We start from the raw sequence: 60,988 nt of genomic DNA, 5'->3' as shown, positions 1-60,988 counted from the left end.
TTTGGTACACATTTTCTATGGGATAACCTGGTTTTGCCACTTTTGTACGCATTTCTTAAATGAGAAGTCAGCGAGTCAATTTTTATTAAAGCAAAGCAGTCCGACTATGCGTGTATATCATTCGGTAGGTCTAAAGCAGCCGACAGTAGCCACCGACCGGCATGCAGGCCGACTTTAGGCCCATGTGAATTATCTGAGTTGTTCAATAATTTTTTAAAAAAATTTTGAGTGGCCTTATGAAAAATTAGTTCAATCCGATATGTGTAGGTGCTCGATTGAGCTGATTTTTCATAGGCCCACTTGATTTTTTTTAAATTATTGAACGGCTCAGATCACTTGTGCGGGACTCGGTGTGGGCCCCGCGTGCCTGTCGGTGGCTCCTGTCGGTTGTTGTAGCAAGCTCCTAGTATATCATTTGGTCTACACTAAATGTACATCGCGTTGAATGAAATTTTGAGGTAAGTTTCATATAAATGATCGGAGTCGTTCAATAAGTTTAAAATATTCTTTTATGGACTCCTTGAAAATTCAACTCGGTCAAAGTAAAGGCTTTGTCCAGTTTTCTATCAAGAAACTGAACGAAAATTTAATCAAGTCCTTATCGATATCCAACTGAGCCATGAAAATTGTTTTAAACAAGTTGAACAGTTCTGATCATTTGTGTGGGACCCCAAGATAGGTCCCACGAGACAAAGGAGCATGGAGAGGGTAGCATACGTTTTTAAAAAAAAAAATTTATTTTAAGCCCTCCTTATTTAAAGACTGTTACAGAAGATTGAATGAAATAATTAATTACGAGAGTTTAGTAACATATTCAACATTGATCTTTCAAATCTATTTATTGCTTCACATTCCCTTTCAAAGACTATATATAATATATACATAATAAGATTCTTCTCAGCCTTTCCCATCTCATCCTTGGGAAAAAGAAGTAGAAACAAAGAACTAGAGAATCAAAGATGGCTTCTACTCTTGCTACCCTTTCCATGCTCCTTTGCCTATCACTCCTATTCATGTCCATCGATCCCTCATTTGCTGGCCATCATCACAAAAAACACCATCACAAAAAACACCATGACAAGCACAAGTCCAGGCTCAAGAAAATGTGCTCCAAGACATCCGATCGCGAATCGTGCTTGGACTTCATGAAGACCGATTCACGTACCTCAGGTGCTGACAACCGTGGCCTCCTTGAGATCGCGATTGACTTAGCCTACTCCAAGGCTACAGACATCCACAAAGATCTTAATTCTCTGTATGATAACTCAGGAGACTACAGGATGAAGGACCGATACAACTCATGCTCCAAAAACTATCACGATACCTTGAGAAACCTCGACTTAATCAAGAAGCTCTTCAATGATCGTGATTACGAGCGTATTGAAGTTCAGATTAGTGATTCCATGGAAGAAGTTCGTGACTGCAAGAATCAACTCGAGAATAATGACAATGACTCGTATGACCTCAAGAAAAGGACTAAGGAATTTGAACTTCTTTGCGATGTCGTCAAGGTTTCTGCCAAGTATTTGGAAGGTAAAGATCGCGACGATAAAGACCAAGATGATGAAGATGACGAAGATGATGATTGATTAATGTCCCGTTTCCCTATCGCCCTAACTAATAAAAGCTTAATTAGTCCTTTAGATCATGAATGGCGGAGTGCAAATAATGATTTGGCATCGACTACTTGCCATTTCAATTTGGGATCCATCTTCTCTTCTTTTTTTCTCTTTTTAGTCGATAGGAGATTTTGTTGCATTTTTAATCATGAAGTTTGAGAATGGTGGATGTGAACATTGTTATTGTTGGATCAGGTGCCAACCAACCCATCTAAAAACAATTGCTACTCAGAAAAGGCGCAACTTATGCTGTGTTTGGATTTGGATTTGAAATTTTTTTTTAAAAATAGTAAGGGTAATAAGTGAAGAAAGATAGAGAGAAAAATATTAGAAGTAGGAGGAATCTAGGGAGAATCTATGGAGTGTTTTTTGAAAAATGCTTTTTGAGAAGCAAAGAGAACTAAGCATAATCTTTAAAGGATAGCGCAAAGCGTTGCACTAAACGGCAGACGGACATGAGGCATTTTGCAATGCTATCCATACAACACCGATAGGTGGAGGCGGTTAGTTCTCCATTTGTTTGCCCCACGCCAGCAAAGGCGTCTCGAGTATAGGGTGGATCTGGCCCCATAAAGCCAACAGTTACATTGCCCCTCATTCACTTTCCATATGTGCTGCAATTTTTCGAAGAGAGAAAATACTCTGAAGTTTTTAATCAAGTACTCATCGTATATATATGGACAGTCCAGTAGACTGTCGATAAGCTAAGAAAATGATCATAAAATAACATACTCCAATAATTTTTTTAAACTTTTCAATGTACTTACAAACATTTCAATACACTTTTTTAACCTTGACATTCACCCAATGGTTTTTAGCATTTTCCAATCAAGTTTGTATGGTGCGAATCTAACTATTATTTGGTCCATCCTGGAACTAGGAAAGAAGAAAACAACATTAATTTTAAGTAGGAAAAAAATAAATAAAGAGAAAGGTAGCGGAAAATGTGGCAAGTTCATTTGAAACTCTTATTAGTCTTATAAATACACAAGCAACGTTTGATTTTTTCCCGAAAAATGGATGAAGAGAAGTGATGATGAATAGAGATAGCTTTCCCCTTCTGTGAATACCCATAAGTCTCTTTAATTTTCCGGCAATTTAGAGATCTGTTTCCACGTAGGTCTCAGATTTGGAAAAATATTGTATTATAAAACTAATCGAGATCTATCAAATAAGATCTATGTTGGATATAAAATTCATTACCAATTTAAAAATATAACTAGTTTTTTAATTGGTTAGAATAAAACTAGGGACAATTAAATTGGGACGGAATGAGTAAATACTGGGGTGTTTGGTAACCTTTTTTTTTTAGTTTTTGGTTTTTAATTTCACTTTTTTGAAAACTAAAAAAGAAAACTTGTTTGGTAACATATTTTTACTTTTTTGTTTTTAAATTTTTTTTTTGAATTCTTGGAAATTATGAAAATTAGAAAAGAGAGTTTTACATTGTTTTGAAAACAAAACTTCGGCCCGTCGATCCCCACACCCACACCCACACCCACACTCACACTCATCCCCGACGACTTTTCATCTTCAATATTCCTGTGTCTACTTTTTAGAGCAGATGAAGGCGTCGTACAAGGACGACGAGATACCGGAGATTTGGTCGGTGGCAGAGTTGGAGGCGGGCGACGGTATTTTGTTCAAGATCCCGATAAGGTACGGGTGTATGGCGGCGCAGATGAAGGCCGTCCGGCGAGATCCTCCTCAACCGACCACTGCCCACACCGGAGATCCTCCTCATCGTTGTCCTGCCATCGCCCGCTCCTCGTGAACACGTTTGGCGGCACCTCCAATTCCTCCCGGAAGCTCGCCACTGCTGACGAAAAGTAAAATGTTTTTGCCCCCTCTTGTTAAAAAATGAGGGTATATTTGGAAAGCCAGTCCAAATGTCATGGCGCCGGTTCACAACTTATTGATGTCCTTTTCACTCTATTAATCCCTAGTGTGTATGGACTCCTTCTAATTTCATTCAATTTGAAGAATAAAAACAAAAACAAAAATGATACTACTAAACATGTTTGTGTTTTCAGTTTTTGTTGTTTTCAAAAAGATTATTACCAAACATGTTTCTTGTTTTTGTTTTTATGAAAATATAAACTTGTTTTTATTTCTAGTTTTTTAAAAATTAAAAATTAAAAAGATTACCAAACGTACCCTATTTTGCATTCTGGAACACAAGCTTATCCCCAAGTGGATTTCTGTAGGACAATACGGTTGAAGTAGAGTTGAAATTGCACTCGGTTGGAGTAGCTGTATTGGCCGAGTTTCTGGGAAAGTGAAGCCCAAGGGTTTCTCGGAAAGTGAAGCGCAAGGGGATGGAATTGGGCTATAATCAATTGACGCGGAGAGACTTTTCCCACACTAGGACCTACGCACCAATGTCTAATTATTCACATCCCTTTTTTCTAAGGCTGCGTTCTTTTATGCTTATTTTAAGGAAAATGATTTGTATACTCCTTTTTATTTTTAATTATGACACTTTATTTTTTTGTCTTTCAGTGAAACTTTTGCATGTATTTTTCTTATTAAAAGACAAAAAAAAGTGTGCCATAATAAAAAAAAATGTTAAAATCATTTCACTATTTTAAAATAGGTTGGTTTGTCATTATTATTGCTCGTTTCGATGAGAAGAATTGGAAAGATAATTTTTTTTATTTTTATTCAAATATTTTGGAAAATAACTACTTATTTGCCTTCTCCAAATAAATCAACTTATTTCACTTATTTTTCAAAATACTTGAGTAAAAGTTTTTTTTTTTTACTTTTTCAATTTCTCTCGTCGAAACAAATCAATAATCTACAAAAATTTGGTGAAAAACTAATAAATGCGAAAAAAATTCAAATAATAACCAACTTATTTTAAGATAAGTTCAAAAAAATGCAGCCTAAGGAAGTTCCTGGAGCCACACAGCTCTACTAAAACTAGAGATAAACGCATCATTATCTACCGGGGTCCCTCTCTTAAATAAGAGCAAAAATGAATTAGAACGAGTTAATAACACGCGAAAAGTTTCAAATTTGATATCTCAAGATAGAAAATTACCAAATTCCAAGCCTTTAACCACTATTTATAGCAACCCCTCTGCTCTGCGTTGCGTTGTCACAGCCCAAAAGTTTATTTTATTTGAGAACCAAATGAGTGAAAGTCTCTGAGATAGTCTTTACTAAGCCTGCTCGCGGTCTGGTTCGGTTCGGATTTTTAGGAATTCGAGGACCGAACCGTTAGTCACGGTTTTTACAAAATGAAATTCGTGTTCGGACCAAAAGTCCTACGGTCCGGTTCCAATCCAATCCGTGACTCGCGGATCAGTTAAGGTTTTGTCCACGGATTTTAGCAAAAATAAAGCTCAAACATATATCCCACAATAAAAGGGAAGAATGTTACATTCAGAATTAAGTTTAACACCACCAGAAAGTACTTGTTGCATAAACTACCAAAAGCTTACTTTATAAATCAAATTCAAAAGAATCTAAAACACTATTAGGATTGTATCATTATAGTACATTACATAACATAAAAGAATCATAAAAGAAACAAACTACTGAAACGCAACTAGGGTTACCCGTAATTTATACGAAAAAACTACGATTTACTTCTTATATTTTATATACATCTACATTCTATCCTATTATTAAGATAAAACACTAAAATTAGTGGAAAAAAGTGTTAACATTGCTAACAAGTTATTATATAAATACACACACACACACACATATATATATATATATATATATTATTTATATAAGATAAATATCTTACGGTCCGGTTCGGTTAATCCACGGTTTCGTAATGAAAATCCGTGGACCGAACCGCGAGTCACGGTTTTCTAATTTTTCAATCCGTGTCTGGATCATTAATGCACGAACAAAATCCAAAAGGTACGAATCAATTTGGTCCGAACCAATTTCACGGTTCACCGAATATTTGGAGCAGCCCTAGTCTTTACAATAATCGTGGGGGAGGAGTACATAGATAGCAGCTGCCTTCAACTTCTCCCCCCTTAACAATAACCAGCTCCTTTTTCCTCCGATGTTGATCCCTGTTTGGCCGGGTCTCAATTTCTGGTACATCCTGGGGATCATCTCCTCACCATCATGGTTCTTCTCACTTTTGGCGATGGATTTCTTCAAGAAAACCAGTGGCTTCGTTTTCACCTTCCTGATTTTGACACTCTTACTTCTATGGTCTGCCGGTAACTTCGTTCTTTCAATGCTCTATTTTTCATTGCGAAGAAATCCAAACACCGATCGTTTATTCCTCGGCTACCAACGTGCCGGGAAAACTTTCGGCTACGCCCTGTTGTTCTTTGGCAACGTCGGTCTCTACTACTTATCCGAGAAATCCGTTGCTTCCATTCTCACTTTCCTCTTCCTCGCCTTTTCCTGTATCTGCACGCTATTCTGCATTCAACCGTATACGGATTTTGGCACCATAGAGTTCCTCCTCAGCGCGAGTCTGAATCAAACATTGAGTCTTTTCGGGCTCCGTTCATCATACTCGTGGCTTGTTATAATTGCGTGTATTCTTATAGCCGGGATTCGGTACCATCTAGAACCGGTGCATCCCCCGGGATTAGAAGCAACTAGCGATGAAGGTCAACTCGATTCAGGGAAATTACTTCCCATCACTAGTGCCCTTCCTCCGCCGCCGAGGTTAGGTACAGAACCTTTTGGTTGGGTTTGTGTTTGGACAAAAATTTTGCGATCACATTCAAAATTACACGTCTAAATATACAATCTCTCACAAAACATAAGAGTTCCACGTACACTATGTATATTTAGGTGTGATTGTAGGGTTGTTGCATTATCTCTCGTGTTTGGAGTGGACACTTTTATAATGCTTTGTACTATATCGGTATTGAACGATGGCTTTTATATTCAAAAAAAAAAACGATGGCTTTTTAAAAAAAAAAATTCAATGAAAAAAGTGCTTATTACTCTCATTTCTCTCTTTAATTATTACTTTCATTTTTCTCTTCAATTATTATTGTTATTTTTTTCTTTAACTCTTTTCACTCATTATCTCTATCTCCAATTATTATCTTAATTTTTCTTTCTCAAAAATTTAAAAAAAAAAAATACTACGTACCTGGAATTTAGACCCATAAATTATCCGGAATAATAACACTTTAATCCATAATAATAACACATTGATCCTTCACCTCAAAGGTGTTATTATTCTGAACTAAAGTATTATTATTCTAGGTAATTTATGGGTCTCCATTCTAGGTACGTAGCATTTTCCTTTTCAAAATACTATCTAAACAAATGAAATTGATTTTAGCACTTTAAAAATTGATAAAGAGACTCATTGATAAAGAGACTCCAAAATGACTTTGTTTTATATATTAACACAGTTTAGTTTTGAAATTCCTCTATCAATTTTATTTTTGGAGTGTCAAAATTACAATCTTTAAAGAAATCCTTTTGGGACAATTAATGATCTAATAAAGCCATTAATTTTCGTAACGAGGGAGCTGGGCAACCTCTTGGTTGTGCCAAGTGATCCTCTGTAGACCACAATCCCAATGCCTTGCCTCCCTCTTCCCCCCTCTTAGATTGAGCCAATATTTGCTCCCTAATTGGGTGTCGAGCCCTCATCGTGCTTCCTGGTTGGCTTCCTTTTTGGCTTCGGCAACACCTACTTTCCGGGCAACCCCTCTTTTTGGTTTGCCTTATCGTTTCTTTTATGTTCTCTAAAAGGAGACTTGTCCTTCCATCCGTTCATAATGATCTATTTGTTGCTTGTCAAAAAAATAATTCCTGCAATTTCTTCTTGACACTGCAATTTTTCAGGATAGTTTTGCTCCCAGATGGCCCTGATTCACCTAGGTTTGCTTCTTTTGGTTCAGAAGGTGATGGATCTTATTATTTGTAAAATATGCGCACAGAATTCCATGAAGTCTAACTTAATCTGTTGCTCCTAGCTACAGATTTCTTTACTACCGTACCGGAGACGGTTACGGAAACCCTCCGCGAATGGATGGAATTTAAAAAGGGCCCTGGGATAAGGGATTTCCAAATTATTGGCGAGGCTAAACCGGGGTACCGACTTCTAGGATGCGGATTTCCTGTTCGTGGAACTTCTCTCTGCATGTTCCAGGTAAAGTGTTTTGTTTCACGAGAAATAGTTATCGGTGACCCAGTCCTCCCTACATTAAAGGTTAACTTCCTTTTCATATCATAAAGAATATTTTTTTGCATGTCAGTGGGTTCGTCATCTTCAGGATGGAACAAGGCAGTACATAGAGGGTAAGTATTGGAATGACCTTTTTCTACTTAATGCGTAGGTGTCTTTTGACAGTGACTTTTTTGGCAATAAAATACTCAGAACGAAAGAAATTGATTTCCATAATCTTTTTCTTCTTTGTTAATTTGTTTTCCGTCTCTCACTCTCTCTATTTTATTGGCATTCAGGAGCGACAGCCCCAGAATATGTTGTCACTGCCGATGATGTGGATAAACTTATTGCTGTTGAGTGTATACCAATGGATGACCAAGGCCGTCAGGTTTTCTACAAACCTTATTTTAAAAACGTGGTCTTGTTGTATAATTTTTCCGTAGAACTATCTGCTTGTGCTGAAATGAGATTGAGCTTAAAAGGAGCTTTTAGTATGCAAAAAAACTCAAGCAACCTGCACTGAACAAACATGTCACGTATTTTGAAGGAATCCCATTAGTGGAGTGTGGTATTCACAAAGGTTTGGTTGTCATTCGATTGTCCATATGCTGTCTCCTTGTATGGTGGAGAGTCATTGAGGTATCTTACCCAAGGAGTGCATTTTTTCTAGTTTTTTTTTGCTCAGCATTAAATATTTTGGTCACAATTTTGGAAAGTTATTTATTTTCATATTTCTAAGTTTGCTAATAAAGTGTGATTTGATAGTCTTGAGGTTGGTGTGGTGTGCATACATGTTCGCTAAAATGCTTGGTCATGCCTACCTTCCACAAGGTTGAAGTTGTGATTTAGTTGGCTTTATTCTTACTCCTACTTTTTAGAAACAGACTTGTATGGAGAAAGGCCTGTGATGCTCTCCAAGTCTAAATTATTGATTAAGTCCACTATGACATAGTCATAACCGGCTTGACCATTTGTGAAGAAAACATACTTACCAAGTCGAGACTCAAGAATCACATCATCATTCATAATCCTACTCACATCATAAACCGATTTGAATCAAGAAGCGTAAGCTTACATTGTAGGAAATGAATTCTGTTGAATGATTCAGTAATTGGAGAGTAATAAAAGAAGTTAGTTTTGCCATGGTATCAGTCTAATGACTCTAATTGGTATACAACTACACCTATCTACCATTGATCTCTCTTGTCGTACCAAAATTCTGGAGCCACAATTATAGTAGAAGCAAAGAAGTTTAATTCGGTTATGGTGTGTTACTCCATGCATACATGGTTAAAGGTAGCGTTTAAAGCTGGGTGGTAAGTGTCTTTTTATTGAGGTTGGTTTATGGGATTCTTGCTTGAGCGAATGTACTACCAAAAGCAGCTTCTTCATATGAAACAGTTTAATTTGCAATGTTTGAAATGTGCTTCCCTAGCTTTGGACTGTTAGTTGAACACCAGACACAATAGATAATTGCTTCCCATAACTTCCGCCAACCTTACATCTCAGAATCCTCTAACCTACAACTATTGAAACCCCCACCTGACTTCTCTTTTCCATTCCTAGAATCCTTATCCGACCTTGTACAAAACCTATTACTGGTTTTCACTCTTTCCTCTCTTCACTATCTATGTTTCCTAATGTGTGCACCATGTGTTCCTTAATTTCTTTTGGAACATTTTTTCATGGGGTATTTTTGTTCTCTGGATGAGCTAAGCACCTTCACACTATCTCAACGTCTATTTACCATGGTTCTAGCTTTGCATAATGCCCCACAATATTTTCCTTGGGACCTCAATCACCCTGCTTGATCATATTGCATTTGAAACTGCAATATTCTGTTTCGTTAGTGTTCTGGTAAATGAGAATTTATCACCTACGGAAAGGAAAGTACATTAAGAAGGAATGCAAACCTTCCAAAACAAGAGGTGAACAAAACTAAAAAAACCAAGAAAAAAAAGAAGGACAACTGCAATATCATGGGCAGCGATAATCTGCTATATAGGTCCATTTAGAAGCCTTAAATGGGAGTACGGACGTGTTCATTTATTGAAGTAGCAGCAGATACTTCTTAACTTGAATCGAGCAGGCTGTATGTGTTGAAATTTGTGAATTGGTAAACAGGTGGATGAGACATACAGTTAGAAATGGGTTTGTTTGTTATTTTTTTTGGGTGCTTTGGAAAACAAGAGATTTGTTTGTACATGACTATATTAACTACTCCCTCTGTTCCAAATTGGATGTCAATTTTTGATATCCATATCAATTTCAACTCCTTATGGATCTCAAAAAATATGCAATATGGATATTGTTTGATAGTTCTCGATTAATTCTATTATAAGAAGTTTTCAAACTCATGAAAAACATTATAGATTGAAAGATATAAGCGATGAAAAATTACACGAATTTCAAAAATTGTCATTCTTTTTAGGACGGAGGGAGTACATGTCTATATTTCCAATGAATTTTCACGGTCAATAATATTAATCTAAGAGTAGAAGGTATATAAAGCTGATAAATTATCAAAGAGAAGAAAATTGGAAAAAGCTGTAGAAGCTTCTGCCTATTTAGGTTGGAAAATGAATGCTTCAGCTTTAGAGGCGGGAACAACTTGAGGGAAAGCAGAATATATAAGACTATTTAAATCAATTTGTAGAAGGACCCAATGGCATACTGAAAACCAATTAACTGCCAATAGTGCTTGTTCAGGATTCCTTAAAGTGCCAGATATCCCTGACTTAGGAATGAGGATCAAAAAATGATTGGATGAAGAGTTAATTGATGAATATTGAGATTTAGCTCTTAGAAATTTAGTTTGAGTAGAATTTTAGTATTTTCTCCTTTTGTTCACCCATTAAACAACATTGCTTTCCTTTCTGTTACCTTAATGGGCATAATTAGATGTACAGAGTACCTACAACCTCCCTCTAGCCATCCACTTGTGCGTTTCTCCTTTTTTCTTCCCATTTTCTCTCTCTCGTCCTGTTTTTATTCACAATTCTTCATAATATATACCACAACATCCAACAAATGTGTAGACTGCACAATCGAAAACTTGAAATGCCGAGTACAACCATGCCTTAGTATATGTTCTTTAGCAAATAAAAAATAGTTGTGATATCTGTAGTTTTTTCCGAGACCTATGAAGCACCGACACCTTTAGAGGGCGAGGTATCGCAGTGTCGGACACGGGGACACCGCGGGGACACGTACGGGCGTGTCCCGTAATTTAATTTGAATTTTTCACGGGGACACCGCGGGAACACGGCGGGGACACGGCTGGGGACACCGATGGGGACACGGCAGGGGCCAAACTGTAATTTTTTTTAAAAAATTTCGGGGGCCAAACTGTAATTTTTGAAAAAATTGGGGGTCAAACTGTAATTTTTTTTAAAAAAATTGGGGCAAAATTATAATATTTTTAAATTTTTTGGGTGCCAAACTAGAATTATTTATTTATTTATTTATATATAAATAAATAAATAAATATACACGTGGCGTGTCCCCCGCCGTGTCCGTGTCCCCATTTTTTTAGAATTCCCGTGTCCCGGTGTTGGTTTCGGTGTCCATGTCCGTGTCGGTGCATCATAGTCCGAGACAGTAAACAAACCAACCAACACAACAAGTCCCCAAACTTGGTAAAATATAAAATGAACTTCTAAACTAAGCAAAAACTTAGGTTGGCTCCATTTAAACCACGCCGACTGAATGTTCTGTACCATTTTTAGATCCTCATCTAGTGTTCCTAAAGGTGATTTAGTGAATTTCGTAGCTATAGTAAGGTGGAAAGGAGAAACCGTACTGTATATGAGAAGGTTTTCTAAAACTTCTTCCAGTTTTATGAAGTAGTATTGTTACCAAGTGAGTGGATCAAGCACATTTGAGTAAATGGAAAGGCAACCATTTAATAACTGTGTGGAGTGGTGAAATAAACTCAACGAGAAGTTTGATGCTCTGCTCTCACCAGAGGGAAGGAATTTGGTCCTAAATGAAGTGTGTTTTTTTTGGTCCTAAATGTTTTTCCCATTTTGGCACTTCGTGTCCTTATTAGCTAATTAGAATCTCTCTCTCTCTCTCTCTCTCTCTCTCTCTCTCTCTCTCTCTCTCTCCACACACCACGCAAACCAAAAAACACACATGTGTCTATTTATTATTCATCTATTTTTGCCACTATCCAATATAGGTTCTCCACTTTTTAAGTTTTTTGTTAAATAAATGAAGTATGACCAATGTTATAGGAACAATGAGAAAACTAACCACTCCATCATATGCCTATCTTTATGACTAGATGTCTTGTGGTTTCAATCGTTGTTGAATGGAACATTTCAAATGTTAATGCTCTTGAATGCTACACATTCTCTGCTTGTTCTGTGAGAGAAAATGTTTTGTAGGCATATTGCATGAAAAATTTGGGTTCCTAAATATTTTGTCTATCTGTTTACTATTATCAGGGGGAGTTGGTGTGGGTTTTTGCCAATGGTCAAAACAAAATTACTTGTGGTAGGTATATTTGAACATTTTTAGTTAATGTAGTTCATTTTATTTGGCAACATGATGCAAACTGGAATTTTTTCTTCTTTTTCTTGTTTCTTCTTTGTTCTTTTGTTGATGAAATGAACAAAACAGAAGTTATACCTCTTATAATATGTTATTTTCTGCTATTGCATTCATGTTTTTATAAGAATCTTTTAACAAGAGGAATCAACTGATCTTATCATAAGGCAAACTGCTAACTAAGAAGAATTGTATTGCCCCCAAGGCATCCAAAGTTAAAGAGTTCCCCTTAATCCAAAAATTTTTGTTGCATTCAAGATCTTTGAATCTTATGTGAGAACATACTCTTCAAACAACTATTTTTCCTGTTTCAAAACAGAATTTAACTGTTCGTCTGTCTTCTTTTGAAATTCTTATTTGTTGCATCCTATAAGCAATTAGGAGAGCTCATGGCAGCGGCTAATTTAAAATGCCAACTGGAAAGTGCTAGGACAGTAAACCCCTTGTACCTCGAATCTCAAGACTTAACTAGAGGTAGAACTCCTTAATAGGTTGAAACATCCAATGAAGCCCAAATTGGAGGAGGGTAAAGTTATAATTTTATGAGTGGTAACAACCTAAAATAGTCCTACTGCTACATCAAGAAGTGGTATACTCTCCTACAAGATAAATTAAAGTAGATAAAGACATGCTTTTCCAAAATACTTCCGAAATGGCTGTCCACACCAAGAGGAACCAATGAACAAAATTAGCATATACTATAAGCTACATTAATTTCATTGTCAATAGAATGAAAAGCAGAGGGAGGGAAAGAAAAAATTCATGATTAATAGCTCCCTGTATTTCTTAACCTATTTGGGGAAGGGAGAGATGATTCACAGCACACATTCTCATCACACAAAGCCTTTGGACGCCATTTATAGTAATACTTGTGCCAGTTGCCTCTCTCTCTCTCTCTCTCTCTCTCTCTCCTTTACTTGGATGTTATAATTTCAATGTACTTTTCTGAAAAGAACTCTTGTTTCCCCAGACCCAGATATGCAATTGGAGATTGACTCATATATCTATAAAGGTGGAGCCACATTTAGCATTCTACTGCTGGTAGGTTGAATTTAGCTTCCAGATGTATATAAGATGAGCATTGTTAATTTACGTTTATTGCATATACAGTAATATAGCAATATCACACGCTGAACTTGCTAGATTATAGGGAAAATTTTGCTTTGTCAAACCCAGATACCGATTGGAAGATATTTGCACTTGTTGGTTTCTGTTTTTTTAATGATGAGGGGTTCGTGGGGGCAATAGTGGTGATGGGGATAGAAATGGCAAATTATAATTTTTGGTTTGCTATTATGTTTCAAATTGGAAGTATTTTTTATGCTTTAGATACCAAAGAGAAAAATAACTTATGATGCTTTAGTTAAGTTTGAAATTTTGGAAGAATAGATCTCTCTCTCTCTCTCTCTCCCCCCCTCTCTCTCTCCATGTTCAATATCTTTCACAATTGGTCCTCTTCAGCTTGAAGTTACAATCATGAATTAAATGCTTGTGTAGGTAAGTGTTGTTAACGAAATAGAATCTCACATTGCTTGGAAGTGGAATGGGTGATCACTTAATAACATTTGGGACCTCTCCACTCATTGTCAATTGGTTTTGAGATGAATATAAAGTTTCTACATGGTATCAGAGCAGGGCTCATTCCACCCCACATTTTATAAAAAAATTCACAATCCATACCCCGCGATAACAGTCTAGCGAAAAGGTTGCACGATGATAGGACCCAAAAAGTGGCCACACGTGACAGACCTCAAACGCGGCTGCAAATGAGGGAGGATGTTGAGGAAATGAATCTCACATTGCTTGGGAGTGGAATGGGTGATCATTTAATAACATATGAAACATTTCCACTAATTGCCAATTGATTTTGAGATGGATATAAAGTTTTTAAGTTTAATGGTTTCTATCAACATATTGGTTACTATTTGACGGAGGAATTGATATGAACAAGGGGAGGGGAACCTAAAGCAAGAGGAACCACATTGGGGGAGGAGGTGAAGGTTGAGAAACGGCGAACTGATTTGATAGAGGAAATTGGCAGGGATAGAGTGCTCGGTCTTTGTGACTGAAAGATGGTGATATAAACGGGAAGTTCTTACACAAGATGGTGAATACTCCTTAATGACTTAACCACATTGCGGCCTGTTTGTCGGACGGATAAGGTTTTGGGTGGATAAAAAAGAAGGGTAGATAAGATGTGGATATGTTATAAGGTGGGATTAGTTAAGGATGGGGGATTATATTATACTTGATTTGAGTAGTAGTTGATATGGGTGGATAGGAGTGGTTGCATAAAAGCTAATAATGTGAAAATTACTTTTAACCTCATTAAATCATTGAATTAAGAATACAAAAAAGGTTTGAGGGGTAAATAGGTCTTTTTCCCCACCCAGATAAGCTAATCCTAGGGTGGGGGTGGGAGAAGCTAAGACCCTTGGAGGGGGATAATCTCTCCCCCTTCCTGTCTCCCCCTCCCTTATGCAACTAACAAACCCCTTCTTCCTTCTCCCATTCTGTCCCTTATTCGGTGTTCCACTTTTTAAAAAGTTAACTTTTTTTCAAACGGAGGTAATTTCCAACTCAAATATAATGAAAATGAAAAATATTTTTTCAATTTTTTTTGCACCGTTTAAAAGATCTTAATGAGATCTATCAAACAAGATCCATATTGGTAGGAAAAGTATTTGCGTAAACACATGATTTTTGAGCTTGAAATTGCCTTCTTTTTCAAAAAGTTCTTTTTTTACAAAACCGGAACACCCCCTCATTCCCTTATTCCCCAAGAAAACATGTTGTTGGTAACTTGGTGGTAGAAGAGGAGATTAGGGGGAACTGGTACCGTGGACATAGGAATTTGATAAAGAGAGGGTCGGATGCTTATCTTTTTTGGTTTGGAGGGACTATGGTAGGTAAAGTTTAATTTTGAAGGGGTAAAGTACAATCATCAAGAGTTTAACGGAGTAGACTTGTAAAATTTTGAGTTTGATGTTGATTTTAGGCCAAAATCATATTCTTATGGACTCTTCTTCTAGAGGGCTTGGTTTTGCTCCATTATCTATGATGTGCTATTTGGAGGGAAAGGGTAGATGAACCTTTGAAAAGGCCAATTTGGGTGTCTTAGGCTCAACTGGGCTCTTTTTCATAGCTTCCAGTTTTTGTCAGAAGGAAAGTTTTGTGATTCATATATTTCTTTTATTGAAGTTGTAGCAGACCTTTCTTTTGTAGAGATTGAATGGCTGATATTTCTTTTAGTATACTCCTGGTGTGTGCCCCTTTTGGCTTTTGGTGCATGTAATGAAATAGTCATGACCTCCCCAAAACCAAAAAGGTTCTTAATCCTCTTTGACTCCTGAAGGGTTGAGATTTGAGAGTAAACATTAGATGGATGTGGCTGAAATGTGTGCATGTTTGGAAGAGTTTACAACTGCACATAATATACATACACCCATTGTTACATTTGCTCCTTTTATACTCTTGCTGAGACTGAAACAATAGGATCATCATTCCATGTAAATTTAGATTTTAATCTTCTGTAAATTTTTCTATCCTTTAAATAATGAAATGGATATATACCTGTTGTTTGAAGATTTTGTTTGACCTGATTTTTGAAGGATTAGCACTAAAATTATTATTTTTTACCTAACTTTCCATTGCATGGACATTTTCAACAGTTGGATGCTTCGGAGATTTGGGAGCCAACAACTCTCATTTTGAAACGATCTGGCTTCCTAATCAAGGATAACAGATCCCAAGAAACTTTAATTGCAGAGAAATTCTCTAAAGATTTATCGGTATGTTTTTCGGTATCGTTTATTGCCTTGAAAAGGAAATTCTGAAGGTGGTGTAGGGATTCAAGGATTTAGTTTGTGAGCTGCCTCAAATGATCAAAGTTGTGACGATTGTTTAAAAACTCATAAAATTCAACTTGTTGGACATTCTAGATTATGATGCATGTTGTACCATACAATTCGTCATGTAACATTTTCGTTCTGAAAAGTCTAGGAAGTGCTTTCTTGAGGTTATTTTGATGTCTGGATTTTCTTTCTGTGACTAACAACATATAGAGTGTTCTTATCATTCCTTTCTGTTGCAAGATCTCTAAAACTAGGGAAGTTCCTTTACTTTTGCTTTTAGTTTTTATATCAATGTTCAATTAAATTCTTTAGTTTTGCTTAAATTAATCTTGGAAGGGGTAAGATTACGAGAACCAAATTTTTGTGTTTGTAAAGTCCATGCTCTAAGCCTCCCCAAGGTAAATTTTCTAGCTCTGGCACGGCACCTGAAACATAAATATACCCTGTCGGTTTGTTTGAAAACCTTTATTTCCTTAAGATCTCCATACAAAGCTGACTTGCTCGTTTAATTAGCCAAAGTTAACTAGTAGACTTGTGATGTGAGAAGAAAAGATAGTAGTAACTTATGACGCTGAAAGACATGAGTAATACTTAATTGACACCTTATGAAATTGAGTTGTCTCTGTGGCACCATTCTGTGAGAAGATTTTCAGAATTCTCCTTGACATAATAAGTATTTCCACATGAAGTTTCCCTATGAAACACAGTGTGATTTGTAATGTTTTCACTGATAAATAAATTTTGCAGATCAAAATCCCTAGTGGGCTCTCTACTCAGTTTGTTTTAACATGTTCAGATGGCTTTTCACATCCACTCAACACGTATAACGATTTTCGGTATGATACCATCTTATGGCTTAGTTATCTTTATTGTGTCTTGGAATTCATCTTCTTCATTTTCCCATATTGTGTCATTGTGGTGTGGCACCTTTCCAAGCTCAATAAGATTAGAATCAGTGAAGGGAGAACTATGAAGAACTCGTTATCTCCGCTAATACCCACGTGGTTCAGTGGCATTTGTTTGGCATTATTACTTCCTCAGGTGTTACGGTCTTGATTTCAGTCTTCAGCTCCCCCTTTTAGCCAATGATGCTGTCACTAATGTGATAGTTAGGCTTGTTACAGCCTTGTGTATGTGTTGGTGGTGTTGGACTTAGGGATGGCAATTTGGACCAAACCGATGGGTACTTGAATCGATAACCGAAATTTTTCCCGAACCATAACCGAAATTTTCCCCGTGGATATGGGTATGGTTGAGGCCTTGGATAACCGAATGGGTATCGGTTCAGTTATGGTTCATCCGCTATCCGAACTGATACCCGAACCAAACCGAAATAACCGAAACCTAAAAATTACATAATGACCCCTTTGTATGTATGACACAAATACACGATGTTAGCCTTTAGGGTTTGGTCTCCACATTTCCTCCACTCTCGCCTCTCTCTCTCATGGCATCCGATCTTGAAACCAGGGCGTAAGAGGCGTTCGTCGACGACCTCTTCTCACTACGAACGCCGAGCTCTTCACTGATCGTGCTCAGGCCAACCTCAAGCTCAAGGCCGTGAGTCTCTCTCTCCCCTTTCTCTCTCTCTTGCTCAACAGTGGTGTTGGTAGACTTCGGAAGATCACAGCACTGATTTTCAGTCGGTGTTTGAGTTTCTTAGCAGTAGCTTGTGATTATGTATGCATGTATGTATTTGTGTGTTTGCAGTTGGAATGGATGTTGTTTTTATTGTAAACTTTTTTTTCTTGAGTTAGCTCAATACACTACAAAACCCACAGTTCATGATTCAGAACACTTTTGAACCCCGTTTGGTTCGGTTATGGTTCACCATTCCTCTACCCGTTCGGGTTTCGGGGCGGATTTGGGTAGCCATTCGGTTTCGGGGATCGGGTACGAATTTGTCAATATCCGCCCCAAATGCTATCCCTACTTGGACTTTCTTAGGGAGTCGAATGTCTAACTTGATGTTCTCATTATGTCATGTCTATTAGAAGATGTAAAAAAACTCGATGCTATGTCGGTACAAGTTAAAAAACTGAAGGAGAATGTAATTTCTGACGAAGTAAAGATACGAAATTGGATTTCAGTATTTCACTTTTATGGGGTAGAAATCCATGTCAATACCAAATGCATCATTTCACTATTTATTTTGGTGCATGTATCTCGTTGGCATCAGAATTCTACTGTTGAGTTCCTTCCCTTGTTCCCCAAATTTGTAGTGACTACTTCAAATGTTTGGATCCAAGAGTGCTTAAACAGTTTTCTCTATGTCTGTTTATAAACTATTCACTTTGACTTGTATCTCAGAAGCATTAATTTTTGTATATACAGTAGAGGGAGAAGAAAGAAAGGTGAAATTGTTGGAATGCCAAGATGTTGTGCCTTCCCAATATGTTCATTGATATCTGATTTGGTGCTCTCTTTTTTTGGATCTGCAGAATGCGTGATACTCTTGTATTGACCATGAGAATGTTCCAAAGCAAGGTATTGTTTGCAGTTCATTGACATTTTGTGCTATTCTTCCATAGACGCCCATATTTTTGTGTCTATTATTCACAATCATTTGTTTTGTTAAAGCATCCAATTCAAAACCAATTGGCAATGAGTGGAGAGGCCCGCCTAGGCTCCTATGCTAGTTTTGGAGATTATAATTAACCAATGTGGGACAAGTTCTAATAGTTTTTACAGAAATGGGTCTTTGACTCTTTGCAACTTAGCTTAATTGAAATTTCGGGATCTTTCTACATTCTTCAATGTGAAAATCTCGAGCTCCAATCTTATCAACAATTAGTCTCTAGAATAATCAACGCACTTAAAAGATGCTCTCAACAGTTTTGCTTCTCTGTTCTGATCATAGATGTATATAGGAATATAGTTCATATTACTATTTAATTGAGAGCAGAATTGTGATATCAATAGTCTGGTAAAATAGTTCATAATTTAGAATCGGTATGTAGATATAGTAACTCTTCGATTAGGATACATATAGAGCTTTGTAACTCTCATGTCATCTTCACTCTTTGTTTCAAGATCTTAGGATTTTTTAAGGCACTCCAGATAGATTAGTATTTCTCGTCACACGTATTTCCAACTGCATGATAAAGCTGTTTTGACCGACCTTTTTTTTTTTTTTCCTTAAGTCTTTGATCCCATAAGTGGAACAATTTCATTATATTGAAGTATTCTTTTGATTTTATGGGCAGGCGTTGGATGAAAGTGACACATGAGAATAATGGTGGTGATTCAGCAACTTCACATGCAGTCTACCTTTTCCCAATTAGCAATTATTTGAAGTGTCTATTTAAATTCCTAGATGTCTTTTAATTTCTAGTCTCAAGTATCTATTCAGTTTTTAGTATCATTTAGTTGTTCGAAGGGTTATTGAGTCATTCAAAGAGTCTTGCAGTTTTTTGAAGTCAAAGTATTTATTTTCATTTATTCTAGCTTTGAAATTCTAAGTTTATTTTTCCAATGCTCGGAGGGATGTTCCTAAGTCTTATGCATATATGCTTTGCCATGAATGAAATGAGAGTTTTGAGAAAGCCTTTGGCTTATCTTCTTGTTTACTCTTATCTCTTAGGTAGATTCCTTAAGAGTGACGAGTATATCCAGCTTTGTATCCCTTGTTAAATCCTCGGGAGGTAATACGAAGTAATAATTTGTATCCCGGTGGGTTCTTAACTTGGATAGTGAGCTTTACCCTTTTACCCCTTTTATAATTCTCTTTTCTTCCTTCCAAATATCCGCCGTCAGAAAGGAGGAAAGGAAGAGCGTAAACCCTCGTTTTTCCCATTTAGGCACTGTATGTACAAGTCATTATTTGTACTAGAATGTAAAGGAAAAAGAGGAAAAAAACAGTAAATCTGTATAAGGTTCTTAAGACTTTTTTAGTCAGAAAACAGTAAATCCTTTTACCCCGTGATTGTTACTACTATATAGGAAGTCAACTCTGGACTGTGAATTGCAAATAGTCTTAGTTGATAATTTCTGTAACATGTCCATTAGACTCTCTGTTTTTTGCCCCATAGCTTCCAATTAGTAGATTCCATTCTATAATTAGTAGATTCCATTATTTCCGACTTCATTCCACCTTGCAATCTCGCTGGCTCAGAGATCGTAGCCACTGCGATGAGGGATCAGATATCATCGACTTCAATGATGATGAATTCAAGATTGATTTTAACGATTTCGTCGACGATAACAACGGCAACAATCGCAAAGTTGCACTGCTCAAACCCAGCTGCGTCGTACCACCATCATTGTCGTCGTAGTGGCTGAAAGTTTTTGCCGGAGAGAAACATCAAATCATTTGATTTTGCTGTGTTCAAAGGCATGGAAGATATAGTTTCTTTGAGACCGGTCGTTATTCTCCGACACTTTCTGACATCGGCGATTCTTCACCATGAGATCTTGAAAACAGATAGCCGACGAAGCAGAAATAGACCCAAAGTCCAAGCCATTGAGAACGGTAGAGGCAATGTTGAGAACGCTGTGGAATCGGACGGAGGTACACGGCGGTGGACCTGGACTGCTATGTTTGCATTTCAAATAGCTTGATTTGGAAATTTTGAATCTCAAATTACAAATTTTAATTTCAAGGTTAGGACTCTACTTTCTCACTATGTCAACTATGTTATGTGAACAGTGTTATAGGAACTTTGTTATGTGAGCTATGTGAACCGTTTATTTTATCGTGTGGTGAGGCAACGCGAATTATATGAATAATTTGGAATGTTACTGATTTTTTGTTGAACTTGGAAAACATGGGGTGAAAATGAAAGATATTGTTATGTGAACAATGAATTGTGTATGTGAACTGTATATTTTAGTGTCTATTGAGACAATGTGAACTGTGTAGTGGATTATGTGAACTATGGTGTTGTAGCTATGAGCCTACGCTAAGACAAGGTGGTCTGCTAGTTTTAGGACCTTACTCACACAATCCATGAGAATGCCCTTCGCTTGCGTTCACAATCATTGCTCTTGTGAATTCTAGTAGTTTGGCATGTCTTTCAAAGACGCTTTCATGTTGACACTCCCAAACATGACTTGGGTTAGGACCATCATTATGTAGAAGAAGGGCAACCATTATAGTGTGAACTGATGCCTGTCTGGTGTTGTGGCCTTCCTGTGCAGCTTCTTCTAAGGCTGAGCTTGGATGCTAGTAGAATTGTGTGTATGAAGTTTGGCAGAGAAAGGAACAAAGGGAATAGGAACAAGTTTTCAACTCCATAACCAAAATGGTCCTTATCTTTGCCCCATCTCCTTTCCTTCCACAACACCCACCACAATTTTAAGAACCTACGTTGAACATGGAAAAACCCGGGACAGCAGCACGCTGCTGCCCCCTTGCAGCTCCCGCCTCCGGAGAAAATATTGCCAAAATACTGAACCCTTAGGAAAATAAGTAGGTTTTCGTACCTTCCATGTTTCGGAGACCAAGTCTGCGATTGTCGTCCGGAAAACAAAGAGGCCCCCGGAGTCCGCGTGCCCAATTACATACCGGAGAAACCCAACTTTCAGCTTCTCCAACGGTGATTCGGCCTCACTACCCTGAAACTTAAGCTTCCCGTCCATCTCCACCATAGTCCGGGCAAGTTAGCCCTCAAACTTCTCAATCGCCCAACACTGCTACAGGTACAGCAAATGATGCACAGCAGCTGTGCTCAGATCGCTTTTGCGCTCGTCTTGGGTCCCGCAAAGATGATCGGAGCCGCTCATTTTATTCAAAATACTTCATTTAGGGTCCATGTAAAAGATCACCTCAATCCAATATCAAAAAGGGCATTTACGAATCATACAATTTTGCTTCAAAATATAGGTTAAATTTTGAAGCAAAGTTGGATGATTTGTAAACGCCCTTATTGATATCGGATTAAAGTGATTTTTTACAAAGACCCTAAACGATATATTTTGAACAAAATGAGCGGCTCCGATAATCTTTACGGGATTTGAAATGGGCGCAAAAGTGATCTATGCACGGCTGCTGTGCATCATTTGCTGTACTTGTATCTTTACTGCCTCGGAAGCTTCTCTTTGGAGCTGAAAGAAGCCCCGACGTCCGACTGGTCTCACGCATGGACAACTTCCGACAGGGCCTTTGTCACATCCCAAATTTGGGAACATGACCGGCCTTGGCCTTGAACCATGTAACAATCATGGATCACCAAGCTTAATTCAAATTATTTTAACAACTTGAAACAAATATTGTAAAATTTGGATATTTTATTAAATCAAAATGTGTAAACCCAAAACCAATATTTTTCTATAGCAAGATGGGCACAATATCCGATATTCTCCAACTCCAAATTCCACAATGAACTGCCAATAAATAAAAGTGCGGAAGCTGTTTGACAATAGATAAGAAATAAAAATGCAGACGTCCTAAAGGGTCCAAATAGTAGGTTCCGACAATGCCACAGAGTACACTATAATGCTCCATGAACTAAACTGGAAAAAAATGTGGAATAAATTCGTCAGCTAAAAACTCAGCGAGTAGTTAAGCATGCTAGGGTAAAAAATACAACACGGCATACTTTTAAACAATCCAAAAAATAATTTCAAATAATGTGAGTCGATGGTCGAACGAATCATATCAACAAACTAGATAACGAACAACAAAGTCAATGGGTCAAAGAATAGTATCAATGAGATAAATGAATTGATTAACGAATAACAAGAACAACAATTGAATCACAAACATTTGCACTTTATACCAAACAGTGTGCCAGATAATACTTAGAATGACGAACAACAATAATACAAGAATCCAAACCAAAGTGGGAACCATAATCACTAGTTACCAATTATCAAATGCCAAATATTTTCTCAGGGCTTAGCCCGTTGGGTCCAACACCGTACTTAGAGTAACCACATGATGGCGCCTGAGACCTTTTTCCTAAGTTAATCCATAGTAGGGTCACAGGGTATTTCACAAGTCTTTTCTCTATCCGTTGAGCACTAGAGTCACATGGTATTTCATAAGTTTTTTTCCTAACAACCAAAGTTATCACGATATTTCACGGGTCTTTTCCTTGAATTTTCACAAATATAAACACAATCCATGGTCCCAAACACATAAGAACAACGGCGAACCGGAATCACATGCACCAAGATTATTTCCCGTGTTGTTGCATAGTCACAATAATATTATGGAGTCAATGGCTCGACGATAATAAAAATAAGGACAATCAATCGATTATAAATTTATCAAGAGACTTTGTATGCCAAAGAATACGTCAATCGTCAATAAAAGAGCAACGAATAAGAATAATTGTCATCCTATCACAACGCAACGAATAACGAATTGTCAAGGATAGATGGGCTCAAGAGAATTCAAAAAAAAAAGGATCACATGCTTAACCACTCACTTCGAATCCAAAAGGATGCAACCAAATGTGATGTTGATAACTATCCACTAGTCTGTATTGCAAATAAAAGAAACACATAGAATTATAAGTGCTTGAATGATCCACTATGCTGTAATTAGTCAATGCTTAAAGGTTTATATATACTACTAGTAATTGAATTCCTAAACCTAAAACTAGACTAAATTATCAGGACCTTTACCAATCCAAACTTCTTTAACTTGATTATCACCACATTAAAAACACCACCATCTCCTTCCAGTCACACACAGAGCACCACACATGCTCTCTCTCTCTCTCTCTCTCTCTCTCTCTCTCTCTCTCTCTCATACAATAACCCAATCAAACCCTCATACACAAATACAAGTAATCCCACAGACATGGAGTAACATAGTCAACATTTTTTTTTTTTGATCAGCAACATATTCAACATTGATCTTCTTTTTTTTTTGCAGTCCTCTTCATTTGAAGACTGTTACATAAGACTGAATGAAATAATTAATAACAAGGGTTTAGTAACATATTCAACATTGATCTTTCAAATCTATTTATTGCTTCACATTCCCTTTCAAATACTATATATATATATATAAGATTCTTCTCAGCCTTTCCCATCTCATCCTTGGGAAAAAGAAGTAGAAACAAGAACCAGAGAATAAAAAATGGCTTCTACCTTTGCTACCCTCTCCATGCTCCTTTGTCTCTCACTCCTTTTCATGTCCATCGATCCCTCATTTGCTGGTCATCATCACAAAAAACATCATGACAAACACAACAAGTCCAGGCTCAAGAAAATGTGCTCCAAGACATCCGATAGCAAATTGTGCTTGGACTTCATGAAGTCCGATTCGCGTACCTCGGGTGCTGACAACCGCGGCCTCCTCGAGATCGCGATTGACTTAGCCTACTCCAAGGCTACAGACATCCACAAAGATCTCAATTCTCTCTATGATAGTTCAGGTGACTACAAGCTGAAGGACCAGTACAACTCCTGCTCCAAAAACTATCACGATACCATTAGAAACCTTGACTTAGTCAAGAAGCTCTTCAATGATCGCGATTACAAGCGTATCGAAGTTCAGATTAGTGATTCCGTGGAAGAAATTCGTGACTGCAAGAATCAACTCAAGAATAATGAGAACGACTCGCATGACCTCAAGAAAAGAACCAAGGAATTTGAACTTCTTTGCGATGTCGTCAAGGTTTCGGCCAAGTATTTGGAAGGTAAAGATCGCGATGACAAAGATCGAGATGATGAAGATGATGATTGATTAATGTTACATTTTGCATCCCCATCTCCCTAACTAATAAAAGCTTAATTTGTCCTTTAGACCATGATCAATGGCGGAGTGCAAATAATGATTTGGCATCAACTACTTGCCATTTCAATTTGGGATCTATCTTCTCTTCTTTCTTTCTTTTTTCTCTTGTTTTAGTCGATAGGAGATTTTGTTGCATTTTTAATATAAGTTCATGAAGTTTGAGAATCGTGGATCTGAGCATTGTTACATTGCCCCTCAATCACTTTCCATAGATGCTGCAATTTTTCAAAGAGGGAAAATATTCAGAAGTTTTTAATAAAAAATTTTTTTTTTTGCCACACGATGTAATTAGCGGGATTAGCAGGGTATGTTAAATTATTACAAGAGAGCGCAGGGAATATCCATAGCCCTGACCCCAAACCACCCACAGAGGAGCTCGCACCTCCGCCTCCTAATAGAAGGGAGTGGTGTGTGTGTGTGTGTGTATATATATATATATATATATTGACAGCCCAGTAGAAAAGCTAAGAAAATTGGCACAACATCGCATACTCCAATAAATTTTGTAAACTTTTCAAAGTACTTGCACATTTCGATACACTTTTGTAACCTTTGACATTAACCCAATGGTTTTTAGCATTTACCAATCAAGTTTGTAGGGTGCAAATCTACTTATTTGGTCCATCCCGGAACTAGGATGGAAGAAAACAATTGAAACTTTAATTAATTTTAAGTAGGGAAAAAAAAAGAAATAAAGAGAAACGTAGCGGAATCATAAATTACCCTTGTTTTAATAATTAAAGTAAGATAGAGAATAGGAACAATATAAAGTACTTTCACTTGTTTAGATAAATTAATGGGCCCGATAAAAGGAAGTAAATATTTTTCTTAAACTCAAGACAGAAGAATTAGAGAATCGCCGATCAAAAGAAAAAAAAGGGAATTTACAAATCAAAATAAGAGTGAATGGTAATTTTGTATTACCAATTTTCATTGTGTATTTTTACCCTAGCAAAACATAAGCTGGCTATAATTCCTTACTCTGCTCATTATAGCTTTTTTTTCATTTTAGACCATAGTAAAACCTGGTTTGAGCCGTTACCGTAAGTATTCTTATTTTTTTTGCTCGGCTACCGTAAGTATTCTTATTGAAATTAACAAGGAACACTTTGCATCATGCTTCTTCTTTTTCTTTTTCATTTTTTGAGATTACTTGATTCTTTTTCGTGTTTGGTTTTTGCGTATTTAGTTTATTACCCAACGCATTATTAGGCTAAGAAGAGTCCCTTTGGTTTTTCAACAACAAAAACGGATTTTATTAATTTGAAAACAAATTACAAATCACCCATACGAATTACTTCAAGCAAAGCCACAAATGGAACGATACGTTTTTCATGTTTTTGGCCGCTCTCTAGGTCAAGGACGATGCAGAATTTCGACGTTAGGAAGGGGGAAATAGAAATTTTTTTTTTGTCATATATAAAAGCTGATATTAGTTTTTATCAATACACACTCAAAAAAATTAGCATATATTTCCAATCAACGCATATATACGATTATGTACTTAATATACTTGTATACAATTGTTCATACATATAATATTGTGCATCGATATCTATGATCGATAAAAGGTAAAATATTGATCCTAATGTCGAAATTTAGTGTTGAAATTTCTATGGGTGGTTACAATTTTATGATCATGATTACTGAATTTTCCTCGGAAAAATCTAGAATGAGAGGGTGTTAGTCTTTTTGTAAAAATCAAAAAATCGGGCGTGTGAACTTTTATAGTTGTTTATGTTTTTTTATTAAACAAAAACTACTATGATACTAAAGAAACGTTAGGACTTGCGTAGAGCGATCCCCGGATTCATCCACCCCTTAAGCCCCTTGCTCCAGGCAATTCGCAAAAAACAAAAATCAGTGGTGTGGACCACAAACAGTGGATGAATATGGCGAAGGATTGTCCTTTATATCCAGCACTATCGTTATTATGGCGAAGGATTGTTATGGTTTGAGAAAGCCTCCTTATTAATTATGGACTACAAACAGTGAGTGTGGTTTTTTTTTCTTTGTTTTTTTGCCATTCGTTAATCCTCATCTACGCTATTTTAGGGGACTTGGGAAGAGGATGTGTGCTTACAGGAAAGTTAAAAAACAACAAATGGCAACAAAGTACCAAAAAAAAAAATGCTAAAAATAAAGCCACGTATTTTTTTTTTGTTTTGAAGAAAAAAAAAAGAGCATCAAGCCACAGTTTTGAGTAATTGAGTCCTTAGATTTTAGTTTTTTTTTTTTTTTCAAAAAAAGTCAGTAGTGTTAGTTGTAATTAGTAAGGTTTGAATAGGAGTGCTAATTGCAGATCAAAAAAGAAAGAAAGAATAGGAGTGCTAATCAAGCCAAAAGCAATATTGCTCAGGCTTAGGCCTTTATTACACATGTTAAAGCTTAGCTTGAGCTTGAGAATTTTTGAGGATTAATTGTTCAAGCTTGACTCATATTTAAAATTTTGTGATCGCATAAGCTTGGTTTGGCTTGTGAAATATGCAAGTCTCAATCTTGAGCTTTCAAGCCTGAGGTTAAGCTCATAAAATTTCGAGCTATCAAGCCTGAGTTTAAGAGCGCGACATTCCATAATAACAAAAGTTAGGGAAGAAAAGCTTTACACTTGCACGAAAATATAAAATGTAGCCTTTCACTGTAACTTCTCAACCCTAAAAAAGCAATTTTCGTATTCTCAACAGGGAAATCCTACAAATATTTGGGACATTTATTGATTTTACCCCCATCTTTGTAATATTTACGAAATGACCCTCTAGTCACAGTCTATCAAGCCAGACACCCATACACTTAAGCTTGGCTTGAATTTTTAAACACGCAATAGAATGTGATTAAGCTTGTCTTATACTTTGTCTGAACGACTTTGAACGAGCCAAAAGTCAAGCCAAGTCCGGTCCGAGCCGAGCTCAAATTGTTTGATTCATTTAGCAGCCCTAGGTTTGAAACCCATGTCAAATGTAGGGGAGTAAATGATATCCCAAAATACTGCATTTAACACACTCCTTGCAAAAAAAATAAAAAACGGCTTATTTGAACGGATGGTCCCCAAAGTATTTTTGAATTGTCAATTTGGTCCATAATCTACAAATCACGTCTATTGCATCCCCAACGTTTACAATGCGCGTTTAAATGGTCCTCGGAGCTAACTCCATTCAAATGAGCCGTTAAAGATAGGGGCATTTGTGGCACTTCATTATAATTTTTACATTTGATGAAGAGGCAATTCTATTCCGACCCCTTTAATTTCTCACACCCACTCAAACAAATGGGAGGATAAAAAAAAAAAACTCAAACAAATGGCAATTTTATTCACATCCCTCCTAGGCCTCCTCTCTCTAGCTCGCAACCCTCAGTCCGGCACGAGAGGATAACCTGACAAGCTAAGATTGACATTACCCACCACCACCACATTCTAAAACCTCCTCAACAACCCAATCTGCCTTCACATAATTGGCAGCTCGATCCTTTTCGCATCCGAGGCTTCCAAATCGAGGCGCAGCAGATAAAAGTTCCTCGGGTGGCTAGCCGCCCAAAGCAGCCGTTTTATCCTTGGCACGTCGTTTTTGCTGCTAGAGAGGTAGTACGCAAGCCGGGGCAGCTCCGGTGGGCCCGATCTAGGGTATGCAATTTGGGTCAGAGAGTGGAGTGGATATGGGTTTGTGGTGGGGAAGGGTGGTGAGTAGGAGGGAGATGAGGGAGATTGTGGAAGTGAAGAGCACAAGGATTAGGCATTTAAAGCCACATCCACCAAACCCACAAAACAAAGCCCTAAGAAAGATCTGCACATGCAAGTGAGATAAATGGGAGAGAATGTAATATCATCTCAGCCGTTGATTTGAATGGTTGAGATTGAGTGTCAAATTTTGTGTCAAAAGATGTGTGAGGGAAACCGACTGGCTTATTTGTACGGATGGTCCCCAAAGTATATTCAAAATGTCAATTTAGTCCTCAATATACAAATCGTGTCTATTGAGTCCCCAACGTTAACAATGTGTATTTAAACAGTCCCTGAGCCTAACTCTGTCAGCGCTCACAGCCAAGTGCAGGGGTATTTTCGAAACTTCATCTCTAAACAGACATCACCCCACAACTTCATCTTCAACCTCATCTTCTTGCCACCGGTGCGCTCGCTCTCTCTCTCAAAATCAAAAAACTGATCCCCTCCGTCCCAATGCAATATGCACAGTAATGCTATATGGGCATTTCTTGCATATATTAGTCATGCATGAAACTTAAACACCCCCCACCCAAAAATAAAAAATAAAAAAAAAATTACAGAATAAATGTGCCTAAACACAATCTCCCACTCATATCCCTTAAACAAACTCTACCCAACCCTAATTCATACCTTCTAACCGCAAAAAGTACTCCCTCATCGCAGCATCCAACATCGCTGGCACCACCTCTGAGTAAACCCATGTCCTCGGCCCAACCTCCCTCCATCCAATTTCCTCGACTGCAAACGCAAACATGAACGGCGGGCCGGCGGCAGGGGTTGTTCCATCGCAAACTTCTCGCCATTGCAGAGCCTCCACGGGAAGCTCCATCGACTCAACTCGCCAGTCTCCTCAACACCTCTGCAACCGCAATTGGGAGATCTCGGAGGCTTACGACCTTCCAGTGACCCCGAGAGGTGTTACATCTACGATCTCAACAGTGACGAAGCCATCAAATTAATGCGGCTAATTCCCTCTACCAAGTCACCAATCGCCGCTGGTAGATTTCGGTTTAGAACTTGTGAAGCCTGTGATATATTTGTGGAGTTTTTCGGTGGATCTGGTTTTGCTTGTGGTAAGAGTTGTAGTTTTGGTGGAGAGAGAGAGAGAGAGAGAGAGAGAGAGAGAGATGCATGGGTATGAGAAATTGGGTAATACTCCACCGAATTCTCTTCCTCACATGTAAATATGTTAATGAAATTTCGAAAATGCCCCTACATTTGACGGTGAGTGCTGACAGAGTTAGTCTTAGGGACCGTTTAAATACACGTACATTGTTAACATTGGGGACGCAATAGACACAATTTGTTTATTGAGGACCAAATTGACATTTTGAAAATACTTTGGAGACCATCCGTACAAATAAGCCGAAACCGACCCAAAAAAAAGAAATAAAGAGAAACGTAGCGGAATCATTAATTACCCTTGTTTTAATAATTAAAGTAAGATAGAGAATAAGAACAATATAAGTACTTTCACTTGTTTAGATAAATTAATGGGCCCGATAAAAGGAAGAAAATATTTTTATTAAACTCAAGACAGAAGAATTCGTGAATCACCGATCAAAAGAAAAAAAAAAGGAATTTACGAAGCAAAATAAGAGTGTATGGTAATTTTGTATTACCAATTTTCATTGTGTATTTTTACCCTAGCAAAACATATGCTGGCTATAATTCCTTACTCAGCTCATTATTGCTTTTTCTTCATTTTAAACCATAGTGAAACCTAGTATGAGCCGTTACCGTAAGTATTCTTATTGAAATTAACAAGGAACACTTTGCATCATGCTTCTTCTTTTTCTTTTTCTTTTTTTGAGATTACTTGATTCTTTTTCGTGTTCGGTTTTTGCGTATTTAGTTTATTACCCAACGCATTATTAGGCTAAGAAGAGTCCCTTTGGTTTTTCAACAACAAAAAAGGATTTTATTAATTTGAAAACAAATTACAAATCACCCATACAAATTACTTCGAGCAAAGCCACGAATGGAACGATACGTTTTTCATGTTTTTGGCCGCTCTCTAGGTCAAGGACGACGCAAAATTTCAACGTTAGGAAGGGGGAAATAGAATTCTTTTTGTCATATATAAAAGCTGATATTAGTTTTTATCAATACACACTCCAAAAAAGTATCAAAAAAATTAGCATATATTTCCAATCAACACATACGATTATGTACTTAATATACTTGTATACAATTGTTCATACATATAATATTGTGCATCGATATCTATGATCGATAAAAGGTAAAATATTGATCCTAATGTCGAAATTTAGTGTTGAAATTTCTATGGGTGGTTACAATTTTATGATCATGATTACTGAATTTTCCTTGGAAAAATCTCGAACAAGAGGGTGTTAGTCTTTTTGTAAAAACAAAAAAATCCGGCGTGTGAACTTTTATAGTTGTTTATGTTTTTTTTATTAAACAGAAACTACTATGATGCTAAAGAAACGTTAGGGCTTGCGTAGAGCGATCCCCGGATTCATCCACCCCTCAGTCCCTTGCTCCAGGCATTTCGAAAAAACAAAAATAATCTAATATTCTCTAATGAACCCTTTATATCCAGCACTATCGTTACTATGGCGAAGGATTGCTATGGTTTGAGAAAGCCTCCTTATTATGGACCACAAACAGTGGTGTGGTTTTTTTTTATCATTTGTTAATCCTCATCAACGCTATCTTAGGGGACTTGGGAAAAAAGAATGGGTGCTTACGAGAAAGTTAAAAAACAACAAATGGCAACAAAGTACGAAAAAAAAGGCCGTAAAAAAGAAGCCCCCCACATATACGGATCCAATGAGGGATCCCTTACCAGTCTACCGTGCGGACCTCCCCTTTCCCAATCGAATTGCGACGATTCGAGCCGCTCAATGTGTTCAGAACGTGATTTTAAGGGTACCCGCGAGAAATCAGCAAAAAAAATGATCGGGAAGGGCTTGATCCGAGCAGTTTTTACTGAACCGTTCAATAAAAAACTGCTCGGATCAAGCCCTTTCCGATCATTTTTTTTGCTGATTTCTCGCGGGTACCCTTAAAATCACGTTCTGATCACTTTGAGCAGCTCGGATCGTCCCAATTCGATCGGGAAATGGGAGTCCCGCACGGTAAGCCCGTGCGGGATCCTTCAAGGGAACCGGACTATATATATATATATTCTCTCTTTTTTTAAGAGCATCATGCCACAGTTTTGAGTAATCGAGTCCTTAGATTTTAGTTTTTTTTTTTTCGCGGGCAAAAGTCAGTAGTGTTAGCTGTAATTAGTAAGGTTTGAATAGAAGTGCTAATTGCGGATCAAAAAAGAAAGAAAGAATAGGAGTGCTAATCAAGCCAAACGCAATATTGCTCAGGCTTAGGCTTGGCATAACTCTTTATTACACATGCATGTTCAAGCTTAGCTTGAGCTTGAGAATTTTTGTGGATTTAATTATTAAAGCTTGGCTCATATTTAAAATTTTGTTATTGCATATTTAAATTTAGAAAAGCAATTTTCGTATTCTCAACAGGAAAATCCTACAAATATTTGGGACATTTATTGATTTTACCCCTATCTTTGTAATGTTTACAGAATGACCCTCTAGTCACAATCTATCAAGCCAGACACCCATACGCTTAAGCTTGGCTTGAATTTTTAAACATGCCATAGAAAGAATGAGCCAAAAGTCAAGCCAAGTCCGAGCCGAGCTCAAGTTGTTTGATTCATTTAGCAGCCATGGGTTTGAAACCCATGTCAAATGTAGGGGAGTAAATGATATCCCAAAATACTACATTTAACACACTCCTTGCAAAAAAAAAACATTAAAATGGCTAATGTAGCAAAGCAGAGATGGTCATTAATTATTCCACTTTTCTTCGGGAAAGTAATTAATTTCTGGACAGTTACGGAATTAATTAAAAATATTAATAAAGCAGTTAGTCATGACATGTTGAAATTAAAACTGATTTAAATATAAAATAGTAACATTAATTAATTTCTTGTCTTCCCTTTTCCATATGCCAGAAAAGATGGCATCTTCTTCGTCTATGCTAGTTTCTCTTGCACTCCTGTTGATCATAATAACTCTGTTCATTTCTCCCTCCGTAGCTCAACAACAACACGCCCAGCTTAAGAAAATATGCTCCAGAACTTTCAACAGCGATTGGTGCATGAAGCTCATGAAGAAGGATTCGCGAACGTCTGATGCCGACGATCGCGCCCTCGCTGAGGTAGCGATTGACTTGGCATACTCCACGGCTCAAGACATTCAGAATCAACTTAACGCTAGACTTTATAAGGATGACGACGAACCTGAATTGAAGGACGAGCTTGTCGCTTGCTCCAAGAACTACGACGATGTCATGCAAGACCTTAAACGGACAAAGAAGCACTTCAGCGACGGTTACCTCCAGCGGATATCAGCGGAAGCGGAGGATGTTATAGAAGAGGTTAACGAATGCGACGATCAACTCGAGAAGCAAAAAAGCAGTTCTCGAGGAACCAAAAGAATTAGGAAAATGAACGACGCGGTTGAACTTCTTTGCGATGTAATTAAGGTTTGTGCTAGCGATTCGGGCGACGACGATGATTAATTGATTTTCGTACGTGTGCGCTGTTTTTCCCAAATACTAATATTAAGTACTGTAGTCCATGTTTAATTAGTACTGTATATATATAATAGAAACAATTCTTTTGTGTTCTCCAAATAAATTTCGGATAGTAATTAAGCTTTTATAATCGATTTAACTAAAGAGGATATATACCTCTCGATCAAATTTTATTTTAATTTTATGCCAAAATTTGTGTGACTACTCAAGGAGAAACTGTGAGCTTGTCATGTACAAGGCGGCCAACAAGATCTCCGAGCTGATAGCCACCCAATTGGGAAAAAAAACCTGATCAGGATTGACACTAGGAAAATGTTAGGATACATAAAATTGTTCCATGAAACAGAAATGAACGGTTCAGATTCACGTAAATGGTTTAGATTCACAGTACTGTGAATCTGAACCGTTCATTTCTCGTTCATGTTCGTTTTTATGGAACACTTTCATGTACTGTGAATTTGAACCGTTCATTTCTCGTTCATGTTCGTTTTTATGGAACACTTTCATGTACTGTGAATTTGAACCGTTCATTTCTCGTTCATGTTCATTTTCATGGAACACTTTCATGTACCGTATCAATCCCCTTGACATTACCGTCCAAAAGAAGTTATACAACCATCCAATAAAAACATTTATCAAGTAGATATTCAAAGATATACATGTTCAACGCATATGATCACACGTGATTAAAGATATGCATATTCAATGCATTTCACGCGTGGTCGTTCACATGTAAATTAGGAGTGCGTTTTTACTCTTCACATCAATCCTTATATGTTTCATCACTCCACATGCTCCCATATATATATATATTGAAATGAATCCAATGATTTTGTATAGAATGCAATGAAAGTGATTATACAGAGTTGCTCTCTATGCCATATATCTTTTTGAAGTATCTAATTAATCTGGTCAGTGGCAATTAATGGAATGTGAATAAATAAGAGGACAACGAAAGACAAAAACATCATAAAAGTAAAAACAATATCGTGATTCTAACAAAGATCTGCATGTCTACCAAAATTGTAAATTTGGCCTTGACTTTTCATCAGAGACCTAAAGTAAATTAAACATGTGGTCCTTTTTTTATTTGGACCATTACAAGAGTCAAGAGGTACCAAAGTAGGTGGAGCCACTAAAATTCATCGTGAACTTTAGCTCAGAGCCGACTCTCGGCCCAAAAGGTATATTTACCAAAATCCATCAAGAAACGTACTCGATCAGTCAATTTGCAACTGCAGGTATAACAGGTCCTTCTTTGTACTGTTGCATTTTCGAATTTTTTTTTTTTGGAGACTATATTGTATCAGTGATATTAAAAGAGCAACGGCAAGAAAGAAGTTCACTTAATAGACTTTTTGGAGATTGACATTGAAGACCTAAGTATATACTGTAGTAAGTACTGGACATTAAATCTTTTTTAGTTTTTGTTTGATTACCTAAATCATAGGTTACTAAATACATATGTATACCGGCATGAAAGCTTATGAATTCGTAATTAATTCTTTATATCTGTTGGGCTCGGAGTGTCCCCATGGATTTGGTTATACAATGCCATTATTTGCGACTGCTCTAAAAACAGATTTGCGGGTGCGATGTCGAATGCCATAAAAGACTTAATTGAAATTCTTCCTACCACCAATTGGTTTGAGGAGAGATGGTGGAAAGCTGTCCAACAATACCATTTCCTGAGTCTTGATCTCAGTCTGCATATATAATTGTCACATGGGTTGGACAAAGGATTTGCAACCGTAACCTCCAAATGTTGGCCTGGTGGTCAAGTCTTGGATGTTGGTGGTTTACTCCCTCCTAAGATTTCAGGTTTGAAATTTCTTACGGGACTTTGGCCAGATATTAATCGGACTCCGATCCCCATCAGTAAACGCTAGTCCGAATTTTGGTGCCTAGGGATTAGGCAAGGCGCTTTAAAGCTAGTCCGGATACCCCAAGTTATCAAAAGAAAGAAAGGATTTGCGACCCAAGTTTACCAAATAATAATCACAATAATGACAATGTGTTGGGGAAAACAAGAAGAGAATAAAACATATATAGTGACGATAAGATGCAGGCATGATTGATAAAACGAGTCAAACGAGCCAACTAGTGAATTGTTCAAACTTAGTTTGAAAATTTAACAAGCTTAAAATTGATGTTCTAGCTTAACTTTTACTTCATTAGGCGAGTCAATTCAAAACGAGCTTTAATCAAGTAGGTCTCGGGTAGTTTAATTTGAGTCTTTCAAACATCAAAGTATCAAACCAAACGAGCTAATCACTGATAGCTTCTTCAAACTCACTGCAGAAGCTTAACTAGCTTCAAACAATATTCAAGCTTCATTTATTTATGTAACAAATCAATCTCAACCGAGCTTTTAACGAGACACATGAGTTTGAACTCGAATAACTTGGTTCGTTATGATTTTTATCAGGCTCCAATTTTTAGATCAGAGACACAACATGGGATGTGAGAAAATCTAGCATGTAATTGAGGTGGCTTCATCGGAAAAATGATTAAGTTCTACAAAATTGTATGCCTCTCTGGAGCATTAAATGGCGATACTCCAAGAGCACTGAATAATCAACTAGATTCATTGGGTTAATTCTACTTGTACATTTGAACAGTTGTATTACTTCTCTTTTTTGATCCCTACTGTAGCGTTTCCACGTACTAAGCTTAAGTTGTGGATAACTTTTTGTCACTACTTTGTAGTCAAGTTATTTCCACTAAACTATATATATTTTGACAAGTTTTCTATGCTTTGGACCTTGGAGGAAGAAAATGTGTTGGGTGTTTTAATTCAGTTGAAATAACTTAACTAAATGGAATAAGTTGTAGAGAAAAAAGATACCTTTTTTTCCCCACTTTGGCCCCTTTGAGACTTGTACCAGATAGCATGGACATATTCCTTAATAGAATATAATCGTTTTACAACTGTCAATTAGGGGAAATTAAAGATAATTTAAGTACATGAATTGAAGGGCCCAAAAAATAGAGATGCTAAAAATTAACGAACATGATATATGGTAACAATTCATGAGCAGTAAGTACTCTCTGATTCGCAGAAGCATATATGTGCACAAATCTCAAAAAATAAATTTATGGGCCAACATCTCATATACTAGCATTTAGATTCAGTACGTATGTGGCAGATAAATTAGCTCATATCGCTTGGATAAATAATCTCATTTGAATGCTTATGATCAGATTTTCCGAATATATTTGTGAAGATTCGAAAAGATATACAGTACTACTACAATTAAGAAAAGAAAGCACGAAGAGACGATGAAATACGAGTAACAAATAGGATCACTTATTACACCACGCCATGCATCATACTGATACATGTGGTTTGAATGGATTGAATAAGAATATATAGGTAATTTCGCCACAACCGTGCAGACATGTAAACACGTACGCTTACACCAACTCTCCCATATGGGGTGCGCAAGATGATGGGGCCAGAGAGGGTCTAGTAGGGGCGGCCGCCAAGACAAGAATTTTAGAAAATGCAATTATTATATGTAAAGAAAAAAAGTTATCCCCAACTTATATAGACTCGCCACTGCTAGAGTTTTTTTCTTATTTTTTTGCTATCTAGTAGTCCTAAATCCTCTATTTTTTTTTTTTAAAGAAATGAGACCCAAAATAGTATTCCAAAACTATATTAGTCTTTTTCATTTTCCATGTGCAACGACAAACATCATTTAATATAGTTTTTATTATGTTATTTTAATTTTTTCTAGAGTCGATGACTATTCATACTGCAATGCTTTTTATTTTTATTTTTTTAGTATACATTTTGCGGACCCGGTGATACTGCCAATCGGGAATGCTTGGCAACGGTATTGAGTGGCCAATCCGGCCATTTATGTACTCGGATTAGATCCGAGCTGTCCGTGTCGAGACCAACGGCCAGATTGGCCGCTCGGCACCACTGCCAAGCGCCCTTCCTCCAATCCTTCGCATTTCGCTACTGCTAGAGTAAAATCCTGATTTCGTCCCTGAATGCACATGCAGTTGCACGTATGCATGATGGGATCCGGTCTACGGCTCAGTGTGACAGAGTTTTGTTACAAATATGTGCGGCCGTATAGATTTCTTTAACCTCTATTCCTTAATTCTCCAAAGTACTTTGGGAACCAAACGAGGCCTATGGGGTATCAACTATCAAGTGTAGTGGAGTAGTTTTATTACAGCTGATTGCTTTCATTTTCATGAAATGGAAATGAAAGAACCGGTTCGATCGACCTGGTACGGTCCGGTTCATTAACTATACCGATTCCCGAACATCTTAATTGGGGTTGATCTACAAAGGGACGTTAATGATGCGTTTGGAAGCATATAAATACTAATATATTTCAACAGCTCTGATTGGGAAGTCAAAAAGTTTCAGATTGGAATTCACAGTTCCAATCTCCGGCCCCCTTTTTGTTTTTTGTTTTTGTCAAACGTTCATTCTACGCTCTCTTTCTCCCTCTCTCTCTCTGTTGAGAGCCATGAGTCTCTTCGGTCTGGGCAGGTGAGCCAAGGATTTCAATTGATTTTGCAATTAATTGCACGCATATGTTTGTTCTGTGATTGTACACATCAGATCTCTGTTCTGGGTTTTGTTTATCTTGATTCATAGCTAGTGGGTTGTGATACTATAAAAGTGGCTTGATTTATGATTTGGATATGGGTCTTTCTTTTCTGGCTATGATAATGATACTTAGTTCTGTGTAAGTTCTTGAATTATGTTGCATGAGAGCTTAGATTGCTATATTTATACATCTTTTTATTTTTTATTTTTTTGTTATGAATTTAACCCTGTCTGGGACTTCGTTTCTAATAAAATTGAGTCCTAGAAACATTTGATTAAATTTTGAAGTCACTGTAATTGTGTTTCAGTGAACCGAATATAACTTCTTTTACTGCCTGTTGGATTGGTCTGAGACGTATAATCTATGAGTACTCCCACCTTATTTATTTTGGGAGTATCACTGATATCGCATGCCTGAAGGAATTATGCATTCCATGTTTTGTGGGTTTGGTTTTTTCCAAGGATGTGTAATTAACTCCACGAATTGTGGCATTCAACGCTGGAAATGCAATCCCCATGGATTTGATTTGTCATCCAATTCCACATCTAATGCGGCCAATCAACATATCCACATTGTTTTCCGACAATTGATATGAGGATACTAGTATCGGTTATGGTGTTCAGCACGGCTGTCTCGGCACAAAAATGTGCTGGCTACCTCATGGGGAAAGTGGTTAAACAAGATTTCAGGAGTTTGTCAGTAGTAAGTATTAGGCATGACAAGATGGAGTTACAAAATCCTCTGAGGCTCATATCTGGGTTATTATGAGCCCCGTACAGAATTGAGCAAGTGCTTATTACCTTAAGTCTACGATCTTGAAATTATGGGGGGTTTAGTAGAATCTCTTTATATCTCGCTATTGATGCGCACATCAGCTCTGATGCTCACTCAGATGAAGTCATGGGCCCTACGTGTTATAACTTATAACCTATTCTTGTGCCTTCCAAGAAGGCTAAGGAATGCTCTATCTTTGGCCTAATGTGCCCTCTCTGTGAGAACGCTTTGTGTTACTATTGACTGGTCTAAGTAGTCCTCTTACCAATCCCCTCATCTGATACTTTGGGCTAAGAAGGCACACCACTCAGCCTAATGCTATAAATACTTGCCTAGGTGGAGGGCAGTATCTGGTAACCCCCTTGTGCCACAATTATGGGGATGCCAAAGAAAACGCCCGACCTTACTCGAGATTACTAGAAGAAATTGCTTGGAAGCTAGAGGTGAAGGTCCATCAAGTAACCTTGTCATCCTCTCTATCGACTAGATTTGCAGCTTGACCAGTCTTATGGAAAGATGAACCTCTACTAGAAGACAACAATGAACTTTGTGTTACGTAACATCCTGTACACAAAATATGAAAAACCCACTTTGAAGGGGTGGACCTCCTGTTGATTCAATTTGAGCTGTTTCAGGCCTCCCTAACTTGACGAAAAGTTAGCCTTTCCTGAGTCAACGGAGGAGGGAAGGACAGTTCTGATTACCACTTCTTGCTACGTTCTTCTAGGTGGAATATAAAAACAAATATATGGAGAAAATACCCGCTTAGAGGTGGTTGGACCTCCTGTTGATTCAATTTGAGGTGAACCGAATGGTCCGAACCTCCATAACTTCAAAAGATGTCTTGACAATATCCAATCTCCTCTTATTCATTCCCCAACTATGTCTATATACGAGGGAATAAAACTAAGCTTTAGCTCCTTCAAATTAGGACAACAATTCTAACCCCCATGGCCCCGCTACTACTTAGAAGACGCACACTACCTAACAAACCACTCAAATACAGCAGGTTACAAACTGGATTACAGAAAAGCAATTGACGCTATAAAAGATAACTTGGATAGTATCATATGATTTTCCAAAGGAATATATTATACCTACGCAACCTACCTTTTGCTTCTTGCGAGATAATGTCCAAGATATATCATAACTACCTAATGCAGCTCCTATGCTTCTTGCTGAGTTATCCCTAATGGTTTGTATAGTTTTGATAGATGCCACTCATTATGTAAGTTCACATGACAGATGGGGAAGCAAACCAGTAGAAGGGAAACGTGAAATGAGATGCATCATTGATGTTTAGGATGATATGAATAGATTTGGCTACATTCGAAGGCTGTTATAGTAATTTCATAAGATTAACAAATGTTCCAGTGTAAGGGACTAATTTCATCTTCCTTATTAGGTACGTAATTTCATGACTAAGATGGAGAAAATACGGTATTTTTTGCTTATCACATCGGTAGAAATGTGAGATAAACTATGAATTTACACATCATGATGAACTATTGAACTATGGCAACATAAGTGACAGTATTATCATATTAAACATGATAACTTTACGCACGGATCTATTCTTTACGAACAACAATTCATTTCAAGGTATTAACGATGTTTCCCAGCCCCACATCAATCAATCAGAATCTATGACCCCGTTGTAATCTGGGGATTTACTTTTGGCCTCAAATCTAATATTGGTCCAAACTAAGAACTAACATAAATTAGAATCACAATTAACCAAATAATCTGCATCACAGAGCATTTCCACCAACCATCTCAATTCCCTGACTTCGCTCACTACCCAAAGTTCGATACAAACAACTTCCCTCCCATCATCGAGATTTGGACCGCCGAACATCAACATTCGACGTAGCATTGTATTGCTGGCTGGCAATTGTAAACAGCATGCCGGCCCTCTAACCCTTTCACCACCGCTGTGCCATTCGGCCATCGTTGGTGTTCCATTGCTGAGATACTTTGGAGCATGTTTCTATAATTAGTTCGGGAAAACATGGAAAAGAATTGAATGTTAGATTGTCCAGTCTGTTGCGTTTTTGCAAATCTAGTTACACGATAGGAAATAACTAGAACGCCCCCCATTCACGAGGGTATTCATGGGTTTTAAAAAATTGGAGGACCAAATAATAACTTCAAGTCTCTAACTTTAAAAAAGACATTTATCTACAAGAGTGACTATAACTTGGAACTCCTAATTAAGAAGCCTTAATTGTAACTTTACCATTGAAGCACAACAAGAAATTCTCCTCTTATAGCTATTAACTACATTTATACTTAAGTTTTTTCCTACACTCACACCTAAGTTTTATTTGCAAACAGGAATCAAAGGACATTTCGCCCGAAAAAGAGTGCACCATCAGGGAGTAAGGTTGTTCTCTTAATCCAACTTGAGAATTTTTTCCATGTTGTGTAGTCTTTTACCTTTGATTAGTTAATTGGGTTTGATTTTTTAACACTGGGCTCAAGCTATTGTACATCATAGATTCTTTAATTTCTCTGTCATTATATTCACTTTAACTAGAAGCCCTAACTGAAGCGCTTTTTGCTTTTCTGTTTATTAAGATTGAGGAATTTGCTTCACTATCAAATTGTACTTTTCCGTGATACATTCTTCGTCTCGTCTACCATAGAGTGATAGACTTTGGGAACTGAGAGAGGACTCAAAGAATTTTACTATTGCAGAAACTTTGTTTTTCAACTAGGAGTGGCCATCACCTGGCAACTCTGCCTCGTGGTTTAAACTTTACATCAATGACAGAAATAAGTGCGGTACTTAACCACTGTATCAAAAAGATACCGTGGAATATAAGCTGGCATTCTTCCTTATTATGTTGTTGTATACAGGATTTCTTAGTGCAAGATGTTGCTTCCGGTTTCATACTTTTATGTTTTGTCGCTTCATCCATTCACCTGTTATTTTATTACTTAGTTGTGTGTTCCATAATACAGGGGGCCCAGCTAAGAAAGCACATCGATGCAACATTAGGTAGTGGAAATCTGAGAGAAGCAGTAAGACTTCCTCCTGGGGAGGATCTTAATGAGTGGCTTGCTGTCAACAGTAATCCTCTCTCTCTCTCTCTCTCTCTCTCTCTCTCTCTCTCTCTCTCTCTCTCATGTGTGCATGTGCAGGTATATTATATTGGGTCTCCTGTTTTGTTGCTCTGGAATTGGGTGTTGATATGTGGAGGATTCAACTGTCCTTGCATCTACATACCCATGTCACGTGCACTTAATATGACATGGATGTCTCCAAGAACTTTATAGAGGATGTGTGCACAACTAATACGTCCCATATTCTTCATCTGCTCTTCCTCCAAACTATCCTTCTTTACTAAAGCATCTGCTATCCTCAAGTTCTCTTCGTTTTAGATAACGATGTCATTGGGAAAAAAACACCCCAACACAAGGGACATCTCATCATTTTCAATTACTATTGATTTTATAAGGGTAATCATTCAGACCTCCCCCAAGTGCTTGCCTTTATTGCACTGCAGCCCCATAGTTTGGAGAAATTATTCTTAAGCAGCTAAGCTGTTGTCATCTGATACCAATACAGAGGATTCAATTTGATGTTCTCTTCCATTACTAAGGTTTTAACCTCCCACGAGGGCAAGTGTTACATGCCTCCAGCTTTCTGGTACTGTTGTAAGTCGGAGCCGTAAGCAGTAAGTACAATCCTCTTCCAATAATGAGCTTCTGTCCTTTACTAGGCGAATTACTGAACCATTCAGGGTGTCAACTCTTGGGCTTGTTCATATATCCATTTTGTTCCCATCACCAATATGGACAAGGAGACCAGTAAACAGTTGTTTGTTCTTGTGAATTGTCTGCTTTGCAAAAAACATCTACCACAATAAGCTTCTCTTCACTTCGATAACCAATTGATACTCTTTGCTTTTGCAATTTTCAGCTGTGGACTTCTTCAACCAGGTGAATTTGCTTTATGGTACCCTCACTGAGTTCTGCACTCCAGAAAACTGTCCTACAATGACCGCAGGTCCCAAGTATGTCTTGTTAATTTCTGCTTTATTTCGACTTTTCAGGATATCAGTTTTGTTATGTTCATAAAAAGAAAATGTATGATTGACTTATTTTTATGACCTACCACTGTTATGGTGTCAATGCAGCTTTCCTACATTTCATTATTTCAAGTTTCCTTGTATGGTTGTGGCATCTTTGTTTTATACGATGCCTATGTCAAACCTTAACCTTCTAAAAGGAAAGACAGCTTTTGCTCGTGCCATTATTACATCATGTCTTACCACTTACGGAATTTGTAGTCATTCCCTTGAGACCAAATGCTGGTCTTTAGGTGGATTTTTTTTGTGGGAAGCTCTTTGCTAAGAGACATTTGCTCTTATGCACCCATACTTGCTTTAACAAGCATTGGCATCAATTAAAATGGTTAATTACATCGATCGTGTGTCTGCAATCAGAGCTTTGTACACACATGAGTACTCACACATATATTGGTGATAACTTTTAACATTGGGATGATGTACATGATACTACACCAGTGATGAACTCCTATTAGCATATATGTCTCTGACTCTCTGCTTACTTGGTACCAATCCTTCATTTTCGCAAAGTACTAATCAAATACCCATCACCTAGGAATAATGTGTATTTTGGGGGTTTGACAATCTTTATAATGTGGGAAGGAAAATTGGTTTTATTTATCAAGTTCGTATTTTGGTTGCATACACGATGAGGCATAGGTAAAACTTTTCCTTTTTTATTGTTTTTAAGATATTTTATTTGCTTTCAAAGAAAACGTAAGAATGGGGAATTGGAATCTGTGTTTTGCATGTCTCCTTGTATGGTGGTTTTCTTAACTTTTAGGTACCAGAAGTGAACAAGTGTTGACTGGTGACCTATCAACAAAGTGGCAAGTTACTTATTGTTGCATTCGGTGGGTGTTGGTGTGGCTCTTTGTTTATTAATAATCATATGGTTTTTGAGCTGGTGGTTCTACAATATTGTACCCATATCTGAAAGGCTGATGGATTCTTCTACTCGCATGGAAAAAACAGGAAGTCGTTTACGTATAAGAAAATATGGCCTTCAATAGCACAGACACGGTCACGGGATAAGGACACGATACGGACACGTCTTTTCTTCAAAAATTAGGACACAGACACGTTGGGAATACGCCGAATATATAATATATTTATTATAGATATCTCTGTATGAATTCATATAGAAGTGAAAAACGTTGTCTCTGTGTAATTAAAATTAACACCATGAAGAAATAAACCACTATCCCCATACAAGTATCCTTGAACCATACGTCTATGAAAGTTTCCACTCTGGGTCGAGCCTTAATTTTTTTTTAACCTCCTAATCTGTCCTTAGGGCGCCCCAAGATTGTACCCAACATGTCTTAGAGTATCCACACAATGTGTCAGAGTAAAAGAAATATAATTAAAAAAATCGATCATGTATTTAGGCATATTCGATACATGTCAGAAGAGTGTCATGTCGTGTCCGTGACTGACACATGTTGGATGCAGATATGCGAGGCCCATAGACGCTCCATGTTTCTTAGACTGGTATTGTGATATTACGTATAAAAATGATTGAGCCGTGAACCTTCTCGGGCAAGAAAAACCCCATCTACTTTTTTAGTGATTGCTTGAACAACTTGGTGTGATGGTTATAAGCAACACTGTAGAGTTTCAAAATTTTGCAGCTCCTGACTTTGTTCAGATAATACTTAACAGGTACGAGTACCGATGGGCAGATGGAGTGCAAATCAAGAAACCAATTGAAGTTTCAGCTCCAAAATATGTCGAATATCTGATGGACTGGATTGAAACTCAATTAGATGATGAATCCATATTTCCTCAAAGGCTAGGTAATTTATGGTTTGATTTGTTACCATATTTGTTAGGAATCTCCTTTCAGTTGAAAATAAATACACTATCTTGTGAAAGAACCCTTGAGTCTAATTTGTGTTTTACCGATACGTAACTTTTGCACAGTTGTCTCTTGTGTTCCCTTCCACTTACGTTTGTTCTTTATTCTGACGTTTGTAGGTGCCCCTTTTCCTACCAACTTCAGGGAAGTCGTGAAAACTATATTCAAACGCTTGTTCCGTGTTTATGCTCACATTTACCACTCGCACTTCCAGAAGATTGTAAGCCTCAAAGAGGAGGCCCATCTAAATACCTGCTTCAAGCATTTCATACTCTTTACATGTGTAAGTGTGCTTAAATCCAAAGACTAGTTTTTAGGTTCTTCGTTCTCTTTACGAGATCCTGTTCATTGAACTACCCAACTTTGTTCACTGACATCATTTCCTTTCTATTCCATTAGCTATTTGCCTTTTTAATCTTGGTTTGCCAGTTGGCTTGAACATTTTTTGTCTCGATCGGTTGTCAAACGTACTTCCATTCAATTTCGTTAGAAACCTTCTCATTTAACTTTGTCATCGTGTTTTGGCTACTAGTCAGAATTTGGACACGTTGTGTCTATGATATCCTGAATCTGTTTTTAATTCGCTATATTGTTTCCGTGCAGGAATTTGGGCTGATTGACAAGAAGGAACTGGCTCCACTTCAAGAGCTTATAGAATCCATTGTTGTCCCTTACTAAACTGGCTGTGCAAGTCCCGATTTCAATCTACTGAAATCAACTATCTATTCTAGAATGTAACAAAAATTACTAATGTTTAATAGTTATTGCCTATATAATATGTTTGAGATTAATCTCGTGCAAGTACATTTCTGATCTATCTTGAATCATTTTTATCCTGAAGTTCCTCTCAATCAAGGAGTCTTCAAGTCAGGCATTTTATGGTCTCTGTCTATGGATTATGCATGCAAAAAATGTAAATTAACCAACGGTAGATGATTTCATCAACTTCATTGTCAACATGACGGATGGTATATTTCACAAAATACAAGCATGCTGTTCTTGTTTTTTAAGATATAAGTCCTGATCGTATCCGGGTCAATGTGAACTTTTCCGAAGAAAATCTATACCTCAAAACTTCAAAGCTGATATCGAGAAGACTTGGTGAAGAAAATTCATTGAAATATATAGATGACTTGTACTTACTACATTTTTGCACGTAAATAAAGTAACTGTACAATTCTAGTACTCTATACATTTACTTTTCTCTTCTAATTTATGCAAATTTTTTTCACATGTCAAACCAAATCAAGTACTGCATAACACTACCAGAACAACTCTAGTGCTCCCATTGGCGGATTTCATTGCATATTCCCTTGCTGTTTTCAGTCACCAATATCAGCAACAAAACTCGTTCATCTGATGCGGGCAAGGTTTGCAAATAGCTCTGGATTCGACTTGGGCTCTGGCTTTAGCCAATTCAGGAGTCCCAACACATTCCAAAATCTCAATGTCTCGTCTGCTGCTGCCGATGCAACCGTGTACCCATCTGGGCTCTGCAACAGACAACCGAAGAGAAGAAAGTTAAACAAAATCCAGAAAAGACTAAAAATTGCACTTTTCCCCTAAAGCATGACCTAATGCACATTTTGAGTTTTCTCCCATAGGCCAAATCGTTCACACCCCAAGTGAAAAACAAGAATGTTCATCGCCGAGAGGACCTAATTGTGAGTTGAATTTTACTTTCATGCGACCACAGTTAATCAAACAGCATAAATACCTGAGCCATGTACAGAACTCTTGAAGTATGCCCATAAAGCTCAGCAATCTTCACCATAGAAGGGTACTTCCACAAAATCAGCTGATTATCATTAAACCCATGTGAGCTCAAAATCTCCCTCTCATGCTTACTCCAAGCCAAGCAACACACTTGCGACCCCGTGTCAACCGAGTTCAAGCACGCGCCAGTGTGCGCGTTCCAAAACTTAATACAGTCATCCCCAACCCCACCACCTGAAGCCAGCAAGTTACTCTGAAACGGGCACCAGGAGAGTGCCTTCACAGCTGCGGTGTGGTGGTCTAGGCAGTGAAGCCACCGGTGGTGGTTGCTTGAACTGTTTCCAGAGGTAGAATTTGAGATGTTCCATATGTATACAAGGTTGTCATTTCCACCACTGGCTAGTTGTTGGCCGGTTGCGGACCATCTTAGGCCGCATATTTCCTGGGTGTGGGCCCTGTATGTGGTGATGATATGGGATCGGACTCTTACGTCGTTGTTGATGATTAAGCTGTCCATTCCTCCAGTTGTTAAGTTGTGGTTGTTCCAATCAAGTGAACCGACTCTGGATCTGTGCCCCTCTGTCAACGTTCTTAGCTGCTTAGAGAGGGAATTGAGTCAGATAAAATCAGCTGGATGAGATATAGAATTTGTAACAATCAAGAGCTATGACAAAAGTGCAAAAATCATCAGGTGATACTATTCAATGATGTGGTCGCTTTATCCCTACTTTTGTGAAATATACTGAGTCAGTGGACACATGATTACATAGGATTCGTAAGATAACAAATTGCCAAAAAGATTGTCCCAAAAGGTTGTCCCTCCAGCTTTACTCTATTTTTCAAAGTGTCTCAAACTAATAATTTTCTATTTACGCTCTACCACTTAGTAGTTGAGTGAGCCTGATAACTTCAGTAAGCAAAACCATCGCGTGCTTAATTATTTAGCTAATTTAAGGATTTAAACTATGGAAATCAGCATGGGGAAGAAAGAGGATGAGAGAAAATAAAAAACAATTGCCAATTTCAAGTAATAATCCATTCAGTCATAGAAAGCAAATAATTACAACTTCCCCTTCCAGACCGAATAATGATGACATTGGGATTCCAACCCAATTCTCAGGAGTTTTTTGCTCCTTGAGTCTTGTTTTAGTAAAGGTGCATTTATGAATGGTTCCAAAATGACATGCTACTTCCTCTCATCTCCCTCCCAGCGCCTGGGATTCCAACCCAATTGAGTTTTTCGCACCTTGAGTATTGTTTTAGTAAAGGTGCGTTTATGAATGGTTCCACAATGACACGCTACTTCCTCTCATCTCCCTCCCATCCCCGCTCAACTACGGAGGCTAGGAACAAAAAAATAAAGTTAGTTTTTGTACTTCATCCCACAATCAGTGATTTTCTCTTTTGGTCGTAGGTCTGTAATATAGTCTTAAAATCGGTCAATAATACTCTAGTACTCTACAGTTTTATCCACCTCTAACAAAGGATTAGGACAACATAGGCTTAATCAGGAAAACTGCAGGGCATCCATAGACAACTAAAGGAAAATGCATCAACATCTGCATAGTAGTGGGAAGCTGTCCGAATTTAAGGGGGAAAACAGGTTACCTTACAACTGGCCAAAGAGTCCCAAAGCTGGACATGGGAATTATTCAAGCCAACAGCGAGGTGCCTTCCATCTGGTGCCCATCTGATGCTTGTCACAGGCCCAATCTCCTCATCAACGGTGACAAGTTCATTCGTAGACCCATCGGAGGCATCCCATAAATACACCGAATTGCTGAGGGCAATGGCTAGGATGTTGCTGCTGCCCCAGTCCAGCAAATTTAAATAGAAGTCATCCATGAGATCTGGGGCATCAAGAGTCTTTTCTGAAGCCTGACATGTATTAAAAGAAAGATGGCGTTAGGAAAGTGACCAATAAAAAATACAGGTTGCTACATGAAAACATTATGCTCTGCTCATTTAAGTTTGTTTTTCCATGGGAAACAATTATATGCAAAGTGACTTGTTTTCCCATCTTTGGTTGCAACACTAAAATTGAGTGCAGCAACGTTTTTGTTATTAGCCTATGATGATTTACATGAAAGTACTTTTCTTTTTCTTAAGGAGCACATTCACTAGTGGTGATGCCAGCAAGCAACGACAGTGGTAGCAGCAGTTGCACCACTACATTCAACTATATGGGGTCGCCTGACCCCATGGTGGGAAAATAATCTACTTCTATTTTACTACTAATTTTGGAGTAGATAGGAAATGACCCCATCAAAATATAGCATTGACACTATTACAGCTAGGGAGCAAAACACCTGAAAATTTATCACATAATGAAAAGCAACATCTAAATGTTTTATTTAGGCTAAGCATACTTGGACTCCAATTACAATCTGATAAATAAATAGGACATTAATTATCAAGTTTCAATTCTACGGGTCCTCTGTTTTTTACTGATATGTATTCTATAAGCAATATGTTTTCTCCAAGTTAAAAGTTGTTCTTAATAGTATTTTATCGTTTGAGTAACAATCAATTGACTATAAAAATGAGTCATGGGTTGATGGAGGTTTTATGGGGTTTCACTTAAATTTGAGTTCAAGTATTGAAATGGTAAGGGACGGGCTCTTATATGATCTTTTTAGCATTGTATTTTTTATTTAGGTCAAAAAACATGGATACAGTTATGAAAAGAAGCCGGTCGTAATGCAAAATTCATCTTTATCACTCCTATTGAAGAAATTGTGCCAAGAAAAGTCGTATCAATTTGAACAACTTTTCTCGAAACTAAAAGTAAACATTTCAACTTTCAATTTGTAAACGACCCCATACTTATAAAATCCTGGAGTCGCCACTGGGTAGCAATGATGGTAGTAGTGGAGGGTGGCGGCAGTGAGGTATCGGTGTGCTAGTAATTGTTTGTAAATTAGTCACAAGAAGAGATTCACAACAAATATGAAGCAAAAATAAGTCACAAGGGAAAAATTAGAAACAATCACAAGGGACGAAAGAGAATTCATAAACAAAATAAGTCAACAGGGAGAAACAGGAAAAATAAGTGTCAAGGGAAGGTAAACAAATCATAATTCAAAAGCAAGGGAAGAAAGGAAACCCACTTGGGGAATGCATCTTCTATGTTTGGCGTGTTTGGAATGGGGAACCGATGAAATTGACTCTGAAACAGTGGCTTCTGAAGCAGGGGGCTTGTTTTTAAAAGCAAGGATTCTAGTTCTGTTCATGTTGAAAATCTCTGCCAGCTGCCTCCTGTAAGCTTCTTTGGATGGAGAGCAGGGTGATGATGAGTTTTGCTTCTCTACCCTCCCACCAGTCAGCATGAAATGCGCAAAATCAAAATCCATCGCAGACCGATTAGGGATAAACCTGTCCAACTGCCATTTACAGGGAAAAAATTCAAATTCTGATTGAATCTGAGGAAAGCATGAAAGATAGGTTTTGTTAAATCAATTAATCAAGCAGGTAACTCAAAGACCATGATCTACGATTTTTTTACAAAGAAAGAACTACAGCAACATTATATCTGGGATAACTACTTTTATGATGAGGTGAACAAAAGCCAAAAACTTGAAGGTATGGGAACATTAGAACTTCATATCAATGGTTGGGAGACTAAAACAACATGAACATATAAGACGCTTCTCTTAACAAGAAGTCACAATAATGAAGTGTTATGGAGAGAAAAAACATTCAAAGGCTCACAAAAATAAGCAAACAGTAAGAATCAAATGGTGAATATTTCTAAGAATTAAGTAGAAGAAAAAAGAAACTGAAGGCAATCCTCTTTCAGTCGTAACAACAAGCAAAACCCTACTTTAAGAAAAATCCAACCCAACAAATCTGCTGGAAACATAATTTCAGAGAAAGAAATACCAATACAAAGAGATATATCATCAAATGAACACCCAATTATAGGACAACTCATTGTCAAAGAAGCAAATCTGAACAATTTACAGAAAAACAAATCCAAACCAAAACAAACCTTTATACGAACATAATACAACAAACTAATTTTAAAAAAATGTAAAGAAGGTTAAGCTGTCTCTCTATCGCTATAAAGGGTATTTGTGACAAAAGAAGAGAACACATATTTCCTAGAGAATTCTGAATCCAATAAATATACCCATGCAAAAATAATAATAATAACAAGCCGATCAAAAAAGTAACAATAATAACAAACAATCATCATGCGTTACGGACACAAACAAATTGCACACATATCACATGAATTGGGGGCTCCACACCGCGCTGCAGGGGCGGAGCCAGGAATCACTAGTAGTGTGGTCAATATGTAGAAACATATTTGATCTTATTCTCAAACAGAAATTGAATATGTATTACGAATATTAACTAAGAACAATTTGTGAAGCCCCCAGTTCATTCGAGAGAGAAATTTTTGTGTCTTTAGACTTTTCCCAAGAAAGTTAAAAATCGAAACCAAGGATTTTTACTGTAGGCTTCAAGAAAGCAAGTTTTTTCTGTTTCTTTCCCTTAATTTTTTCTATGCAACCAAACAGGGCGTTAGAAAATTAAGTTCAAGACTAGCCTACACATATGGAAACATGGAGACACAAACAGATACTCACATTCTCAGAAGAATTTTTCCTCCGAAAAGTCCGATCGGAGAGAGGAAACCGCGACCCCTTGTTTCTCATTCTTCCTGCATCCATATTTTGTGTCAGCGACAAAACCCTAAAATCGCCCGAAAATAATCAGAAGAACAAAGGCAACAAAACCCTAGGAAATAAAAACAACTTCTGCGGGACTTGTAAATTTAAAGAACAACGTAGTAAAGGGAACACAGAGAGAAAAAAGATAGCGTTAGAGAGAGAGAGAGAGAGAGAGAGAGAGAGAGAGAGAGTGGTTTTAGGGGTGAGATATGTGGCAACGGCTATATATGTTTCGTAGACAACGGCTCGGAGTTTCAGTAATGGACCAATTGGACCGGACGGTGGACCGCTTTAAGCTCTATCGAGACGACGAGATCGAGGTGAAACTGAAAGGTTTGGGGGGAGAGGACCCGGTCGATGACCAAATTTTGTGGGTTTTTTTTTGGCTAAACCATTAGCAAGAATCGAGTAACAAGCACTACTACAAGAAAACAAACAATTAGTGTATTACTGTTTGCTTAAGAATTTATTGCCCAATCAGAGAATGACAAATGGTCATTCATTTTGGACAAAATGGAGTATGTGTAGACTGAAATGCATGGAATCACACAATTAAGAGAACGATGACGTTCTAAGTAATTTAACGTTGTTTTATAGGTAATGACAATCGCTGTCAAATGTCACTCACATAATGGCTCAGAAGAGGGCAATTCAAAGTTCCAAAGCGCAAATTGTATTATTCAAATGAGAAGCGGTTACACCTAGTTGACGTAGTCAAATTAAAGGAGTGGAGTTTTAAGCATGTAACTGTCGATTTCCAGTACGATGCAGTTAAGGGAAGTGGGGTGATGAATTAACTGAACCACCTCGAATGATCACAAGCATGAACCATGGAGGAAAATTTTGAATTCAAATGTTGAAGTAACTTTGAAGACAACTAGGCGGGAGAATGGAGGCCATGGAGAAAACTCAAGAGTTTGCCTATAAATAGAAGAACTGAAAGAAGAAAAAACTCCAGACAAATCATCAAACAAATAACTATGCTATGATTGGTTTGTCCATAAGGCAATAATTTAGGAACTTAAACTTAGTTCGAAGTAGTTAAAAGTAGTTCGTAGTAGTAGTAATCACATTGTAATCTGTAATCTGTTCTGTTCATTTGTGAATTAGTTGGAGAATCATTTGGAAAGCAATTTGTTTTGAATTGATCAAGGTATCTTGTTTCTTGTTTGGGTTGTCGAATTTCTAGTGAATCGTTGTGCCGTTTCAATACTTCTAGAAAGAACAATCCTCTTTGTTGAGGTAATTGAACTGACGCCACAATCGCTTGATTAAGTTTGGCTTTTATAAGTTAAATCTGAAAAGGATAATTATAAGTCTTTTTTGGCACGCTCGCACACAATCATATTTCTGAAGTAAGCCAAAAATCTCAGCCAAACAATTACGTAACTAGCGTTGTGATCATTCAGTGCATGAAAAATTGACAAAAAAACATTGACGCAAAACTCTTTTTTTTTCCGCTGTCTCATGTATCAAACGAGCACAACTCCAATTATATTCTAAAATCAAGTATAAACAGACAATATTCAATCCCCAACCCGATTACTCAAATATTCCCCAATCGGTGAACTTCATCAATATTGATTATCATATGGGTAATTCATTAGTGGGTATTGAGAATGCTAAAACTGTTTTTTTTTTTGTTAATGTCGAAATTAGTAATGCACAAAAGAGTAGTAGCATGTGCAAGTTACGAAGCTCTTATGTATTGATTCATTTTTAATGTTATTGTTTAATATAATATATAACCAAATTAACGCAGGTTACATTCGCTAACAAACGCCAGCGGTTATAATCACAATAATTACATTTTGGACATTTTGAGGAATTAGAAGCATTGCAGATAGTCTCCCACGTCATCTCTATCTCTCAATTTAATAAATTAAAAACATTAAAATTCTATAAATTTAGGAATGAGAGATTGAAGGCTTTTGAAGGCAAAAACACATTTGCATAGAATAATTGAATGATTGATTAATAACTTAAGACATTAGCCTTTTCAATGTGGATGCTAGCCCTTCAAAACGACATGCAACTCTTTTATGATTAGAGATAGATAGAGATAAATTGGCTATTATTCTGAAGTATCAAAATAAATAAATAAATAAACTGGCTATGATTTAATTATATCGACAAATATCTCCGTAAATAGAAGTAATGGTTGCACTACCGTGCCATAGAATGATATACTCAAATGATAGCTGAGGGGAAAAAGAACGAAAACAAAAACAAAAAACGATTTTTATTGTATAACCACACAAGAAGATAAAAAAAAAACCACATATTTTTGTGTATTTTTTTACATATTTACGCACTCATTATTGTTTTAGAATTTTTCAACAAAAAAACCCAAAGAATTACTCCTTCCGTTCCAAATTGAGAGTCCATTATTCCATTTTGGGTTTTCCCATGCTAGAGGCACATTAATTTATCACACTTCAACTACACTCCTCTCACATACATGCGGGTCTCTAGAATATATTGTGAAATTTTCACACATGCATGCGAGAGAGGTGTGATTAGGGTGTGACACATTGATGTATCGCTAGCATTTCCGTTCCAAAATGATGATCATCTTCCAAAAAATGGAATGAAAAATTTAGCGATTTTCCAAAAATGTCCCTCACTGGTGATTAACTTATGCAGAATAATTTTTCGGTTCAAACTTGTTCAATTTTTTTTGGCATTTGTTAGTTTTACGCCAAACTTTTATGTGATATGGGTGAATAAGGATAAGAGAAATTGAAAAAGTAAAAATTTATGACTTTTACACAAGTATTTTGAGAAATATTCAAAGAAAAGCTTAAAAAAGTCAATTTTTGGAAATTTTCTTTGATATTTTCCAAAATACTTGTGTAATATCATAATTCCTCCGTCCCTTTTTAAGTGTCTTGCTTCGTAACTCCAACTTATTAAAAAGACATCATTATTATACTTTTCACATCAATTTTTTTTCTTCATTTTTCCTATTTACCCATCATCATTACACTTTTACTCACTAACTTTTCAAAATGAAATCTACTTTTAGAGACAAAATAGACAATGCACCAATTTTTACCCACTAACTTTACAAAATGGACACTTATTAAGGAATAGCCCAAAATAAAATATTGGACTCTAAATAAGGGATGGATGGAGTAATTTTTTAATTTTCCGATTTCTCTCAACCTTACTCACCCATATTTTTCCAAAAAATTTTGCATTAAACTGACAAACGCAAATAGTTGAATTTATGCATTAAACTAACAAACGCCCTATAAAATAGGTAAAATATAGAAGTAATGGTAGAAATAATAGGCGATATAATCATTGCATATTCCTTTAAATAGTTGAGCGTGTGACGGGTCAAAACAAAACCATCAAAATCGATTGATATGGCAGTCTTTCAAACAAAATTTAATTAATGTCATTGCCAGAAAGTGTGGCTCCTATTTGCACGAAAATGCAGTTAATTATTATTAACGGTCAAAATTTAAAAATGCATCGCAACCGTTAATTGCAGAAATCGACGGCCCATGTGCCGCATTACAATCCCTAATTTTAGACTGTTAGTTAGCTGACGTAGATGTTTTCCAACTATTAAAATAGGAAAATAAGGCTCTGTTTGTTTCAACGTAAAATATTTTACAACAAAAAATCTTTTCATGAAAAATCTTTTGCATGTAAAATAATTTTTGAACTTCTATTTGTTGGTGTTTGGTACATTCTTAAAAACAGTGCTTTGAACTTTTGTAAACAAACATTCCCATACTGGTGATCGGTTTTGGAAGAATGAAATGTGAAATGTTAGAAATTGGGTTTTGTTGGATGTGGAGATCATGTCTCCGCAACAAATTTGGATACAAATCCTTTATACTGATAGATACATGTAAACATATACAATAATACATAGGAGAGAGAGAGAGAGAGAGAGAGAGAGAGAGAGAGAGAGAGAGAGAGAGAGAGAGAGAGAGAGAGGTGCCTGGGATAGCTAATAGGTGTATCTAGAGAGAGAATGAAACTGAAAGTTCCAATTCTTGGCAAGTGCCTGTTGGAAGAGAGGGTCGTGAGTAGCACTGGTAAAATAACTTACGGAGATTTCAGTGGTAAGTTAATTTACGCTGATTTGGTGTGAAATATTTTACTTGTAAAAAGTTTTTCCCAATTTTTGTGCTACCAAACACTAAAAATTAGGAAAATATTTTTGCGGAAAACATTTTCACCCCAAATAAACAGAGCCTAAGTACTACATTGAGGAAAGTAATTTACTTCCGAAATTCTAAACAAAGTGAAATGCAATTAATTCAAGACTATTACGTGGTAGAATGTGCTAGCTTAGAGGCTTAGTTTCAACTCTTACTGTTATGAATTTTAAAAAAATGAATCAACAAAAAGCATTATTTTTATGCACAAAAATTGAAGACAATATAATTAATTGAAGATTTAAAACTAAAAAACTCTATACGCCTCGCGGTCTATGTAATACTAGATGAGGGGGCGAATTGGCCAGTCAATTCCTCAATCTTGGACAGCATGAGAGCAACCTTAACCTGTGACCAAATGCAACCCTAGTTAGAAAGAAAATAACAGAGGGTCAGTAACAATAAAATCAGGGATCAAGCAAGCCTTTCTCACAAGATGAGTAAGTGCTGCTTCTTGAGAATTTGCCTCCCAGTTTGCTAGATTTCTGCTGTATCGCTCCCATCCCATGTAAAGCCGAATGGTTGCACCTTCCAAGTCCCCTCCAGAGAAACAGAAAATCTAGAAATGAAGTTTCAAAAAATGTTCAACCACAGGGTGCATAGAACAACTAGGAACTCTTTAGGCATTGTTTTTGTTTTTCTTATTTTCATTCTTCAAGTTTCTCCCAATACAATAAAAAGTTAGGAAACACTTGTCGTTTAATATCGTTTTCATTTTGCAAGAAACAGTTTCCGAGAATTCGAAACATTGTTCTCCAGTCTCTCCAAAGCGTGCTATCGTTATTCGTTAGAAAACCTTCCCACAAACAGTTTTCAGAAACAATTTGCTCGTGGGAGGGTTTTTCAATTTTATTTCTGAGGAAATTGAAAATGAACGGGAGTGAAAGATGAAGGGATCAACATAAATGAAAAAGTGGTGAAAGGAAAAGTAAAAGGGTGTTTTGGTCTCACAAGAATAAGTTCTACTTCTACAGTTTCCAATATAAGTGGGTATAGTTGTATTCATTTAATTAATGATCACAAGCATATGCCCTTGGGGCATAAAATACAGTTGGAGGTGATCTCAAAAAATTAAACCATTTTATATCAGACAATAATGATTTTTCATTGAGTAAAATAATAACTAAGTAGTTTTTTTTTGAACGGCAATAATAACTAGATAGTGAATTGCGACTCTCCACAAAAAAAGAGGATCTCTTCATTTTGCAAAATGTAGAGATGGTGTAGAGAGCCCGGTGCCGGTTTCTTTTGAAGAATTAGCTCTTCACTTCATCTCTAAAAGGCAAGGGGGGAACAATGATTCATTCATACAAGTACGTAAATGGACAAATTTGTGAATTCGCTTTTATACGTCTATTCACACCAACCATAATCCATAAAAAAAAACATGTGATAAAAATATTGAACTTACGAAAAAATAAATTTAATGTCGTTAAGGGTTACATTCCTCTTCGATCAGTGAAAAATTTATGAACTTTGTGGAAATTTATGCAAAAATTTATATTGAGAGCCAGGTGCAACCTCCTTTGAAGAATTAGCTCTCACCTTATCTCTAGAAGGAGTTTGGAATGGCTAGTGGTGATGCCCTAACCACAATGGTGTTTGTGCCCTCCTCCCTTCTCTGTCCATTGAACTCAATTTATCAATTCTATCCATTATCGCGTGGTCATTTAAATATTGCGTGATGGGACATATGATGCTTCTTTTTTTTACAACGGTCAGTGATTTCTGAATCAACTTACGTGTCAAATGAAGGCCATCAACATCAAAACAAAGAAATTTACAAGAAATTGCAATCTTGTGGCTTGGCCCAATAGTTGAACCCTAGACAAACAGCATATAACTTTCCATTTGTGTCGGCATTGCATACAATTTGCCCCAGTTCTAAAGGAGGATGGGCGAGTCTCATGACCTCGGATTGTGGATCGAAAATAGTACATATATAGCCAACACATGAACAGAATAGGCATGTCAAACAACAAGAGCAATAATTTGAAAATTGAGGTGTATAACACAACTGTTTCATAACAACCAATTGATGGACGAAGCAGAACTCAATCAACATGTAACCATAATAAATGTTCTAATGCACGCACCTTTTTTCTCCGTAATTAAACAAACTATACTCTCTTTTTTTGATCGGCAATGAAACAAACTATACTTGCGTTCACTATCTGTGCCCAACACTAGAAACTGACAGTCTCAAAAATTTGCATACTGCCGAAGCTGGAAATACATGGATAAACTTGAAACAAACTATACTTGCGTTCACTATCTGTGCCCAACACTAGAAACTGATAGTCTCACAAAAAATTTGCAAACTGCTGAAGCTGGAAATACATGGATAAACTTGAACCATTACTCGGATCACCTGCCTCCCTTGTGCGCAAACTCGAAGCATTTAAAAAGTCCCTAATGTAGAAATATGCAAATCCCAAACTTCCGACGAGCCAGTTAAAGGTCTCTGCTGCAATTGTATGTACTACGGAACAAACTTGGAAGAGAACTTACAGAGGTTCTGCAAATTTAAAAAGAAAAAGACTAGGGTTAAACATCAGCAGGGGATTCTTAGACCACAAAGTGGTCAAATGTCGTTCGGGAAAGAAAAAGAAAAAGAAAAACAGTAAACAAGGCATCATCAATCAGAATCAAAATCAACAGGTTGCATTCCAAGAAACAGCTGTTTGCAAGCCATATTAAGATGTCATCGTAAAGTATGATCTCAAACAATCAAGGGTTAGAAACAACCGTTTGCATTCCAAGAATCTGAGTACCTTGTCAGTGAGACATGCCATAGGCCCATAGGAATTGTTGATTCTTTGCTCTAGCAGAAGACTCTGCAGCAACCAAGATATTTTCGTAAAACAATAAGGTCAAAGTAACCGAACACTAAGTAAAACCAGAGCAGAATCCAACAGTGACTATTTTTACTCAAATTTGGAATTTTAAGCTTGTCAGTTTCACCATAGAAGAAACAGAAATTTTCACTTCTTTTTCCCTAACTTTTCTTCAATCTGTTTCCACAGAAACATGAACCAGTCCCAGATTCTCAAAGCAGTCACGGTCAAGCACATGATAGACAGAAAGAAGCATTCTAGGGGAAGGACAGCTTGTAGTAAGGGAAAATAGTGTGAACGAATGATGCAGGATAACATAATCCGCATTATCTATTTTTTGCCAAACATCAGAATTATTTACAAGTAACGCAAAAAATTTTCTAAAATAGATACGGGAATGTAACTATAGATACACTCCAACACAAGAACGGCAGCTACAACACAAGAGAGGCTGATAGTGGTAAACAAACAACTCCTCAAAACAAACAACCCCCTAAATGGATAGCCAGGATGAGGTCACAAATTTTGTTTATCCAATTTTGGATATATGCTATGAGAGATACCCTTAGCTGGGATGAATGTCCCTTCTCTATTGAATATGTAGATATAGTGGCTCTATTCTGTTGTGGACTTGTGAGCTCCCCCTATCATTTCACTCTTTCCAAATTTCTGTTCAATATTCTCTTATCTATCTATGGAAGAAAATAAGTACTACATTGGGGAAAGTAATTACTTCCAAAATTCTAAATCAAGTGAAATGTATTTAATTCAAGACTATGTGGTAGAGTGTGCTTGCTTAGAGGCTTAGTTTCAAGTCTTACCGTTATGAATTAAAAAAAGAAACCAAATAAAAAAGAATAAACAAAAAGTACTATTTTTATGCACAAAAATTAATGTCACACATAAAAGAGACTATAATTGAAGACCTAAAACTAAAAAATTCTATATGCCTCACGGTCTATATGTAATAGATGAGGGGGCAGATCGGCCAGTCAATTCCTCAATCTTGGATAGCTTGAGAGCAACCGTAACCTGTGACCAAATGCAACCACCCTAGTTAGCAAGAAAATAATAGAGTCAGCAACAATAAAATCAAGGATCATGCATGCGTTTCTCACAAGACGAGTAAGGGCTGCTTCTTGAGAGTTTGCTGGATCTCTGCTGTATCGCTCCATGTAAAGCTGAATGGTTGCACCTTCCAAGTCCCCTCTAGAGATACAGAAAATCTAGAAATGAAGTTTAAAAAATGTTCAATCACAAGAGTCAAGATGCATAGAACAACTAGGAATTCTTTAGGCATTGTTTTTGCTTTTCTTATTTTCATTTCCCACCTTTCATTCTTCAAGTTTCTCCCAATAACAGTAAAAAGTTAGGAAACACTGGTCGTTTAATATTTGTTTTCATTTTGTGAGAAACAATTTTCAAATATTCAAAACCATCGTTTTGCAGTCTCAGAACAATTTGCCAAAAATTTAGTTTACTGAACAAAATAGGTATTAGAAAACCGATACAAACCAAAAAGGCCCAGTCCTGAGAAGATAAACTCTCAAAGCATACATGTTAATGAAATTTCAGTATCATAACATGTTTCTCCATAAATCTCAAACTTGTAGCGAATGGATTTCCAATGTTAGATGCTGATTGCAGTTGTCTACTGCTCTTGAACTGGGTCAATTTAAAAAAAAAAGAAGACAAAAAAACAAACTATTCTGAAGTTTGAACATTGAATGGTGAAAGCCCACTTACCAGTTTTGAGTCATCATGAAACCAAAATCGAAAACCCAAGTGGTTCGAGTGGGAACCATCAACAGAATCTTCGTATTCAAACTCATCACATCTACTAAGCTCTGGGAAATTTGACAGAATCCCCCTGATAATTCTGTACAAATTAACTGTGTAAGCTCTTAAAAATACACAGACATAAGAAAGACCCTTGGACATCATCATGACAAAAGTGACAACCTATTAGAAGGTAATGTGTCTGGTTAGTTGCATCAACTCTTTTTAACAAATTGTTGAATTCACAGTAACTCAATAAGAAAACACATCCCTAGATGTTAGCCTCATTAGTATGGGACCTTCTGGGAAAAAAGAGGAAAAATAAAAAGTCCTGGACTTATAGACAGCATTCTTACTTAAGAAAAATGACCTGGCTGCACAATTTTTGTATTCTTACTTTTCAGTTTTTTATCCTTGTACTAGTGTACCATGCACTGCTAACTTAACTGCGAAACTAGACAAGAACAGAGAAGAGGGAGGAGAAGAGAGACAATAAGAGTAAAGAAGAAACGAGAGAGCAGTCCGTAGACAAAAACGGAGGAATGTTGGCTATGGTGGAGAGTAATCTCTTAACTGGAGTTAAATACGCACACAGAGACAACAAGGCAACACGCAGACCAAAAAAAAGGGAATGTTGTAATTGAGTGCAAATGCGGAACACTGAAGGAAACCAACAAGTTTCTTTATTCTTCAAGGTACCAGGAGAAGCATACCTGTTGATATTAATACGACCAGATCGTTGCAGATTGACCAAATATGCCATCAGTCGTTTAGCTGCATCTACACCAACATTCTTTGAGGGAAAATATTAAATTAGTAAATGATGTCTTCACATCCTATTGCAGAAAAGAGATCTCAGTAAAAAGCATCAGAGGTCATACATACCACATAATCATAACGAGTACAATAGTGACGACCAAATAATGTCCAATGCTCGCGGACAATATCTTCAACAGTCACAAGGTTTTCCTCCTCTAGTTTATCCTTATTTTTATAAGCAATAATAGAGAGCCAAGCCAATACAGGCCAGATTCCATCTTTCTCACGAATATGGTCCGATCCTGTCCACAAAAGTAATAAATCACAAGACTTTTTGCAAGTTATGTGCCTGTTATGTCCCCATTACAATATACATTCACACTAATAGGATATTGAAGAACAGGAACAAAGGCCCACCAGTTCCAAAACTTTCGTCACCCCAAATTGAACAAAAACCAGCATCCATTAAATTGCTGAAGAATTTCCATCCAGTAGGCACCTTGCATTTTACAGGAAAAAAACAAACTTACACCTCTCATACCTACTGGTACTAGGAACCCATGGTAATTTTCAAGTTCATGCAACAGAGTACCTCAAACAATTC

At 37.1% G+C, this 60,988-nt stretch overlaps 7 protein-coding genes across 13 annotated transcripts in view; 5 read left to right on the top strand and 2 right to left on the bottom strand.

The window, feature by feature from the left end:
* Positions 1 to 959: 959 nt before the first annotated feature.
* Positions 960 to 1,589, top strand: LOC131332752 (pectinesterase inhibitor-like). Its single transcript, XM_058367048.1, has one exon. It carries the CDS (start codon positions 960 to 962, stop codon positions 1,587 to 1,589), a length of 630 nt encoding a protein of 209 aa, XP_058223031.1.
* A 3,195-nt stretch (positions 1,590 to 4,784) lies between these two features.
* On the top strand, positions 4,785 to 20,904 carry LOC131333538 (uncharacterized). 6 transcript variants are annotated; one of them, XM_058368102.1, is made up of 11 exons: positions 4,785 to 6,275; positions 7,419 to 7,477; positions 7,556 to 7,725; positions 7,832 to 7,874; positions 8,040 to 8,131; positions 12,195 to 12,243; positions 13,268 to 13,338; positions 15,969 to 16,088; positions 16,899 to 16,987; positions 18,593 to 18,638; positions 19,358 to 20,904. In XM_058368102.1, exons 1-11 carry the CDS (start codon positions 5,653 to 5,655, stop codon positions 19,379 to 19,381), a joined length of 1,386 nt encoding a protein of 461 aa, XP_058224085.1. In that variant the 5' UTR covers positions 4,785 to 5,652; the 3' UTR covers positions 19,382 to 20,904. The 6 variants fall into 6 exon arrangements, with proteins under 6 accessions (XP_058224085.1, XP_058224086.1, XP_058224089.1 ...); XM_058368106.1 differs by having other exon boundaries at positions 6,155 to 6,275; positions 7,419 to 7,454; XM_058368107.1 differs by lacking the exon at positions 4,785 to 6,275 and adding an exon at positions 7,044 to 7,234 and having other exon boundaries at positions 7,419 to 7,454.
* Positions 20,905 to 24,183: 3,279 nt separating this feature from the next.
* On the top strand, positions 24,184 to 24,792 carry LOC131332751 (pectinesterase inhibitor-like). Its single transcript, XM_058367047.1, has one exon. The coding sequence runs from the start codon at positions 24,184 to 24,186 to the stop codon at positions 24,790 to 24,792; it is 609 nt and encodes a 202-aa protein (XP_058223030.1).
* A 4,727-nt stretch (positions 24,793 to 29,519) lies between these two features.
* LOC131332750 (uncharacterized) lies at positions 29,520 to 33,127 on the top strand. Its single transcript, XM_058367046.1, has 2 exons — positions 29,520 to 29,634; positions 32,559 to 33,127. The coding sequence occupies exons 1-2, from the start codon at positions 29,520 to 29,522 to the stop codon at positions 33,125 to 33,127; spliced, it is 684 nt and encodes a 227-aa protein (XP_058223029.1).
* Positions 33,128 to 37,363: 4,236 nt separating this feature from the next.
* On the top strand, positions 37,364 to 45,224 carry LOC131333852 (MOB kinase activator-like 1A). The gene is made up of 7 exons (XM_058368630.1): positions 37,364 to 37,661; positions 40,834 to 40,882; positions 41,464 to 41,572; positions 42,425 to 42,518; positions 44,238 to 44,371; positions 44,553 to 44,716; positions 45,037 to 45,224. Exons 1-7 carry the CDS (start codon positions 37,639 to 37,641, stop codon positions 45,109 to 45,111), a joined length of 648 nt encoding a protein of 215 aa, XP_058224613.1. The 5' UTR covers positions 37,364 to 37,638; the 3' UTR covers positions 45,112 to 45,224.
* A 307-nt stretch (positions 45,225 to 45,531) lies between these two features.
* On the bottom strand, positions 45,532 to 51,025 carry LOC131333851 (cell division cycle 20.2, cofactor of APC complex-like). Of its 2 annotated transcripts, none has more exons than XM_058368629.1 (5): positions 50,745 to 51,025; positions 49,260 to 49,532; positions 47,758 to 48,027; positions 46,151 to 46,744; positions 45,532 to 45,926 (listed from the first exon to the last, which is right to left on the bottom strand). In XM_058368629.1, exons 1-5 carry the CDS (start codon positions 50,826 to 50,828, stop codon positions 45,786 to 45,788), a joined length of 1,362 nt encoding a protein of 453 aa, XP_058224612.1. In that variant the 5' UTR covers positions 50,829 to 51,025; the 3' UTR covers positions 45,532 to 45,785. The 2 variants fall into 2 exon arrangements, with proteins under 2 accessions (XP_058224612.1, XP_058224611.1); XM_058368628.1 differs by having other exon boundaries at positions 46,151 to 46,747; positions 50,745 to 51,005.
* A 5,953-nt stretch (positions 51,026 to 56,978) lies between these two features.
* The window catches only part of LOC131333850 (phosphoglucomutase, cytoplasmic-like), an 8,583-nt gene continuing 4,573 nt past the window's right edge, over positions 56,979 to 60,988 (bottom strand). The window contains exons 11-19 of the mRNA XM_058368627.1: positions 60,977 to 60,988; positions 60,802 to 60,883; positions 60,511 to 60,686; positions 60,339 to 60,418; positions 59,593 to 59,725; positions 58,965 to 59,072; positions 58,780 to 58,878; positions 57,784 to 57,846; positions 56,979 to 57,527 (exon numbers count right to left, since the gene is read on the bottom strand). The exon at positions 60,977 to 60,988 is cut by the window's right edge and continues 52 nt beyond it. Coding sequence (XP_058224610.1) covers positions 58,798 to 58,878; positions 58,965 to 59,072; positions 59,593 to 59,725; positions 60,339 to 60,418; positions 60,511 to 60,686; positions 60,802 to 60,883; positions 60,977 to 60,988 — 672 coding nt within the window. The 3' untranslated portion in view covers positions 56,979 to 57,527; positions 57,784 to 57,846; positions 58,780 to 58,797. The remainder of the gene's footprint in view (positions 57,528 to 57,783; positions 57,847 to 58,779; positions 58,879 to 58,964; positions 59,073 to 59,592; positions 59,726 to 60,338; positions 60,419 to 60,510; positions 60,687 to 60,801; positions 60,884 to 60,976) is intronic.

This window comes from Rhododendron vialii, chromosome 7a (genome assembly GCF_030253575.1).
Source record: "Rhododendron vialii isolate Sample 1 chromosome 7a, ASM3025357v1".
Taxonomy (NCBI): Eukaryota; Viridiplantae; Streptophyta; class Magnoliopsida; order Ericales; family Ericaceae; genus Rhododendron; species Rhododendron vialii.
Note: the sequence above shows the minus strand (reverse complement) of the source record. Positions and strands in the feature narration are given on the sequence as shown.

Coding starts and splice junctions, on each gene's coding strand:
- LOC131332752 (XM_058367048.1), top strand. CDS start 960: ATGGCTTCTACTCTTGCTACCCTTTCCATGCTCCTTTGCCTATCACTC.
- LOC131333538 (XM_058368102.1), top strand. CDS start 5,653: ATGTTGATCCCTGTTTGGCCGGGTCTCAATTTCTGGTACATCCTGGGG. Junction 6,276..7,418: donor GCCCTTCCTCCGCCGCCGAG/GTTAGGTACAGA, acceptor GCAATTTTTCAG/GATAGTTTTGCTCCCAGATG. Junction 13,339..15,968: donor CATTTAGCATTCTACTGCTG/GTAGGTTGAATT, acceptor CATTTTCAACAG/TTGGATGCTTCGGAGATTTG.
- LOC131332751 (XM_058367047.1), top strand. CDS start 24,184: ATGGCTTCTACCTTTGCTACCCTCTCCATGCTCCTTTGTCTCTCACTC.
- LOC131332750 (XM_058367046.1), top strand. CDS start 29,520: ATGCGGCTAATTCCCTCTACCAAGTCACCAATCGCCGCTGGTAGATTT. Junction 29,635..32,558: donor TGGATCTGGTTTTGCTTGTG/GTAAGAGTTGTA, acceptor TCCATATGCCAG/AAAAGATGGCATCTTCTTCG.
- LOC131333852 (XM_058368630.1), top strand. CDS start 37,639: ATGAGTCTCTTCGGTCTGGGCAG. Junction 40,883..41,463: donor GTGCACCATCAGGGAGTAAG/GTTGTTCTCTTA, acceptor TCCATAATACAG/GGGGCCCAGCTAAGAAAGCA. Junction 41,573..42,424: donor TGAGTGGCTTGCTGTCAACA/GTAATCCTCTCT, acceptor TGCAATTTTCAG/CTGTGGACTTCTTCAACCAG.
- LOC131333851 (XM_058368628.1), bottom strand. CDS start 50,828: ATGGATGCAGGAAGAATGAGAAACAAGGGGTCGCGGTTTCCTCTCTCC. Junction 48,028..49,259: donor ATAGAAGATGCATTCCCCAA/GTGGGTTTCCTT, acceptor AATACATGTCAG/GCTTCAGAAAAGACTCTTGA. Junction 45,927..46,150: donor GAGTTCTGTACATGGCTCAG/GTATTTATGCTG, acceptor TGTCTGTTGCAG/AGCCCAGATGGGTACACGGT.